This window comes from Salmo salar, unplaced genomic scaffold, assembly GCF_965601325.2.
Source record: "Salmo salar unplaced genomic scaffold, fSalSal1 ptg000306l, whole genome shotgun sequence".
Taxonomy (NCBI): domain Eukaryota; kingdom Metazoa; phylum Chordata; class Actinopteri; order Salmoniformes; family Salmonidae; genus Salmo; species Salmo salar.
Genome location: NW_027675347.1, coordinates 515,190 through 587,278, shown reverse-complemented (window position 1 = coordinate 587,278; position 72,089 = coordinate 515,190). Strand labels below are relative to the sequence as shown.

At 41.0% G+C, this 72,089-nt stretch overlaps 3 protein-coding genes across 3 annotated transcripts in view; 2 read left to right on the top strand and 1 right to left on the bottom strand.

Moving 5' to 3' along the window:
* Positions 1-13,271: 13,271 nt before the first annotated feature.
* Positions 13,272-17,202, top strand: LOC123733112 (uncharacterized). The gene is made up of 2 exons (XM_045712469.2): positions 13,272-13,969; positions 16,291-17,202. The coding sequence occupies exons 1-2, from the start codon at positions 13,588-13,590 to the stop codon at positions 16,905-16,907; spliced, it is 999 nt and encodes a 332-aa protein (XP_045568425.2). The 5' UTR covers positions 13,272-13,587; the 3' UTR covers positions 16,908-17,202.
* A 3,190-nt stretch (positions 17,203-20,392) lies between these two features.
* On the top strand, positions 20,393-63,745 carry LOC145875654 (uncharacterized). Its single transcript, XM_082971492.1, has 3 exons — positions 20,393-20,407; positions 28,044-29,352; positions 63,087-63,745. The coding sequence occupies exons 1-3, from the start codon at positions 20,393-20,395 to the stop codon at positions 63,743-63,745; spliced, it is 1,983 nt and encodes a 660-aa protein (XP_082827618.1).
* Positions 63,746-69,648: 5,903 nt separating this feature from the next.
* Positions 69,649-72,089, bottom strand: part of LOC145875675 (uncharacterized) — an 11,809-nt gene continuing 9,368 nt past the window's right edge. The window contains exon 2 of the mRNA XM_082971513.1: positions 69,649-72,089. This exon is cut by the window's right edge and continues 1,210 nt beyond it. The gene's annotated coding sequence lies outside the window, so the exon portion shown is untranslated.

The following is a 72,089-nucleotide window of genomic DNA, read 5'->3' as shown; positions in this document are numbered from 1 at the left end:
TTAAGACAGTACTTACTAGTGTTAATCAGGGAACGGTTTCTCAAAACCATCTTATGGCTAAATTCACCGTTAGAACCATTGGACGCCTTAAGATGCGTTTGGGAAACCGGGCCCAGATGTCCAGTTTCCTCCTCTATCGATGTAACAGTCATCTCCCCCTCTTCCTCTTTCACTCCATAAACTGCATCCTCCTCTTCTTTTACTGTAACATCGTCCTCCTCTTTCACTCTGAACGCGACTTCCTCTTCTTTCACTGAAACGTCTTTCTCTTCTTCTTTCACAGTTACAGCCTCACCCTCTACTTGTTTTTGTATTGAAACAGCCTCCTCTTCCTTCTCCTCTTTCACGAAAACGTTCAGCCACAGTCCCTCTTTCTCCGTCCAGCAGACCTCTTCTTTAGCAGGAGGAGAGTAGCTTGGTGAGCTCATGGTCGGGGATGTTAGCTAAGCTAATGCTAACTTAACCAGCCCGCTAGCTGATCAATAACAAAAACACCGTAAATATGAAATTAAAACGGATAACTAACTAGACGACAGAAGTGGGTTTAAAACACAGTGGCTAATATACACTAAAGCATCTAAAGAGCTTTATTGGTTCGGCTATTTTGTCTAGCAAGCTACCGAGGTGGCTGAATAACTGTTGTTGCTGTTGAAAGAAGCGTTCCGTCCACTAGATTATACGTCACACCAACAGCATTACCTTAAATTCCCAGACCGCCATCTGCTGACTGGAGTGGGTAACGCAGTAGAGTAAAATGTCTATTTTATTTTCAGACAAGTTTGATTGTAGGAAGATTTTTTTACTCACCAGTGTAACAACACAGTGTGGTTAAAGACTTAGTAAGCTAGTTGTAGTCACGATCTGGTTCCCTATAAGGACAAACAGTTATGTTTTTTGCGTTATTACAAATGTATTGTAATGAAACAGCAGGGAGCAGGTCTCGAACCCTCGACCTTCAAGCCCGAAGTCCAGCGCGCTATCGACTGTGCCGCAAAAGCTCGAACGGCAGAGTCAATATCCGTGCTTATAAACCCAGGGTCGTTACAGTATTAACTTATTTAGGGAAATCTTCTAAACTACCCACAATGCACTATTTTCCAACGTCATATGTATTATCAACTCTATGCTACCGGGTTTGTATGCCAGTGTAACGGTGTAATGAAGTTACATTTAAAACATTTATTTAACCTTTATTTAACAAGGCAAACCAGCTAAGGACAAATTCTTATTTACAATAACGGACCCGTGTCTGTAGTTTTGATCCCGGGTCTGTAGTGATGCCTCTACCACTGAGATGCAGGACCTTAGACTGCTGCTCGTGTGTTTACATTACATTCAGTGATAAAGGTATGGGATTCTGGGTAATCCACAGCAGATTTATGGAGAATTTGAAAATTGGGTGGTCCTGGGATAGAAATGTATAAAGTTGACATTAGATCATAAAATCCACCTTTTAAATCATAAATTAGCAATTTATGTTTTAGTAACTTCTGTTGTTGGTTTGGCCCCTCTTTATATGTTATTTGCCGAATCTCAGTTTTCCATGTGGGTTTTATGCTGAAGTTCCCTCTATCAAGTTGGTAGCAAACTGGAAAATGCATCTTCTTTAGGAGTGCTATTTATATCCTGTCACTACTGATCATTCATCCACACTGCATCTTCTTTAGGAGTGCTATTTATATCCTGATCATTCATCCACACTGCATCTTCTTTAGGAGTGCTATTTATATCCTGATCATTCATCCACACTGCATCTTCTTTAGGAGTGCTATTTATATCCTGATCATTCATCCACACTGCATCTTCTATAGGAGTGCTATTTATATCCTGATCATTCATCCACACTGCATCTTCTTTAGGAGTGCTATTTATATCCTGATCATTCATCCACACTGCATCTTCTTTAGGAGTGCTATTTATATCCTGATCATTCATCCACACTGCATCTTCTTTAGGAGAGCTATTTATATCCTGATCATTCATCCACACTGCATCTTCTTTAGGAGAGCTATTTATATCCTGATCATTCATCCACACTGCATCTTCTTTAGGAGTGCTATTTATATCCTGATCATTCATCCACACTGCATCTTCTTTAGGAGTGCTATTTATATCCTGATCATTCATCCACACTGCATCTTCTTTAGGAGTGCTATTTATATCCTGATCAATCATCCACACTGCATCTTCTTTAGGAGTGCTATTTATATCCTGTCGACTACTGATCATTCATCCACACTGCATCTTCTTTAGGAGTGCTATTTATATCCTGATCATTCATCCTCACTGCATCTTCTTTAGGAGTGCTATTTATATCCTGTCGACTACTGATCATTCATCCACACTGTGTGTCTCATCAATGCAGGTAATTTATGACATGTATAAAGTATGTGTTTTATAAACTCATGAACACCAGCCAGTTTATCAGCCCGGTTCTGTTAGTTTAGGTGGATTATACTTCTTCACCACCAGAGGGGGACATTGAGTAATATTTCAGGTTAATTTGATATATTTTGATACTAAAATGGATGACAGTTTATTCTGATGTTGTGAATATGAGATTACACATGGAAACTATGTATTTATTTTATTATAGTAAATTAGAAATTAGTAGGAATTGTTAAATCCACTATATGATCACAATAACTTTGACAGACATCTTGATTGTTTTTTGTTAGTATATTATAGGGCAGATTTATGGAGAATTGCTATGGGAGTGCTATTTATATCCCGTCACTACTGATCATTCATCCACACTGTGTGTATCCCATCATTGCAGCTTTGGAAATAAATGAACTATCCATCCATTGCTCCTTCCTGTGTAATAATGACATAAAGGCTATGCTGCTACGGTGTGGGATACCATCTATAATAATGACATAAAGGCTATGCTGCTACGGTGTGGGACGTCATCTATAATAATGACATAAAGGCTGTGCTGCTACGGTGTGGGATACCATCTATAATAATGACATAAAGGCTGTGCTGCTACGGTGTGGGATGTCATCTATAATAATGACATAAAGGCTATGCTGCTACGGTGTGGGATACCATCTATAATAATGACATAAAGGTTATGCTGCTACGGTGTGGGATACCATCTATAATAATGACATAAAGGCTATGCTGCTACGGTGTGGGATGTCATCTATAATAATGACATAAAGGCTATGCTGCTACGGTGTGGGATACCATCTATAATAATGACATAAAGGCTATGCTGCTACGGTGTGGGATACCATCTATAATAATGACATAAAGGCTATGCTGCTACGGTGTGGGATGTCATCTATAATAATGACATAAAGGCTATGCTGCTACGGTGTGGGATACCATCTATAATAATGACATAAAGGCTATGCTGCTACGGTGTGGGATACCATCTATAATAATGACATAAAGGCTATGCTGCTACGGTGTGGGATGTCATCTATAATAATGACATAAAGGCTATGCTGCTACGGTGTGGGATGTCATCTATAATAATGACATAAAGGCTATGCTGCTACGGTGTGGGATGTCATCTATAATAATGACATAAAGGCTATGCTGCTACGGTGTGGGATACCATCTATAATAATGACATAAAGGCTATGCTGCTACGGTGTGGGATGTCATCTATAATAATGACATAAAGGCTATGCTGCTACGGTGTGGGATACCATCTATAATAATGACATAAAGGCTGTGCTGCTACGGTGTGGGATACCATCTATAATAATGACATAAAGGCTGTGCTGCTACGGTGTGGGATACCATCTATAATAATGACATAAAGGCTATGCTGCTACGGTGTGGGATACCATCTATAATAATGACATAAAGGCTATGCTGCTACGGTGTGGGATACCATCTATAATAATGACATAAAGGCTATGCTGCTACGGTGTGGGATACCATCTATAATAATGACATAAAGGCTATGCTGCTACGGTGTGGGATGTCATCTATAATAATGACATAAAGGCTATGCTGCTACGGTGTGGGATGTCATCTATAATAATGACATAAAGGCTATGCTGCTACGGTGTGGGATACCATCTATAATAATGACATAAAGGCTATGCTGCTACGGTGTGGGATGTCATCTATAATAATGACATAAAGGCTATGCTGCTACGGTGTGGGATACCATCTATAATAATGACATAAAGGCTATGCTGCTACGGTGTGGGATACCATCTATAATAATGACATAAAGGCTATGCTGCTACGGTGTGGGATACCATCTATAATAATGACATAAAGGCTATGCTGCTACGGTGTGGGATACCATCTATAATAATGACATAAAGGCTATGCTGCTACGGTGTGGGATACCATCTATAATAATGACATAAAGGCTATGCTGCTACGGTGTGGGATACCATCTATAATAATGACATAAAGGCTATGCTGCTACGGTGTGGGATACCATCTATAATAATGACATAAAGGCTATGCTGCTACGGTGTGGGATGTCATCTATAATAATGACATAAAGGCTATGCTGCTACGGTGTGTCATCTATAATAATGACATAAAGGCTATGCTGCTACGGTGTGGGATGTCATCTATAATAATGACATAAAGGCTATGCTGCTACGGTGTGGGATGTCATCTATAATAATGACATAAAGGCTGTGCTGCTACGGTGTGGGATACCATCTATAATAATGACATAAAGGCTATGCTGCTACGGTGTGGGATACCATCTATAATAATGACATAAAGGCTATGCTGCTACGGTGTGGGATACCATCTATAATAATGACATAAAGGCTATGCTGCTACGGTGTGTCATCTATAATAATGACATAAAGGCTATGCTGCTACGGTGTGGGATGTCATCTATAATAATGACATAAAGGCTATGCTGCTACGGTGTGGGATACCATCTATAATAATGACATAAAGGCTATGCTGCTACGGTGTGGGATACCATCTATAATAATGACATAAAGGCTATGCTGCTACGGTGTGGGATACCATCTATAATAATGACATAAAGGCTATGCTGCTACGGTGTGGGATACCATCTATAATAATGACATAAAGGCTATGCTGCTACGGTGTGGGATGGCATCTATAATAATGACATAAAGGCTATGCTGCTACGGTGTGGGATGTCATCTATAATAATGACATAAAGGCTATGCTGCTACGGTGTGGGATGTCATCTATAATAATGACATAAAGGCTATGCTGCTACGGTGTGGGATGTCATCTATAATAATGACATAAAGGCTATGCTGCTACGGTGTGGGATACCATCTATAATAATGACATAAAGGCTATGCTGCTACGGTGTGGGATACCATCTATAATAATGACATAAAGGCTATGCTGCTACGGTGTGGGATACCATCTATAATAATGACATAAAGGCTATGCTGCTACGGTGTGGGATACCATCTATAATAATGACATAAAGGCTATGCTGCTACGGTGTGGGATGTCATCTATAATAATGACATAAAGGCTATGCTGCTACGGTGTGGGATACCATCTATAATAATGACATAAAGGCTATGCTGCTACGGTGTGGGATGTCATCTATAATAATGACATAAAGGCTATGCTGCTACGGTGTGGGATACCATCTATAATAATGACATAAAGGCTATGCTGCTACGGTGTGGGATGTCATCTATAATAATGACATAAAGGCTATGCTGCTACGGTGTGGGATACCATCTATAATAATGACATAAAGGCTATGCTGCTACGGTGTGGGATGTCATCTATAATAATGACATAAAGGCTATGCTGCTACGGTGTGTCATCTATAATAATGACATAAAGGCTATGCTGCTACGGTGTGGGATGTCATCTATAATAATGACATAAAGGCTATGCTGCTACGGTGTGGGATGTCATCTATAATAATGACATAAAGGCTATGCTGCTACGGTGTGGGATGTCATCTATAATAATGACATAAAGGCTATGCTGCTACGGTGTGGGATACCATCTATAATAATGACATAAAGGCTGTGCTGCTACGGTGTGGGACACCATCTATAATAATGACATAAAGGCTATGCTGCTACGGTGTGGGATGTCATCTATAATAATGACATAAAGGCTATGCTGCTACGGTGTGGGATGTCATCTATAATAATGACATAAAGGCTATGCTGCTACGGTGTGGGATACCATCTATAATAATGACATAAAGGCTATGCTGCTACGGTGTGGGATGTCATCTATAATAATGACATAAAGGCTATGCTGCTACGGTGTGGGATACCATCTATAATAATGACATAAAGGCTATGCTGCTACGTATAAAATGTGTCTGTTCTAAATGCTGTGATTTTCCCAGCCATCATTCTGTATGTCTCTTCTGATCTGCAGTCATGTTTTAGTTGGGTTTTGTTAGTTGGGTTCTAACTGGTCTCCATTAGTTGGGCTCCAGCTCGCTGACCATAGCCGTGCTGATTGGCTGCGCTGGTTAGGCTAATAGCTCCAGCTCGCTGACCATAGCCGTGCTGATTGGCTGCGCTGGTTAGGCTAATAGCTCCAGCTCACTGACCATAGTGTCACGAACCGGCTCGAAGACCGTAACAAAAAGTGAGACAACGTGGAGATAAAGAATAACTAAATATATTTATTAACTTAAGTAAAGTAAATACAATGAACAATGGTGTGTGTTTAGTCAGTAGTGTAAGTGAGTGGTCGCGTGTATACATGTGATAATGAGGGGTGTTGAAAGGTGCCAACGCAGACACCCAAAATCTGTCTGTGTCTGCATGGAGAGAGTCTCCTCAATGAACGGGGAAGAGGTGCATTTATCCTGGGACACACCCATTATGTATGTATGTAGTCTGGTGATATACCAGGGACTGGGGATGTAGTTAGGTTTGTATGCAGTCTGGTGATATACCAGGGACTGGGGATGTAGTTAGGTTTGTATGTATTCTGGTGATATACCAGGGACTGGGGATGCAGTTAGGTTTGTATGTAGTCTGGTGATATACCAGGGACTGGGGATGTAGTTAGGTTTGTATGCAGTCTGGTGATATACCAGGGACTGGGGATGTAGTTAGGTTTGTATGCAGTCTGGTGATATACCAGGGACTGGGGATGTAGTTAGGTTTGTATGCAGTCTGGTGATATACCAGGGACTGGGGATGTAGTTAGGTTTGTATGCAGTCTGGTGATATACCAGGGACTGGGGATGTAGTTAGGTTTGTATGTAGTCTGGTGATATACCAGGGACTGGGGATGCAGTTAGGTTTGTATGCAGTCTGGTGATATACCAGGGACTGGGGATGTAGTTAGGTTTGTATGCAGTCTGGTGATATACCAGGGACTGGGGATGTAGTTAGGTTTGTATGTAGTCTGGTGATATACCAGGGACTGGGGATGCAGTTAGGTTTGTATGTAGTCTGGTGATATACCAGGGACTGGGGATGTAGTTAGGTTTGTATGCAGTCTGGTGATATACCAGGGACTGGGGATGTAGTTAGGTTTGTATGCAGTCTGGTGATATACCAGGGACTGGGGATGTAGTTAGGTTTGTATGTAGTCTGGTGATATACCAGGGACTGGGGATGTAGTTAGGTTTGTATGCAGTCTGGTGATATACCAGGGACTGGGGATGTAGTTAGGTTTGTACAGTCTGATGATATACCAGGGACTGGGGATGCAGTTAGGTTTGTATGCAATCTGATGATATACCAGGGACTGGGGATGTAGTTAGGTTTGTACAGTCTGATGATATACCAGGGACTGGGGATGTAGTTAGGTTTGTACAGTCTGGTGATATACCAGGGACTGGGGATGCAGTTAGGTTTGTACAGTCTGGTGATATACCAGGGACTGGGGATGTAGTTAGGTTTGTACAGTCTGATGATATACCAGGGACTGGGGATGCAGTTAGGTTTGTACAGTCTGGTGATATACCAGGGACTGGGGATGTAGTTAGGTTTGTACAGTCTGGTGATATACCAGGGACTGGGGATGTAGTTAGGTTTGTACAGTCTGGTGATATACCAGGGACTGGGGATGTAGTTAGGTTTGTACAGTCTGATGATATACCAGGGACTGGGGATGCAGTTAGGTTTGTACAGTCTGGTGATATACCAGGGACTGGGGATGCAGTTAGGTTTGTATGTAGTCTGGTGATATACCAGGGACTGGGGATGCAGTTAGGTTTGTATGTAGTCTGGTGATATACCAGGGACTGGGGATGCAGTTAGGTTTGTATGCAGTCTGATGATATACCAGGGACTGGGGATGCAGTTAGGTTTGTATAAAGTCTGATGATATACCAGGGACTGGGGATGCAGTTAGGTTTGTACAGTCTGATGATATACCAGGGACTGGAGATGCCGTTAGGTTTGTACAGTCTGGTGATATACCAGGGACTGGGGATGCAGTTAGGTTTGTACAGTCTGGTGATATACCAGGGACTGGGGATGCAGTTAGGTTTGTACAGTCTGGTGATATACCAGGGACTGGGGATGCAGTTAGGTTTGTATACAGTCTGGTGATATACCAGGGACTGGGGATGTAGTTAGGTTTGTACAGTCTGATGATATACCAGGGACTGGGGATGCAGTTAGGTTTGTATGTAGTCTGGTGATATACCAGGGACTGGGGATGTAGTTAGGTTTGTACAGTCTGGTGATATACCAGGGACTGGGGATGTAGTTAGGTTTGTATGCAGTCTGATGATATACCAGGGACTGGGGATGCAGTTAGGTTTGTACAGTCTGGTGATATACCAGGGACTGGGGATGTAGTTAGGTTTGTATGTAGTCTGGTGATATACCAGGGACTGGGGATGTAGTTAGGTTTGTACAGTCTGGTGATATACCAGGGACTGGGGATGCAGTTAGGTTTGTACAGTCTGGTGATATACCAGGGACTGGGGATGTAGTTAGGTTTGTACAGTCTGGTGATATACCAGGGACTGGGGATGTAGTTAGGTTTGTACAGTCTGATGATATACCAGGGACTTGGGATGCAGTTAGGTTTGTACAGTCTGATGATATACCAGGGACTGGGGATGCAGTTAGGTTTGTACAGTCTGATGATATACCAGGGACTGGGGATGCAGTTAGGTTTGTACAGTCTGGTGATATACCAGGGACTGGGGATGTAGTTAGGTTTGTACAGTCTGATGATATACCAGGGACTGGGGATGCAGTTAGGTTTGTACAGTCTGGTGATATACCAGGGACTGGGGATGTAGTTAGGTTTGTATGTAGTCTGGTGATATACCAGGGACTGGGGATGTAGTTAGGTTTGTATGCAGTCTGGTGATATACCAGGGACTGGGGATGTAGTTAGGTTTGTATGTAGTCTGGTGATATACCAGGGACTGGGGATGCAGTTAGGTTTGTATGTAGTCTGGTGATATACCAGGGACTGGGGATGTAGTTAGGTTTGTATGCAGTCTGGTGATATACCAGGGACTGGGGATGTAGTTAGGTTTGTATGCAGTCTGGTGATATACCAGGGACTGGGGATGTAGTTAGGATTGTATGTAGTCTGGTGATATACCAGGGACTGGGGATGTAGTTAGGTTTGTATGCAGTCTGGTGATATACCAGGGACTGGGGATGTAGTTAGGTTTGTACAGTCTGATGATATACCAGGGACTGGGGATGCAGTTAGGTTTGTATGCAATCTGATGATATACCAGGGACTGGGGATGTAGTTAGGTTTGTACAGTCTGATGATATACCAGGGACTGGGGATGTAGTTAGGTTTGTACAGTCTGGTGATATACCAGGGACTGGGGATGCAGTTAGGTTTGTACAGTCTGGTGATATACCAGGGACTGGGGATGTAGTTAGGTTTGTACAGTCTGATGATATACCAGGGACTGGGGATGCAGTTAGGTTTGTACAGTCTGGTGATATACCAGGGACTGGGGATGTAGTTAGGTTTGTACAGTCTGGTGATATACCAGGGACTGGGGATGTAGTTAGGTTTGTACAGTCTGGTGATATACCAGGGACTGGGGATGTAGTTAGGTTTGTACAGTCTGATGATATACCAGGGACTGGGGATGCAGTTAGGTTTGTACAGTCTGGTGATATACCAGGGACTGGGGATGCAGTTAGGTTTGTACAGTCTGGTGATATACCAGGGACTGGGGATGCAGTTAGGTTTGTATGTAGTCTGGTGATACACCAGGGACTGGGGATGCAGTTAGGTTTGTATGTAGTCTGGTGATATACCAGGGACTGGGGATGCAGTTAGGTTTGTATGTAGTCTGGTGATATACCAGGGACTGGGGATGTAGTTAGGTTTGTACAGTCTGGTGATATACCAGGGACTGGGGATGCAGTTAGGTTTGTACAGTCTGGTGATATACCAGGGACTGGGGATGCAGTTAGGTTTGTATACAGTCTGGTGATATACCAGGGACTGGGGATGTAGTTAGGTTTGTACAGTCTGATGATATACCAGGGACTGGGGATGCAGTTAGGTTTGTATGTAGTCTGGTGATATACCAGGGACTGGGGATGTAGTTAGGTTTGTACAGTCTGGTGATATACCAGGGACTGGGGATGTAGTTAGGTTTGTATGCAGTCTGATGATATACCAGGGACTGGGGATGCAGTTAGGTTTGTACAGTCTGGTGATATACCAGGGACTGGGGATGTAGTTAGGTTTGTATGTAGTCTGGTGATATACCAGGGACTGGGGATGTAGTTAGGTTTGTACAGTCTGGTGATATACCAGGGACTGGGGATGCAGTTAGGTTTGTATGCAGTCTGGTGATATACCAGGGACTGGGGATGTAGTTAGGTTTGTACAGTCTGGTGATATACCAGGGACTGGGGATGTAGTTAGGTTTGTACAGTCTGATGATATACCAGGGACTGGGGATGCAGTTAGGTTTGTACAGTCTGATGATATACCAGGGACTGGGGATGTAGTTAGGTTTGTATGCAGTCTGGTGATATACCAGGGACTGGGGATGTAGTTAGGTTTGTATGTAGTCTGGTGATATACCAGGGACTGGGGATGTAGTTAGGTTTGTATGCAGTCTGGTGATATACCAGGGACTGGGGATGTAGTTAGGTTTGTACAGTCTGATGATATACCAGGGACTGGGGATGCAGTTAGGTTTGTATGCAATCTGATGATATACCAGGGACTGGGGATGTAGTTAGGTTTGTACAGTCTGATGATATACCAGGGACTGGGGATGTAGTTAGGTTTGTACAGTCTGGTGATATACCAGGGACTGGGGATGCAGTTAGGTTTGTACAGTCTGGTGATATACCAGGGACTGGGGATGTAGTTAGGTTTGTACAGTCTGATGATATACCAGGGACTGGGGATGCAGTTAGGTTTGTACAGTCTGGTGATATACCAGGGACTGGGGATGTAGTTAGGTTTGTACAGTCTGGTGATATACCAGGGACTGGGGATGTAGTTAGGTTTGTACAGTCTGGTGATATACCAGGGACTGGGGATGTAGTTAGGTTTGTACAGTCTGATGATATACCAGGGACTGGGGATGCAGTTAGGTTTGTACAGTCTGGTGATATACCAGGGACTGGGGATGCAGTTAGGTTTGTACAGTCTGGTGATATACCAGGGACTGGGGATGCAGTTAGGTTTGTATGTAGTCTGGTGATACACCAGGGACTGGGGATGCAGTTAGGTTTGTATGTAGTCTGGTGATATACCAGGGACTGGGGATGCAGTTAGGTTTGTATGTAGTCTGGTGATATACCAGGGACTGGGGATGTAGTTAGGTTTGTACAGTCTGGTGATATACCAGGGACTGGGGATGCAGTTAGGTTTGTACAGTCTGGTGATATACCAGGGACTGGGGATGCAGTTAGGTTTGTATACAGTCTGGTGATATACCAGGGACTGGGGATGTAGTTAGGTTTGTACAGTCTGATGATATACCAGGGACTGGGGATGCAGTTAGGTTTGTATGTAGTCTGGTGATATACCAGGGACTGGGGATGTAGTTAGGTTTGTACAGTCTGGTGATATACCAGGGACTGGGGATGTAGTTAGGTTTGTATGCAGTCTGATGATATACCAGGGACTGGGGATGCAGTTAGGTTTGTACAGTCTGGTGATATACCAGGGACTGGGGATGTAGTTAGGTTTGTATGTAGTCTGGTGATATACCAGGGACTGGGGATGTAGTTAGGTTTGTACAGTCTGGTGATATACCAGGGACTGGGGATGCAGTTAGGTTTGTATGCAGTCTGGTGATATACCAGGGACTGGGGATGTAGTTAGGTTTGTACAGTCTGGTGATATACCAGGGACTGGGGATGTAGTTAGGTTTGTACAGTCTGATGATATACCAGGGACTGGGGATGCAGTTAGGTTTGTACAGTCTGATGATATACCAGGGACTGGGGATGCAGTTAGGTTTGTACAGTCTGATGATATACCAGGGACTGGGGATGCAGTTAGGTTTGTACAGTCTGGTGATATACCAGGGACTGGGGATGTAGTTAGGTTTGTACAGTCTGATGATATACCAGGGACTGGGGATGCAGTTAGGTTTGTACAGTCTGATGATATACCAGGGACTGGGGATGCAGTTAGGTTTGTACAGTCTGGTGATATACCAGGGACTGGGGATGTAGTTAGGTTTGTACAGTCTGGTGATATACCAGGGACTGGGGATGCAGTTAGGTTTGTACAGTCTGGTGATATACCAGGGACTGGGGATGCAGTTAGGTTTGTACAGTCTGGTGATATACCAGGGACTGGGGATGTAGTTAGGTTTGTATGCAGTCTGATGATATACCAGGGACTGGGGATGTAGTTAGGTTTGTACAGTCTGATGATATACCAGGGACTGGGGATGCAGTTAGGTTTGTACAGTCTGGTGATATACCAGGGACTGGGGATGTAGTTAGGTTTGTACAGTCTGATGATATACCAGGGACTGGGGATGTATTTAGATTTGTACAGTCTGATGATATACCAGGGACTGGGGATGCCGTTAGGTTTGTTTTCCTCTAGCTATTCTCCAGTTTGCTCCCAGCAGCGTTCATAGAACATAGATCCCTGTTCAACTAGGCTGCAGAGTTCCTAGTTTGACAGATAATTCAACCAGTGTGACCAGTGGGTTTCTTTAAATGAATGAATATGAAACTGCCTTAAATACAGATGTGAAGCACAGTATGTTTTAAATTCTCACTCAAAATATGCACTGCTCTATTTGAACGTCTCAATATAATATTATTATTTAATGAAAGGAATAAAAATACATTTGTATGCAAATAAAAAAGTATCTTAACTGCGTTTCCCTCCAGTCCGCAGACGGCGATGTGCGTCTTTAAGGCGATGCTGCAGCGTGACGTATAATCTAGTGGACGGAACGGATCAACAACAACGAGTCAGCCACCTTGGTAGCCTACAGCCGAAACATTTAGACTGTTTCTGTGCATATTTGCCTCTGTGTTTTAAATATACTTCTGACATCTAGTTAATAGACACCATTTAAATGTTATAGGTACATTGTTAGTCAACTAGCTGGCTTGATAAGTTAGCCTAGCACTAAACTAGTCGCTCATGCTAACTAGCTAGCTAGCTAACATCCCCGACCATGAACTCACTGATGTATTCCTCGCCTGCTAAAGAAGAGGTCTGAACATGAGCTCCCTAAACTACTCCCCTCCTGTTAAAGAAGAGGAGGTCTGCTGGACGGAGAAAGAAGCTCTGGGGCTGAACATTGTCGTGAAAGAGGAGAAGGAAGAGGAGGATGTCACAGTAAAACAAGAAGTAGAGGGTGAGGCTGTTACTGTGAAAGAAGAAGAGAAAGACGTTTCAGTGAAAGAAGAGGAAGACACGTTCAGAGTGAAAGAGGAGGAAGATGTTACTGTAAAAGAAGAGGAGGAAGAGAAAGAGGAGGATGTTACAGTAAAAGAAGAGGAGGAAGAGAAAGAGGAGGATGTAGTTTTTGGAGTGAAGGAGGAGAAAGAGGGAGAGATAACTGTCATATTGACAGAGGAGTCAGGAGATGTGATTACCATCAGTAAGTACTGTCTTAAAAACGGGCTCTAACTCTCCAAAGGTTTTGAACGAACGTGTTGTTTTAAAGCAGCATGCTACTGAAATTCTATACTTGAAGATGTTGTTCTGTACTATAGGAATTCATGTTATAATATAATGTTAAAGCTACATTTTAAAACGGATGATTAAAGCCCTGAATGCTGATTGGCTGACAGCCGTGGTATATCAGGCCGTATACCACGGGTATGTCATGTATTTTTACTGTTCTAATTATGTTGGTAACATGTTTATAATAGCAATAAGACACCTCAGGGGTTTGTGATAGATGGCCAATATACCACGGCTAAGTTCTGTATCCGGGCACTCTGTGTTGAGTCGTGCTTAAGAACAGTCTTTAACCGTGCTATATTGGCCATATACCACACTTCCTCTGGCCTTATTACTTAACTGTAACATGTGTATACCATCAGAGTCCCCCCACCACAAAATCACAACTTAATTGTCTCACAGAATGGCAAACATGTTATAAATGAAATTTTTGACGTGTGTCCATTGTAGGCCTTGCGTAGAGTGTGTATACCCGCAAAAAGCAGATTTCTAAATAATGTTGGAGAAATACATAAAATAAGTGTCACGTCCTGACCATAGTAACTGGTTATTTTCTATGGTAGAGTAGGTCAGGGTTTGACAGGCGGTGTTTTGTGTTTTTCTATGTTTTCTATTTCTATGTGTTAGTTCTAGGTTTTCTATTTCTATGTTTTTTTGGGGGGTTGATCTCCAATTGGAGGCAGCTGGTCCTCGTTGCCTCTGATTGGAGATCATATTTAAGTAGGGGTTTTTCTTCCTGGGTTTTTGTGGGCAGTTGCATTCTGTTTAGTCTCTGTACCTGACAGAACTGTAAGTTGATAATTTCCTTTTGTTATTTTGTCATTAGTGTTTTGAGTAAATAAATATAATAATGAACACTCAACACGCTGCGTTTTGGTCCCCTCTATACGACGCCCGTTACAATAAGAAGCATTATTGAAATGAAATGGACACGTGTTATGGGGAGACTGAACATATTAGCAAAAGGACAAGCGTTTTGGGGAGACTGAAAATATTAGCAAAAGGACAAGTGTTTTGGGGAGACTGAACATAATAGCAAAAGGACAGTTTGTAAGTCTTCAAAATAACAATTTTGAAGGAAAGGTGTGGCTAAACAAAAAAATATAATTTAGAGAGATAGTAATGTCCATTATTACTTTAGAGATGAAGTGGGACACCAACAAAACGTTATTTACATTGGATCAACTGCAGCCTATAACACTGACTGGAATAGTAATATATATTATTATAGAGCTCTGATCAGCCTATAAACATGACATTATCTATTATTATAGAGCTCTGATCAGCCTATAAACATGACATTATCTATTATTATAGAGCTCTGTTCAGCCTATAAACATGACATTATCTATTATTATAGAGCTCTGATCAGCCTATAAACATGACATTATCTATTATTATAGAGCTCTGATCAGCCTATAAACATGACATTATCTATTATTATAGAGCTCTGATCAGCCTATAAACATTACATTATCTATTATTATAGAGCTCTGATCAGCCTATAAACATGACATTATCTATTATTATAGAGCTCTGATCAGCCTATAAACATGACATTATCTATTATTATAGAGCTCTGATCAGCCTATAAACATTACATTATCTATTATTATAGAGCTCTGATCAGCCTATAAACATGACATTATCTATTATTATAGAGCTCTGATCAGCCTATAAACATGACATTATCTATTATTATAGAGCTCTGATCAGCCTATAAACATGACATTATCTATTATTATAGAGCTCTGCTCAGCCTATAAACATGATCTATTATTATAGAGCTCTGCTCAGCCTATAAACATGACATTATCTATTATTATAGAGCTCTGCTCAGCCTATAAACATGACATTATCTATTATTATAGAGCTCTGATCAGCCTATAAACATGACATTATCTATTATTATAGAGCTCTGCTCAGCCTATAAACATGACATTATCTATTATTATAGAGCTCTGATCAGCCTATAAACATGACATTATGTATTATTATAGAGCTCTGATCAGCCTATAAACATGACATTCCCTGAGAGATTAGATTTGGAGCTCTTCATCATTTGTTTTTAAATCTCACCGTCACCAAGTTTATTATTAATGATGTAATGTTGTGAAAACTGACCTCAGGGTATTGAGGGATCTAGTCTAGATTAAACCTCATAGGAAGACATTTTTATTTAATGCAGGTTTCATTCAGGTCTCTCTGTTTAACTAGATACTCTGTCTTTTGCAGGAGAGAGACCAGACTCTGACAGCAGGAAGAGTTCCTCAGGGGAAACAGACCCAGAGACACCTAACCAACACCACTGCTCCCACTGTGGAAAGAGTTTTAGGTGGTTAGGGAGCCTGAAAATGCATGAGAGAACACATACAGGAGAAAAGCCCTACCACTGTTCCCACTGTGGAAAGAATTTTACTCAGTTAGGAGCCCTGGTTGGGCATGAGAGAACACACACGGGAGAGAAGCCTTATCACTGTTCCCACTGTGGAAAGAGTTTTAGGTGGTTATGGGTCCTGAAAAAGCATGAGAGAATACACACGGGAGAGAAACCTTATCACTGTTCTCACTGTGGAAACAGTTTTAGGTGGTTAGTGAGCCTGAAAACGCATGAGAGAATACACACAGGAGAAAAGCCTTTCCAATGTTCCCAGTGTGAAAAGAGTTTTAGGTGGTCGGGGAGTCTGAAAAAGCATACGAGAAAACACACAGGAGAAAAGCCTTTCCAACATACTAATACACAGGAGGAGAAGACATACCACTGTTCTCATTGTGAAAAGACATTTTCCCAGTCAGAGGACCTGAAATCACACGAGAGAATAGAGAGGCTGTGTTCTGACTTGTGTTTCTGACTGAGAATTTGTCCACGGCCAGGATTCATAGGGCCAGGGTGTCCGCTATGGACGCCTGGAAAAAATCAGCAGTGGACATTTCTGAACGTTTATCCAACAGACCTGTACATCCATGAATGGATCTCTATAATGTGTAACTATTTCTGATGTATGTGTTGTGATGAATTGTTTAATAGATGTACTATGTTAGGTATATTTATCTGTGGTTTAATTTCAACAGATTTTACTGATGCTATTAGATTGCTGTGTGGGGGGAGTTTTATATATACAGTGCCTTCAGAAAGTATTCACACCCCTTGACTTGTCCCACATTTCGTTGTGTTACAGCCTAAATTTAAAAAATATTTTTATTTATTTTTATTTCACCTTTATTTAACCAGGTAGGCCAGTTGAGAACAAGTTCTCATTTGCAACTGCGACCTGGCCAAGATAAAGCATAGCAATTCGACACATACAACAACACAGAGTTACACATGGAGTAAAACAAACATACAATCAATTATACAGTAGAAAAATCTATATACAGCATGTGTAAATGAGGTAGGATAAGAGAGGTTAGGCAATAAATAGGCCATGGTGGCGAAGTAATTACAATATAGCAATTAAACACTGGAATGGTAGGATGTGCAGAAGATGAATGTGCAAGTAGAGATACTGGGGTTAAATAGATTCAATACCCCATAATGTCAAAGTGGAATTATGTTTTTGGAAATGTTTACACATTTAATTAAAAGCCTAAATAAGTTCAGGAGTAAAGATTTTGCTTAACAAGTCACATAAGTTGCATGGACTCACTGTGTGCAATAATAGTGTTTAACATGATATTTGAATGAATACCTCATCTCTGTTCCCCACACATACAATTATCTGTATTGTCTCTCAGTTGAGCAGTGAATTTCAAACACAGATTCAACCACAAAGACCAGGGAGGTTTTCCAACGCCTCGCAAAGAAGGGCATGTATTGGTGGATGGGTAAAAAAAAGCAGACATTGAATATCCCTTTGAGCATGGTGAAGTTATTAATTACACTTTAGATGGTGTATCAATATACCCAGTCACTAACTCAGTTGCTGGAGAGGAAGGAAACCGCTCAGGGATTTCACCATGAGGCCAATGGTGACTTTAAAATAGTTAGTGTTTAATGATTGTGATATGAGAAAACTGCGGATGGATCAACAACATTGTAGTTACTCCACAATACTAACCTAAATGACAGAGTGAAAAGAAGGAAGCATTCCCAGTCAGAGGACCTGAAATCACATGAGAGAATAGAGAGGCTGTTGGCACTAAAGTAATACTACAAAAGAATGTGGCAAAGAAACAAACTTTATATCCTGAATACAAAGCGTTATGTTTGGGAGGGTTTGGAGGGTTTGGCTGGCCGGGACGTCCTTGTCCCATTGTGCTCTAGCGACTCCTTGTGGTGGTCAGCATGCACGCTGACTTCGGTCGCCAGCTGGACAGTGTTTCCTCCGACACATTGGTGTGGCTGTCTTCCGGGTTAAACGAGCAGTGTGTCAAGATGTGCAGTGCGGCTTGGCAGGGTCGTGTTTCAGAGGACACATGGCTCGACCTTCGCCTCTCCCCGGAGTCCGTAGGGGAGTTGCAATTGGATATCATGAAATTGGTGAGAAAAAGGTGTAAAAGTACAAAAAAAAATATATATATATATATATATATATACACTCGTACTGAAATTTGATTTTTCGATGATCTGACAGATGTGAAAACCATTTAAACACCTGCAAGACTTCGGTTAGAAGTGAATCACCTGCCTGGACATCCTAAGAAGCACACAGAGACCTGCATTTTGAAGTGGGTTTAATAATACTTGTGAAAACTGACTTCAGGTGATTGAGGGATCTAGTCGAGATTAAACATCATAGGAAGTTTTATCAGGTTTCATTCAGGTCTCTGTTTAATTAATTATATAATCTGTTTGTCTTTGACAGGAGAGAGACCAGACTCTCCTTCTGACAGCAGGAAGAGTTCTTCAGAGGAACCAGACCCTGAGATGTCCAAACCAGCAGGACAACATCACTGCTCCCAGTGTGGAAAGAGTTTTACTCAGTAAGGGAGCCTGAGAACACATAAGAGAATACACACTGGAGAGAAGCCTTACCACTGCTCCTTGTGCGGAAAGAGTTTTAGGTGGTTAGGGAGCGTGGAAAGGCATGAGAGAACACACACAGGAGAAAAGCCTTTCCAATGTTCCCATTGTGGAAAGAGTTGCACCCAGTTAGGGAGCCTGAAGGAGCATGAGAGAATACACACAGGAGAAAAGCCTTACCACTGCTCCCACAGTGGAAAGAGATTTACCCGGTTAAGGTACCTGAAAGAGCATGAAAGAATACATACACATACACAGGAGGAGAAGACATACCACTGCTCTCATTGTGAAAAGACATTTTCCCAGTCAGAGGACCTGAAATCACATGAGAGAATAGAGAGGCTGTGTTCTGACTTATGTTTTTGATTGAGAAATTGTGTTTTTGTTCATTCTACATTAAATAATATTGTATGAATGAAATCATACTGAAAAATAGGTCTACATGTTTTTTCCAGCTCAAGACATGATCATGTCGAAAATCGGATTAAAAGAGTAAAAAAAAATGTTTTGATTATGAACTTAAGATTGATTGAATGCAAGTGTAAACCCCTAAATGTTGTTCACTATATCATTGGGATATTTCAAACATGTTAATTATTAAATACATTGATATTAGTATTTCTTCATTCAGATTGTCATTGTAAATGCGTATTGGTTCTCAATTGACATATCTGATTAAATAAATGTGAAATAAAGTAAATGCCATATTATTTTTGGGAAGTCTATTTGGTTCTATGTTGGGACTATAAGAATATTTTGAAGATAAATACACAAGGCAGAGTACGAGAGAGACAGAGGACGAGAGGTCAGTACAGTACTAACAACCAATGGAAATAGTGTTTTTTCCTGTAATAGGGAGTTATTGATCAGTGGTTCAGCAACATGGGAGGATGTAGATGTACACTACCGTTCAACAGTTTGGGGTCACTTAGAAATAACCTTTTTTTTTAAAAGAAAGCCATTTTTTGTCCATTAAAATAACATCAAATTGATCAGAAATACAGTGTAGACATTGTTAATGTTGTAAATGACTATTGTAGCTGGAAACGGCTGATTATTAATGGAATATCTACATATGCGTACAGAGGCCCATTATCAGTGACCATCACTCCTGTGTTCCAATGGCACATTGTGTTAGCTAATCCAAGTTTATCATTTTAAAAGGCTAATTGATCATTAGAAAACCCTTTTGCAATTATGTTAGCACAGCTGAAAACTGTTGTTATGATTAAAGAAGCAATAAAACTGGTCTGCTTTAGACTAGTTGAGTATCTGGAGCATCAATGTAACCTCTCAAATTCATAGACAGGTGTTGCGTCTATTTTTACCCAAAAGTAGTTTTTTACCCGGAGACTGTAGTGCTACTTTCTCAAAATGAACATAAATGCTGTAGGGGGAGGGTTCTGGTGTTTTACCAGGAGACTGGGGCCGATCCCCATTTAGGAATGTATGTCTTGCTTACTCACACTCTGCATGTGTTGATACCTTGCTGAAAACCCTCACAGTTGTTGGCCAACAGATTTTGTCATGGAGTTTTCATTCAATAGGGTTTAGAGTCCATTTCATCTTAAGCCATTCTTTTAAATACGGTAATACCTTTAATTAGAATGTTGTACCTTTAAATACCTTTTCATTCTAATTTTGTTGACGGACTCAATAGAATACACGGAGTCAGAAACTAGGGATCAATTCAAGAAAGTCATCATTTGTCTCTGTTTCAACACCAACTGGTAGATTTAAAAATACTCTGATCTTGTAGATTATTTAGGTACATTTTAGGGTTAGGAAAGTATGTATGAATCATAAAAACAATAGTCCTATAAATCTACCCTAATTCTTACTAATCATGGAAGTTTGATGACAACGGCCCAATCCTACATTTACATAAGTGTTCAGACCCTTAACTCAGTACTTTGTTGAAACACCTTTGGCAGCGATTACAGCCTTGAGTCTTCTTGGGTATGACACTAGAAGCTTGGCACAACTGTATTTGGGGAGTTTCTCCCATTCTTCTCTGCAGATCCTCTCAAGCTCTGTCAGGTTGGATGGGGAGCATCGCTGCACAACTATTTTCAGGTCTCTCCAGAGATGTTTGATCGGGTTCAAGTCCGGGCTCTGGCTGGACCACTCAAGGACAACAGTGCAATAATATGTAACAACTTCACAACAAATACACACATCTAAAGTAAAGGAATGGAATTAAGAATATATAAATATTTGGACGAGCAACGTCAGAGTGGCATAGACTAAAATACAGTAGAATAGTATAGAATACAGTATATACATATGAGATGAGTAATACATAGACAGATACAGTAGAATAGGATAGAATACAGTATATACATATGAGATGAGTAATACATAGGCTAAGATACAGTAGAATAGGATAGAATACAGTATATACATATGTGATGAGTAATACATAGACAGATACAGCAGAATAGGATAGAACCTAGTCTGTTCATTATATACATCTACATGATGTATTGTTACACCATGTAGGAGCAGTATAGACCTAGTCTGTTCATTATATACTTCTACATGATGTATTGTTACACCATGTAGGAGCAGTATAGACCTAGTCTGTTCATTATATACATCTACATGATGTATTGTTACACCATGTAGGAGCAGTATAGACCTAGTCTGTTCATTATATACATCTACATGATGTATTGTTACACCAACACAAAAAAAGGAAATTATATTATTTTATACTAATACAATTGCTCAGAGAAAGAGATTTAGTTTAAAATGTAATTCTCAAAAGGTTGGGGTCTGAATTATTGCCACCCATGTTTTCAATACTCCAGCACCCTCCCCTAGGGAGGAAAACGACACTGAAATGTTTAATGAGATTAGAGAACACATTGGGTGGGATCTTAGACCCTTCCTCCATACAGAATCTCTCCATGTCCTTGATTTATTTAGTCTGCGCTTGTGACTGCCCTGTTCAATTCAAACCACAGGTTTTCAATGGAGTTCAAGTCCGAAGACTGAGATGGCCATTGAAAATGTTGATTTTGTGCCCAATTAACCATTTCTTTGTGGATGTTGATGTGTCTTGCTGGAAGATCCACTTATGGCCAAGTCTCAGCCTCCTAGCAGAGAGGTAACCAGGTTTTGGGCTAAAATATCCTGGTAGTGGGTAAAGTTTATTTATTTATTTTATACAGTAATTTTTGCTCATCTTTATCAAGGATATCAATAACTAGGTGCTTATTTTGATATGTAGTTATTTGACCGAATCAGAAATACAGATGTGGAGTAGATGTAGAGTTTGTTTTAAATTCTCAGAAAAAATCTGAACTAATCAAACAACACTTGTTGCTCTTTATACGTGTTGATATAATATTCATATTTAATGGAGAGGAAAAAAACGTTTCCCTAAACTGCTTTATAATATTATAATTCAATGAAGAATAAAAATAGTTTTCCCTCCTCAACTGCGTTTCCTCCCTCCAGACAGCAGATGGCGATATGTGTCTTTCAGGCGATGTTTCTAGTGTGACGTATAATCTAGTGGACGGAACTCTTCAACAACTGCAGCCACCTCGGTAGCTCGCTAGCCGACAAAGTCGGAACATTCAAGTTCTTTAGACAATTTCGTGGTTTAATCGCCACTGTGATTTAAACATAGTACTCCATTTTATGTAATATTTACGTTGTAAGTCAACTAGCTGGCTGGTTAAGTTAGCACTAGTCGCTAATGCTAACTAGCTATTATCCCCGACCATAAGTTCACTAAGCTACTCTCCTCCTGATAAAGAAGAGGAGGTCTGCTGGACGGAGAAAGAAGCTCTGGTGAAAGAGGAGGAAGAGGAGGCTGTTACAATTCAAAAACAAGTAGAGGATGAGGCTGTTACCGTGAAAGAAGAAGAGAAAGGCGTTACAGAGAAAGAAGAGGAAGACGCGTTCAGAGTGAAAGAGGAGGATGATGCAGTTTTTGGAGTGGAGGATGAAGTGAAAGAAGATGAAGACGTTTTTGGAATGAAGGATGAAGAGGGGGAGATTACTGTCACATTAGAGGAGGACGAAGAAGAGAAGACTGGAGAACTGATTAACACCAGTAAATACAGTGAGTACTATCTAATAAAACAGGGACATTGATCTGATTAACACCAGTAAATACAGTGAGTACTATCTAATAAAACAGGGACATTGATCTGATTAACACCAGTAAATACAGTGAGTACTATCTAATAAAACAGGGACATTGATCTGATTAACACCAGTAAATACAGTGAGTACTATCTAATAAAACAGGGACATTGATCTGATTAACACCAGTAAATACAGTGAGTACTATCTAATAAAACAGGGACATTGATCTGATTAACATTAGTAAATACAGTGAGTACTATCTAATAAAACAGGGACATTGATCTGATTAACACCAGTAAATACAGTGAGTACTATCTAATAAAACAGGGACATTGATCTGATTAACACCAGTAAATACAGTGAGTACTATCTAATAAAACAGGGACATTGATCTGATTAACACCAGTAAATACAGTGAGTACTATCTAATAAAACAGGGACATTGATCTGATTAACACCAGTAAATACAGTGAGTACTATCTAATAAAACAGGGACATTGATCTGATTAACACCAGTAAATACAGTGAGTACTATCTAATAAAACAGGGACATTGATCTGATTAACACCAGTAAATACAGTGAGTACTATCTTATAAAACAGGGACATTGATCTGATTAACACCAGTAAATACAGTGAGTACTATCTAATAAAACAGGGACATTGATCTGATTAACACCAGTAAATACAGTGAGTACTATCTTATAAAACAGGGACATTGATCTGATTAACACCAGTAAATACAGTGAGTACTATCATATAAAACAGGGACATTGATCTGATTAACACCAGTAAATACAGTGAGTACTATCTAATAAAACAGGGACATTGATCTGATTAACACCAGTAAATACAGTGAGTACTATCTAATAAAACAGGGACATTGATCTGATTAACACCAGTAAATACAGTGAGTACTATCTAATAAAACAGGGACATTGATCTGATTAACACCAGTAAATACAGTGAGTACTATCTAATAAAACAGGGACATTGATCTGATTAACACCAGTAAATACAGTGAGTACTATCTAATAAAACAGGGACATTGATCTGATTAACACCAGTAAATACAGTGAGTACTATCTAATAAAACAGGGACATTGATCTGATTAACACCAGTAAATACAGTGAGTACTATCTAATAAAACAGGGACATTGATCTGATTAACACCAGTAAATACAGTGAGTACTATCTAATAAAACAGGGACATTGATCTGATTAACACCAGTAAATACAGTGAGTACTATCTAATAAAACAGGGACATTGATCTGATTAACACCAGTAAATACAGTGAGTACTATCTAATAAAACAGGGGCATTGATCTGATTAACACCAGTAAATACAGTGAGTACTATCTAATAAAACAGGGACATTGATCTGATTAACACCAGTAAATACAGTGAGTACTATCTAATAAAACAGGGACATTGATCTGATTAACACCAGTAAATACAGTGAGTACTATCTAATAAAACAGGGACATTGATCTGATTAACACCAGTAAATACAGTGAGTACTATCTAATAAAACAGGGACATTGATCTGGTTAACACCAGTAAATACAGTGAGTACTATCTAATAAAACAGGGACATTGATCTGATTAACACCAGTAAATACAGTGAGTACTATCTAATAAAACAGGGACATTGATCTGATTAACACCAGTAAATACAGTGAGTACTATCTAATAAAACAGGGACATTGATCTGATTAACACCAGTAAATACAGTGAGTACTATCTAATAAAACAGGGACATTGATCTGATTAACACCAGTAAATACAGTGAGTACTATCTTATAAAACAGGGACATTGATCTGATTAACACCAGTAAATACAGTGAGTACTATCATATAAAACAGGGACATTGATCTGATTAACACCAGTAAATACAGTGAGTACTATCTAATAAAACAGGGACATTGATCTGATTAACACCAGTAAATACAGTGAGTACTATCTAATAAAACAGGGACATTGATCTGGTTAACACCAGTAAATACAGTGAGTACTATCTAATAAAACAGGGACATTGATCTGATTAACACCAGTAAATACAGTGAGTACTATCTAATAAAACAGGGACATTGATCTGATTAACACCAGTAAATACAGTGAGTACTATCTAATAAAACAGGGACATTGATCTGATTAACACCAGTAAATACAGTGAGTACTATCTAATAAAACAGGGACATTGATCTGATTAACACCAGTAAATACAGTGAGTACTATCTAATAAAACAGGGACATTGATCTGATTAACACCAGTAAATACAGTGAGTACTATCTAATAAAACAGGGACATTGATCTGATTAACACCAGTAAATACAGTGAGTACTATCTAATAAAACAGGGACATTGATCTGATTAACACCAGTAAATACAGTGAGTACTATCTTATAAAACAGGGACATTGATCTGATTAACACCAGTAAATACAGTGAGTACTATCTAATAAAACAGGGACATTGATCTGATTAACACCAGTAAATACAGTGAGTACTATCTAATAAAACAGGGACACAAACTCTGCAGTTGTTGAACTAATGTGTGATTTTTAAAAGGGCATTCTACACTCAAATATGTTTTTGTACTGTATGAATTGTTCATGACGTCCTCCAGGGATTTTTAAACTTTTCCTGTTGGAAAGTGATATATAAATACAGTAAATTATAAACACACTAAAGGGAAACAAATAAATGTTTTGAGCAAAATAGTGTTTTTTTAACAACTGCAAACTAGAAGGAGTGAGTGATGTCATAGTAAGGCCTTCAAGGAGTTGGCTTGATGGGAAGTCGTGATGTCATCCAATAGGAGGCTGATCTTCATGTGAATATTCATTATTGTTTTTAAAATCCTTCATGTTCTGTCAAGTTGGTTGTTGATCATTGCTAGAAAGCCGTTTTCAAGTCTTGCCATAGACTTTCAAGATGATTTAAGTCCAAACTGTAACTAGGCCACTCAGGAACATTCAATGTCATCTTGGTAAGCTCCTCCAGTGTAGATTTGGCCTTGTGGTTTAGGTTATTGTCCTGTTAGGACGGTTTTCTGTATTCAGATCTCTGAAATGCTCTCTACCTACGTAACATTTAGTGTCTCCTTATGTTACGCTGGGAAAACAGTTTTCATGGGCACAGAAATCCTAAATCATTTCAGAGTTTGCTAAATCCAATGGTTCTAACCAAGAGTCACCTTAACTTTATTGACAACACCCAAATGGATACTGTCATTAACGTGGTTCTTCAATAATTACACATAATTCTTAATACTGTAGCTGTTTATTTACAGTCACATGTTCAACTATCATCAGCTGATCCACGAAATCATTTTCTGAATGACAGTCACATGACAAACATCACGACATGCAACAACAACCAAAGTGCTTCTTCATTCATTACTCTGGTAAAGACAGTTATGCCGTGCTCCACGTTGGATCCAACATCCCAAACAAATCGATGTTTATAATGTGTTACTGTCTGGCTGATTTACAGTAGGGTCTCATTACTCTGTTTGTGCACAGAGATACACTCCACGTTGGATCCAACATCCCTACTTAGCTCATAATGTGTAGAGAACTGTTCCTTGATGGATAGGCTATTGTTCAACACACAGAGCTATTTTCCTTTATTCAGGACATTTAGAATGACAACACATTACAGAGTAGCCTAGTGGGATTATTCACAAAATGATCTGGTGATCAGGTTATGAAACGTCACGACAGACATTTTAGTTTCCATGTTTCACCTGAAATATTAAATGATTTATAGTCCTACGTCTATGTTGTTGTTAGGTGAAGTTATGGGTCCTACAGTAGGTCTATGTTGTTGTTAGGTGAAGTTATGGGTCCTACAGTAGGTCTATGTTGTTGTTAGGTGAAGTTATGGGTCCTACAGTAGGTCTATGTCGTTGTTAGATAAAGTTATGGGTCCTACAGTAGGTCTATGTTGTTGTTAGGTGAAGTTATGGGCCAATTTGTTAAACACTTAGTGTACAAACCCTCATTGTCAGGCTGATGTTAAAGCTAGCCAAAGAGCATTTTACTGGTTGAAGTGTTTTTTAAGTGTAAAGCAGTTGATTTGCGACAATAACACAAACATATTAAGCAGGAGGTTCAAACGAGCTTTACAATTATAATCCAAAAGTAGTGTGAAATGCACTCATATGCAACCTGTAAATGGAGGCTATTTTTGCTGTCAGCCTATGAGAACTCTCCTGAGTTTTCCCCCACAGTGCTGAATTAGTGAATAGACAGAACTTAATGTGAGTTTACTTGAGTAGCACTCCTGATCTTGTCCTGATAGTGCGCTGTAATATTCAGAATACATTGTGAAAAACGATCATCTTTGCTCACCATTTTTGCTCCAGGCAGATATACTACATCCATAACTAGTGGTTTCCTCATTACCAGATATACTACATCCATAACTAGTGGTTTCCTCATTACCAGATATACTACATCCATAACTAGTGGTTTCCTCATTACCAGATATACTACATCCATAACTAGTGGTTTCCTCATTACCAGATATACTACATCCATAACTAGTGGTTTCCTCATTACCAGATATACTACATCCATAACTAGTGGTTTCCTCATTACCAGATATACTACATCCATAACTAGTGGTTTCCTCATTACCAGATATACTACATCCATAACTAGTGGTTTCCTCATTAGCAGATATACTACATCCATAACTAGTGGTTTCCTCATTACCAGATATACTACATCCATAACTAGTGGTTTCCTCATTACCAGATATACTACATCCATAACTAGTGGTTTCCTCATGACCAGATATACTACATCCATAACTAGTGGTTTCCTCATTAGCAGATATACTACATCCATAACTAGTGGTTTCCTCATTACCAGATATACTACATCCATAACTAGTGGTTTCCTCATTAGAATGGAGGAGTTTCTACTACCAAATTGCGTGTGCATCGCTGCAATTTTAGCAAACACAGAAAGGGGCCTATATTGGAGGCCAAAGGTCATCTGGCACACTGCTTAGGTCTTGACTGTCTTGTCAAATGTTGTACAACTTCATGGGTACTCTCTGGTCATCCCTTTTTACCTCAAATAAACAGTGGATTTCTGCTGTTGTGGGCATTTAACCATCTGTATGACTTTGTTGTTCACACAGGAGAGAGACGGGACTATCGTGGATCCTCTGGGGAGCCTCAACAACCTCATGATGCTGAAGAGGCAGAGAAGAGTCTCTCCAGATCAGAACTCCTCAAGAAACACCTGCAGAGACCCACAGGGAAGAAATCTTACTTCTGCTCTGACTGTGGGAAAAGATTCAACTCCTCAGTAAAACTTAAAATACATCAAAGAATTCACACTGAAGAGAAACCTTTTGGCTGTACTCAATGTGGGAAGAGTTATGCCCTGTCAGGTAGCCTGATATCACATCAGAGAACACACACAGGAGAGAAACCTTTTAGCTGTACTCAGTGTGGGAAGAGTTTTGTTAATTCTAGCTGTCTGAAGAGACACCAGATAACACACACAGGAGAGAAAGCTTTTAGCTGTAATCAATGTGGAAAGAGTTATAGAGAGTCAGGTAGCCTGAAATCACATCAGAGAACACACACAGGAGAGAAACCTTTTAGCTGTACTCAATGTGGGAAGCGTTTTTTTCGTTCTAGCTGTCTGAAGAAACACCAGAAAACACACACAGGAGAGAAACCTTTTAGCTGTACTCAATGTGGGAAGAGTTTTACCCAGTCAAGAAACCTGATATCACATCAGAGAACACACACAGGAGAGAAACCTTTTAGCTGTAATCAATGTGGGAAGAGTTTTACCCAGTCAGGTAGCCTGATATCACATCAGAGAACACACACAGGAGAGAAACCTTTTAGCTGTAATCAATGTGGAAGGAGTTATGCCCTGTTAGGTAGCCTGACAGCACATCAGAGAACACACAAAGGAGAGAAACCTTTTAGCTGTACTCAATGTGGGAAGAGTTTTTTTTGTTCTAGCAGTCTGAAGGTACACCATAGAACACACACAGGAGAGAAATCATATAGCTGTACTCAATGTGGGAAGAGTTTTTTTCGTTCTAGCCATCTGAAGAGACACCATAGAACACACAGAGGAGAGAAACCTTTTAGCTGTGATCAATGTGGGAAGAGTTTTACTACATCTAGCAGTCTGACTAAACACCAGAGAACACACACAGGAGAGAAATCTTATGGCTGTGATCAGTGTGACAAGAGATACTTTGATAAAAGATCTCTGATCAAACATCAGAAAATACATGAAGGAGTTGTTCCATGATATCAATGAAATAATGTCACAATGTAGAATGTTTTAACATTGTAGAAGGAGTATTTTAGTGATGTCACAATGTAGAACCCTAAACGTTTGTCCCCTGTTCTATTGATTTCAACATGATATGGATATTAGCCTCAGGGGGAAAATCCAGGCTCTGAAATGGAAGAGTTACTATTTATGAGATTTAACAAAAAGTGACAAAAAAAATGTATTACACTTACCATGTTGGTGACCCACTTGAATCAAAATGCAACACTTCGAAATGTTTAGGTTTTCAATATATCACCAACTGTTTCTGCTTATTGGTTATTGATTTGGACACGTTAAAACTGTGTTTTGACATTGGGGATATCCCACCTAGCAACATGTCATTGAAAAGACGTTGAAAATAAGACTATGCCCGACATCCAATATATGTTCGTTGTAGTTGAAAGTGAAAGTTGAAAAGAGGTCTTTTCTGGTCGTTTTTTCAATGACTTGAAAACAGCTTCATTTCAATGTACTTGCAGCCTATACACATGGACGCAGTATAATAAATTGGTCTATAATCAATTTTATTAACAATCCTACATCACTCCAGTATTTATTTACAACATTCAAGTGCTAATTGTCTTTATTCCACTACTGAAGAAGCATGACTCAAATCACCTCATATTTATAAAAAATAAAATAAAAAAGTACAATTTTTTTTTAATGAAATATATGCATTCACTACTGTACGTCGCTCTGGATAAGAGCGTCTGCTAAATGACTAAAATGTAAAATGTAAAAAAATGACAAAATCAGATTTTTTGTATTATTTCATGCCTCACCATTAGGTTCATTATTGTCAATATGTATTAACAAAGGGGTGTACATTTGGTTTTGATATTTCATATTTACAATTCATGTAATACTTATTCATGCAACCAACTGACAATTTTTGGGTACAATTATATTGACATCATTATCCTGCTTTTAGAATATCAGGAATCATTCTCAGATGTGCCAACCCAAATGTACTAGAGCATGACATTGGGGACTGGGCCCCGATCCAACAACATGCCTATCTAGTGAACCCTGAATAGAGAGAGAAGCTCCGCAGTGAGGTGGAAAGTTACTATGGATATTGCAGGAGTTTCCTCTTGAAATCAGACATGTCAGTGGTGAGGACAACTTGGTTGCTGATTGTCTCAAGGGTGGGCAGTTAAAAAGTTGAGTGTTTTGTGTTTAGCCAGTGCGTTGCCATGGATCACAATTTATTATGACTGCATGTTTTTCCGTATTGGAGATGAGTTTTGTTTGGGCTCGTTCCAAGGGGACGAGAGTTCTAGAAGCTAGTGAGTTTTAGGAAGAGGAGAGTTCTAGAAGCTAGTGAGTTTTAGGAAGACGAGTGTTCTAGAAGCTAGTGAGTTTTAGGAAGACGAGAGTTCTAGAAGCTAGTGAGTTTTAGGAAGACGAGTTCTAGAAGCTAGTGAGTTTTAGGAAGGATTCTATGGAAAGAAAAAGGACAAAAGATACTATTGTATATTATTATTTAGAAATACGTGTTTTTTTCTTCTTTTTAATTGTTGACATCCAGTAGACACCATGTTTATATTGTAGAAGGTGAAGCATTGTAGTTGATTATAATGTGAAATGGAAGTTGTTTTCTGTTGGTGGTAAGCAAACTTTTCCAACAAAAATGTAGGACATATTTGTTGTCTTAAGGTGTTACAGGCTTTGGTTTTTCCATTTATGTTTTGAGGTTGGACTTTACGTCTAGCTCGTTAGCACGTCTAGCTCGTTAGCCCGTCTAGCTCGTTAGCCCGTCTAGCTCGTCAGCCCGTCTAGCTCGTTAGCCCGTCTAGCTCGTTAGCACGTCTAGCTCGTTAGCTCGTCTAGCTCGTTAGCACGTCTAGCTCGTTAGCACGTAGGACGCACTGATTGGTGTCACCTCGTTAGTCAGTATGTGTTACACCTGTGCTGGCTTGTCCATCTCGTTAGTGGGAAGGTGTTTCACCTGAGCTGGTCCAGGTTCTATTTAAGAGTGTCTGGCCCAGTGCTCCAGTTGTCTTGATACATGTGGAGAGTCAACACCTTTATTTGCTCCACCTTTTTGGTTTGCTTCCTGTCTTTAAGTTTGGTGTGGGATTTTCTTTTGTTTTCCTCTTCTTGGGCAGATTTAGTGGGTCTCATGGTGGGTGTCTTTTAGGTCCCAGTTGTTGTTACTAGTCAACTTCCAGTGGACACCCCCATAGTGTCTTTCAGAGCCCCTCCTAAAAAACAAGTTATATTTTGGGTTGGATATTGCATCATATTGTTGATATTTTAATCAATGGCATTTCCTTACAATGCTCATTAGTCTTTCAGTTATTGTTTTTTATCATCATATTTGTGTACTAAATATTTCTGATTATTTTCATTGTTTTTTCCTGTGAAGCCATTGTGTTGCATCCATGTCTGAAATGTGCTGTATAAATAAAGCTTGATTTGAACATATTGTAAAACAAATTAACCCAATGACTGACCAATCAACAAACTATTGGTCCACCTTAGTATGAAAAACTGTATCAATCCCACTTTTCCAGCCTGCTGAAGGCGTGGTGGAGTGGTAAACACCACCCCCGGCTCTACCAGGGGCTTGAGGTGGTCTCCCACAGCTCTGCTTATGTCATGTTCTGTGGCCTTGCTGTTCCATTTCTGACTGCCCCTGTAACACAGAAACACATTTAGTCATATTATATACAACACTTAAAGTAATGGATATGGAGCATCTATGGCCTCAGTTACACCTGGCACCTAAATGTGACTTCTGTCATCTGATCACTCCATGCTGCATTAGGTTCAGATCTACCAGGATGGGCCTTTGACATAGTCTGGACGCAGTCAGGCCACTGAATATGCATAAGCAATGTAAAGAGGTGGGGTGAATGAGGGGAAAAGTAAATTTGACACAAATTACCTTCATAACAAATCAAATGTTGTTGGTCACATACAGGTGTTCAGCAGATGTTATTGCAGGTGTAGTGAAATGCTTGTCCTTCTAGTTCCCACAGTGCAGTAATATCTAACAATTAATATCTAACAATTTCACAACAAATACCTAATACACACAAATCTAAGTAAAGGAATGGAATTAGGAATATATAAATATATGGATAAACAATGTCAGAGCAGCATAGACTGAGATACAGTTTATACATATGAGATGAGAAATGATATGCAAACATTATTAAAGTGACTAGTGTTCCATTTATTAAAGTGGCCAATGATGTCAAGTCTATATGTAGGCTGCAGCCTCTCTGTGCTATTTAACAGTCTGATGGCCTTGAGAAAGAAGCTGTTTTTCAGTCTTTCGGTCCCAGCTTTGATGCACCTGTACTGATCTCGCCTTCTGAATGATAGCGGGGTGAACAGGCAGTGGCTCAGGTGGCTCGGGTAATAACAAAAAACATGTATGTATGCCTAAGGGGAAATTCACTTTCATACAGCTTAAAGGGGTGAGAAATTACACCGATATCAGTGGACAATTTGCACTAATGTAAATAAATATAGATGATGGAACATATTCCCTTTTGCTGACGTGATGAACCGCTAAGGGGACATAAATATTTACCATCTAAACCATGTGTGACCTCTCACCTCTCTGGCTGTAGAAGTGTTCTTCCTAACCAGTCCCTCAACAGCTCTCTGACTGAGCTCCACCCTCACTGGGTCTTCAGAGGAGAGGAAGGCTGAGGAGGGATGGAAGGATGAATGGATCAGTCAGTCAATAAAGTGTAGAGCTGCTGTCTATGCTGTCTGACTAAATCACTATTTTAGTAGTTCATTAAAGTAAATAAGGCTTTATGACTGCTGAATACCAACTATCAATCACTTAGATCATGTATTTTCAGGTAGAGATACATCCTTGGGACGTCCCTAGCCCGTTGAAGTTGACATTTAAAATGGTTAAGGTAGGGGTTAAGGTTAGGGTTTAGGGTAGGATGTCCCAAGGATCCCAGATAGCATTGACCATCGTGCATTCTTCTGTCTCTTTTACATAGCAGGTGATGGGTTCTGACTTCTGAACTTGAAAATATTAAATATCCTTATTATGTGAAATTGAATGAAACAATAATGTATGTTGATGCTAATATGATGTACAATATTCCATGATGTTTCTATATGATAACAATAGAGTAATATATTTAATATGATGTACAATATTCCATGATGTTTCTATATAACAATAGAGTAATATATTTAATATGATGTACAATATTCCATGATGTTTCTATATGATAACAATAGAGTAATATATTTAATATGATGTACAATATTCCATGATGTTTCTATATGATAACAATACAGTAATATATTTAATATGATGTACAATATTCCATGATGTTTCTATCTGATAACAATAGAGTAATATATTTAATATGACAAATACTATTTTTTAACCGTTTCACAAATTCATTTTAATTAACTTAATCATTATGATTCAACATCAGTTCACCGTCTCACCTCATACTGTATTGGAGCAGCAGCAGCTGACTGCCCAGTTCAACATCAGTTCACCGTCTCACCTCATACTGTATTGGAGCAGCAGCAGCTGACTGCCCAGTTCAACATCAGTTCACCGTCTCACCTCATACTGTATTGGAGCAGCAGCAGCTGACTGCCCAGTTCAACATCAGTTCATCGTCTCACCTCATACTGTATTGGAGCAGCAGCAGCTGACTGCCCAGTTCAACATCAGTTCACCGTCTCACCTCATACTGTATTGGAGCAGCAGCAGCTGACTGCCCAGTTCACCGTCTCACCTCATACTGTGTTGGAGCAGCAGCAGCTGACTGCCCAGTTCAACATCAGTTCACCCTCTCACCTCATACTGTATTGGAGCAGCAGCAGCTGACTGCCCAGTTCAACATCAGTTCACCGTCTCACCTCATACTGTATTGGAGCAGCAGCAGCTGACTGCCCAGTTCAACATCAGTTCACCCTCTCACCTCATACTGTATTTGAGCAGCAGCAGCTGACTGCCCAGTTCAACATCAGTTCACTGTCTCACCTCATACTGTATTGGAGCAGCAGCAGCTGACTGCCCAGTTCAACATCAGTTCACCGTCTCACCTCATACTGTATTGGAGCAGCAGCAGCTGACTGCCCAGTTCACCGTCTCACCCCATACTGTATTGGAGCAGCAGCAGCTGACTGCCCAGTTCAACATCAGTTCACCATCTAGGTTTGGATTATTTCCTCAACTATATTCTTTCCCATATATTGTATATCGTTTCCATAAAGCCAACATGGCTTTACACTCATTAACCTAAGTTTCCAATCTACATGTACAACTAGCTAACGTTAGCTTCGTTAACTAACTAACTAACTAACTAACTAACTAACTAAGGACGGTGACCTGTCCAGACCAGATGTTACAACGAACTGAATCGTCAATGGAGGTCTTCCTCTTTATATAGGCTGCTACAGCATGCAATACTATTAACTCACAAGGGGGCATAACGTTACATGTACAATACTATCCCATTTTGGAAACGTTACATGTACAATACTATCCCATTTTGGAAACGTTACATGTACAATACTATCCCATTTTGGAAACGTTACATGGACAATACTATCCCATTTTGGAAACGTTACATGGACAATACTATCCCATTTTGGAAACGTTACATGGACAATACTATCCCATTTTGGAAACGTTACATGTACAATACTATCCCATTTTGGAAACGTTACATGTCCGCCCCCTTGTGGAGGGAAATTAATATCTTAGATGGTACAGAACATGGACACAATGCAATTGGGATCAAGAAGAAGGTACAGATATGTTGTAGGACAGCTGCATTTGAAGTGTACATTTAACCTACATAGCAGTCAATACAAACTGACATCTATTAGCATACAAATGTGTGCAAATTATCTTTTCAGATCTTCTCAGAAATGAATCAAGTCCATGGAATGGATATAGACAAAAATATAATTCAAGGACTATCAGAGGTAGAGAGGCGAGGCAGGGGTGAGGACATCATCCTGCTATTTTGACAGTCCCTGAAGGACAATACAGAAGAGGTATTTGCTCTTATTCCTTCCTTTTCTCTAATGTATTTTGTAATAAAATTAGCAAGTGTAGTAAGATCATTGCTTTACTTTATTAGGACTGGAGACCACAGCAGTGATTCTGCTCTTGCCCTACCTCTTCAATGAGGACCCGAGTGGCCTTTATGTCCGTGACAAGGTATGCCTCTGCACCAATCATCTGTTTCTTCATAAACATAGGTGTGCATGCTTATATAAAACTACAGCTGAACATTTGTTATGTTCTTTGTTAATTGTATGTGTATTAATCTTTTCTTACTTTTGTTGACACAGATTTCACCGCTCTTCACTCCTTTACTGCACATCGGTGGAAATCCATTTCACCATGAGAGTGAAATCCCGCTGGCCTTTGATGGGGAGAACATCCAGGCCCTCGAGGACGTCCCCATGGGACTTGGAGCTCTGCTACGGCTGGATTTTTTATTTTCCCTTAAATTTCCCAAAAATGTCAGAAAAACACTTATGTTGTTAAGTTACTGTGTTCTAGAGATCAGAGAAGTTGGGGTGAAGTTACCAGGGCCGGTCGTAAAGATGGAAAACTTCCTAACATAACTAAGTGGATACGATATACACACTAAAGCTGAAAAATCTGTATTTAGCATCAAGTCTACAATGTTGTTAGTTTACCTGTGATTCATTTTTTATGTTGTTTTTATTGTACATCATTATTATTTATATATTTTAAATGTCATGAAAAGTCACTCTGGATAAGAGCGTCTGCTAAATGACTAAAATGTAAAATGTAAAAAAAATGTCATGAAAAGCACTATACAAAGTAAAAGTATTATTTATTATGGTCTGACATGTCTGCAGAAATGTTTCAATTTGGTAATGTGTTTTGTTTGGTAAATGGTTTTGTAAATATTAATTCACAGTTGTGGTGCCACTAAATAAACAATGAATTATTTAAATCAATATTGTGAATATTATTATTATTATTATTATTATTCAAATGTTTTTATAATGGAGGGAGGGTGGACAGGGAGTTAAAAAAATTAACCCCAAAAGGTTATTTGAGGAACCATGATAAGGGGTTCTTCAAAGAACTTATAGGGGTTCCCACAAAATGTTCTTCAAATAACTTTTAGGGGTTCCCCCACAGTTCCAGTTTGAAGAACCCCTAAAGGATACTCCAGGAACCTTTACTTTTTAGAGTGTATATTGATAAAAGTCACCTGGTCCGAGAGACATTTAAATAGTTATACACAGCCCAATTTGAGTTTGTGTGTGTTCTCTGGTGTGATATAAGGCTGTGTGAATGAGTAAAACTCTTCCCACATTCATCACAGCTACACGGTTTCTCTCCTGTGTGTGTTCTCTGGTGTGATATCAGGTTGCATTGCTGAGTAAAACTCTTCCCACATTGACCACAGCTATAAGGTTTCTCTCCTGTGTGTGTTCTCTGGTGTGATTTCAGGCTGTGTGAATGACTAAAACTCTTCCCACATTGATCACAGCTATAAGGTTTCTCTCCTGTGTGGATTCTCTGATGAATTTTAATGCCTGCTGAGGAGGTGAATCTCTTCCCACACTCAGAGCAGCAGTGAGTTCTCTTCCCTGTGGTTCTCCGCTGGTGTTTCTTGAGGTGTTCTAATGTGGAGAGACTCTTCTCTGCCTCTTCAGCATCATGATGTTGTTGAGGCTCCCCAGAGGATCCACGATAGTCCTGTCTCTCTCCTGTGTGAACAACAAAGTCAGACAGATGATTAAAGGCCCACAACAGCGGAAATCCACTGTAAAAGGTCATGCCAACAGCGTAGCCATGATGTTGGACAACAATTGACTTCTGTCATGAATATTAAAATTATTTGATATTTGCCTTAAAATGAGCAAGAATAGTCATATTTTGTCTTGTTTTCACATTCGTAGTAACATCAATGATTGTAGGCTAGAAATAAGTTATTCATGTTGTTGAAACTCTAAGCAGTGTGCCAGACGACTTTTGGTCTCCAATATAGGCCCCTTTCTGTTTTTGCTAAAATTGCGGCACGAAGGCAATTTGATTGTAGAAACTCCTCCCTGCTAATGAGGAAACCACTAGTTATGGATGTACTATATCTGCCTGGAGCAAAAATGGTGAGCAAAGATTTTAGTTTTTCACAATGTATTCTGAATGTGAATGGGGGAAAAACTCAGGGAAGTAACTTCCATTTCCAGGTTGCTTATGAATGCATTTCACACTACCTTGGATTAAAATTGTAAGGATATTTGAATGTCCTGTTTAATATAATGCTTGCTAAAGCATTAAGAATTATGTGTAATTATTGAAGAACCGCGTTAATGACAGTATCCATTTGGGTGTTGTCAATAAAGTTAAGATTTTATTTATTTATTTAACCAGGTAGGCCAGTTGAGAACAAGTTCTCATTTACAACTGTGACCTGGCAAAGATAAAGCAAAGCAGTGCGACAAAAAAACAACAGAGTTACACGTTGGATAAACAAACGTACAGTCAATAACACAATAGAAAAATCTACATACAATGTGTGCAAATGGAGTACGGAGGCAAGGCAATAAATAGACCATAGTAGTGAAGTAATTACAATTTAACACTGGAGTGATAGATGTTCAAGTAGAAATACTGGTGTGCAAAAGAGCAAAAAACATAAATAAAAACATGGGGATGAGGTAGGCAGTTGGATGGGCTATTTACAGATGGGCTGTGTACAGCTGCAGCGATCGGTAAACTTCTCAGATAGCTGATGCTTGAAGTTAGTGAGGGAGATATATGTCTCCAACTTCAGCGATTTTTGCAATTCGTTCCAGTCACTGGCAGCAGAGAACTGGAAGGAAATGCAGCCAAAGTAGGTGTTGGCTTTGGGGATGACCAGTGAGATATACCTCCTGGAGTGCGTGCTATGGGTGGGTGTTGCTATGGTGACCAGTGAGCTGAGTGAAGTCGGCCTAGCAAAGACTTATAGATGACCTGGAGCCAGTGGGTTTGGCGACGAATATGTATACCAGGTCGATTAGAAAGGCCTGCTCGCAGAAGTGTTCTAGGGAGCATGTGACAGTGATGAGGGGTGGCCGTTTGACCGCAAACCCATAACGGATGCAGGCGATGAGGCAGTAATCGCTGAGATCCTGATTGAAAACAGCAGAGGTGTATTTGGAGGGCAAGTTGGTCAGGATAATATCTATGAGGGTGCCCATGTTTACAGATTTAGGGGTTGTACCTGGTGGGTTCCTTGATCATTTGTGTGAGATTGAGGGCATCTAGCTTGAATTGTAGGACGGCCGGGGTGTTAACCTCACTAGGGTAGGGTCACTGTTTTCACCTCCGGATGAAAAGCGTGCCAAAGTAAACTTGGTAGATTTGGATAGAAAACACTCTAAAGTTTCCAAAACTGTTAAAATAATGTCTGTGAGTATAACAGAACTGATATGACAGGCAAAAACCTGAGAAAAATACATCCAGGAAGTGGGATTTGTTGTTGTTGTAGTTTTCCATTGACTGCCTATACAGATTCCATTGACTTAGGTCTCAAATTGCACTTCCTATGGCTTCCACTAGATGTCAACAGTCTTTAGAAATAGTTTCAGGCTTGCATCCTGAAAAATGAGAGTGTAAGACCACTCTGAATGAGTGGACCATTCAGTATCTCAGAGATTTTTCATGCGCGAGATCGACAGCGCGCCTTTCTTGTTTACCTTTTATATTGAAGACGTTATTGTCCGGTTGAAATGTTATATATTATTTAGGCTAAAAACAACCTGAAGATTGATTATAAACATCGTTTGACATGTTTCTACGAACTTTACTGATACTTTTCGGATTTTTCGTCTGGCTGTTGTGATTGCCTTTGAGCCTGTGGATTACTGAACAAAACGCATGAACAAAACGGAGGTTTTTGGATATAAAGAGAGACTTTATCGAACAAAACAAACATTTATTGAGTAAATGGGAGTCTTGTGAGTTGCAACGATATGAAGATCATCAAAAGTAAGTGATTCATTTTATCGCTATTTCTGACTTGTGTAACTCCTCTACTTGGCTGGTAACTGTTTGTAATGATTTGTCTGCTGGGCGCTGTTCTCAGATAATCGCATGGTATGCTTTCACGGTAAAGCCTTTATGAAATCTGACACCGTGGTTTGATTAACAAGAAGTTAATCTTTAAACCGATGTATAACACTTGTATGTTTTATGAATTCTTATGAGTAATTCTGTTTTTGAATTTGGTGCTCTGCAATTTCACTGGATGTTGGCCATGTGGGACGGTAGCGTCCCACACCCCCTAGAGAGGTTAACCTCTTATGGCTAGGGGGCAGTATTTTCACGGCTGGATAAAAAACGTACCCGATTTAATCTGATTATTAGTCCTGCCCAGAAACTAGAATATGCATATAATTATTAGCTTTGGATAGAAAACACTCCAAAGTTTCTAAAACTGTTTGAATGGTGTCTGTGAGTATAACAGAACTCATTTGGCAGGTCAAAACCTGAGAAGATTCTGTACAGGAAGTACCCTGTCTGACCATTTCTTGCCCTTCTTTGTCATCTCTATCCATTACAAAGGATCTCTGCTGTTACGTGACACTTCCTACGGCTCCAATGGGCTCTCAGAGCCCGGGAAAAACCTGAATGACGTAATTCAAAGCCCTGGCTGAAACACACGAGCGCTTTTGCTAAGTGGTCTATCAGAGGACAAAGGGCTTAGGCTCGAGCACTGGCCGCCCCCGCCTTTCTGTTTTTCCCTCCGTTTACAGACACGCAGATTCCCGGTCGGAATATTATCGCTTTTCTACGAGATAAATTGCATAAAAATTGATTTTAAACAGCGGTTGACATGCTTCGAAGTACGGTAATGGAATATTTCAAAAAAATGTCACGTTATGCGCCATGCGTGCGACCGTGATTTACCATTGGGATAGTGTCTAGAACGCACGAACAAAACAGAGGATATTTGGATATAACGATGGATTATTTGGGACCAAACCTACATTTGTTATTGAAGTAGAAGTCCTGGGAGTGCATTCTGATGAAGAACAGGAAAGTTAAGACCATTTTTCTTATAGTAAATCTGATTTTGGTGAAGGCTAAACTTGCCGGGTGTCTAAATAGCTAGCCCGTGATGGCTGGGCTATGTACTTAGAATATTGCAAAATGTGCTTCATCCGAAAAGCTATTTTAAAATCGGACATATCGAATGCATAGAGGAGTTCTGTATCTATAATTCTTAAAATAATTGTTATGCTTTTTGTGAACGTTTATCGTGAGTAATTTATTAAATTGTTAGTAAATTCCCCGGAAGTTTGCGGGGGGTATGCTAGTTCTGAACGTCACATGCTAATGTAAAAAGCTGGTTTTTGATATAAATATGAACTTGATTGAACAAAACATGCATGTATTGTATAACATAATGTCCTAGGTGTGTCATCTGATGAAGATCATCAAAGGTTAGTGCTGCATTTAGCTGTCTTTTGGGTTTTTGTGACATTATATGCTAGCTTGAAAAATGGGTAGTCTGATTATTTCTGGCTGGGTAGTCTGCTGACATAATCTAATGTTTTGCTTTCGCTGTAAAGCCTTTTTGAAATCGGACAGTGTGGTTAGATTAACGAGAGTCTTGTCTTTAAATAGCTGTAAAATAGTCATATGTTTGAGAAATTGAAGTAATAGCATTTCAAACGTTTTGAAAACCCCCTAGAGAGGTTAAGCATATCCCAGTTTAGGTCACCTAACAGAACAAACTCTGAAGATAGATGGGAGCCAATCAATTCACATATGGTGTCCAGGGCACAGCTGGGAGCTGAGGGGGGTCTGTAACAGGCGGCAACAGTGAGAGACTTATTTCTGGAGAGATTCATTTTTTTAATTAAAAGCTCGAACTGTTTGGGCTTAGACCTGGAAAGTATGATAGAACATTGCAGGCCATCTCTGCAGTAGATTGCAACTCCTCTCATTTTGATGGAAAATGTTGTAGTTGGGGATGGAAATTTCAGAATTTTTGGTGACCTTCCAAAGCCAGGATTCAGACACGGCAAGGACATCAAGGTTGGCGGAGTGTGCTAAAGCAGTGAGTAAAACAAACTTAGGGAGGAGGCTTCTGATGTTAACATGCATGAAACCAAGGCTTTTACGGTTACAGAAGTCAACAAATGAGAGCGCCTGGGGACACACAGGGCCTGGGATAACGTCTACATCACCAGAGGAGTAGGATGAGGGTACGGCAAAAGGCTTTCAGAACTGGTCGGCTCCCTCTAGTCAGGTTATAGTGATGACTGGCTCCCTCTAGTCAGGTTATAGTGATGACTGGCTCCCTCTAGTCAGGTTATAGTGATGACTGGCTCCCTCCAGTCAGGTTATAGTGATGACTGGCTCCCTCCCTCTAGTCAGGTTATAGTGATGACTGGCTCCCTCCAGTCAGGTTATAGTGATTTTGGGGCTCCCGAGTGGCGCAGCGGACACTGCATCTCAGTGCTTGAGGTTTCACTACAGACACCCTGGTTCAAATCCAGGCTGTATCACAACCGGCCGTGATTGGGAGTTCCATAGGGCGGCGCACAATTGGCCCAGCGGTGTCCGGGGTAGGCAGTCATTGTAAATAAGAATTTGTTCTTAGCTGACTTGTCTAGTTAAATAAAGGTTACATTTAAATACATTTAAAAAATAGAGTTTCATGACAAACCATTTTTTACAGATCCGGCAAGGCACCAATTTTGAGAAGGGTTTAAAACAAAGGTTTCAAACCAATTCATGAATGTAATTGAATCTAGGTATGTCTTGCCTTTAATGTAATGGCATGAAAAACAATTGTCTGAATATTATACAATGACTTATCAACAGCTCTAATAATTTGCCTCCACAGGAAATCTACACTGGCAGTTATAGAATATACTATATATCCTAGAAACCTGGTTAAACTATCATTATGACATCCTGGATGAATTCTAGAATATACTATATATCCTAGAAACCTGGTTAAACTATCATTATGACATCATGGATGAATTCTAGAATATACTATATATCCTAGAAACCTGGTTAAACTATCATTATGACACCATGGATGAATTCTAGAATATACTATATATCCTAGAAACCTGGTTAAACTATCATTATGACATCCTGGATGAATTCTAGAATATACTATATATCCTAGAAACCTGGTTAAACTATCATTATGACATCATGGATGAATTCTAGAATATACTATATATCCTAGAAACCTGGTTAAACTATCATTATGACATCCTGGATGAATAAATTTGAGTGGTTACACTCCTCCTTCCCCCATCCCTCAGCTGTTTACCAAACCAAGCCTCTGGGCAGCCATTTTGTTACTGTTGAAAAAACCCACACAACCCAGCAATCTGCCGTTCATACAACAACAAAGCTGTCATTCCACCACTGTTTTGGTTATAAGATGATTATGGGGTTGGAGAAATGTAACTACTTTCAAATTCATAGACTGACCTATGGATGCAAGGCCTGACCATCCATGATATCAACATTATAGTTTTAACTATGTTGAGGCTATACAGTGTTGGTTTACATTTCTAAACATTGGAGTAAAAAAAAGCTTATTTGGGGTTCTGATGGGGTACAACAGTCGAACTAAGCTCATGAGGCATGTGTTATATTCTTCAAGAATCAATGGCTATAAATTAATAATTTAAAAGTCGCAATATGGATGTAGCTATTGCATATTTCAGCTTTAACACCACACATCAGTTCAACAACTGCAGAGTTTGTGCCTCTGTATTTAAGACAGTACTTACTAGTGTTAATCAGGGAACGGTTTCTCAAAACCATCTTATGGCTAAGTTCACCGTTAGAACCATTGGACGCCTTAAGATGCGTTTGGGAAACCGGGCCCAGATGTCCAGTTTCCTCCTCTATCGATGTAACAGTCATCTCCCCCTCTTCCTCTTTCACTCCATAAACTGCATCCTCCTCTTCTTTTACTGTAACATCCTCCTCCTCTTTCACTCTGAACGCGTCTTTTTCTTCTTTCACAGTAACGGCCTCACCCTCTACTTCTTGTTTTACTGTGATGTCCTCCTCTTCATTAGCAGGAGAGTAGCTCAGTGACCGCATGGTCGGAGATGTTAGCTAGCTATGCTAATGCTAACTTAACCAGCCCGCTAGCAAAATAATAACAACACCGTAAATATGAAATTAAATCGGATAACTAACTAGACGACAGAAGTGGGTTTAAAACACAGTGGCTAATATACACTAAAGCGTCTAAAGACCTTTATTTGTTCGGCTATTTTGTCTAGCAAGCTACCGCGGTGTCTGACTAACTGTTGCTGCTGTTGAAAGAAGAGTTCCGTCCACTACATTATACGTCACACCAACAGCATCGCCTTAAATTCCCAGATCGCCATCTGCTGACTGGAGTGGGTAACGCAGTTGAGTAAAATGTTTATTTTGTCAGACAAAAAGTTAAAGGGTAGGAATAAGGGACATCGCTGGTCCTAAAATATTCATTAGCCCCCCCCCCCCCCCTAAATAAATCAATATCAGTCAATATATTTTTTCTGTGATTTTTATTTTTTTCGTCAACCGTTCCATCGCATCTTAAACTCCTAGGACCGGGGGAGGCTGCTGCTGCACCAGTGACTGTTAGACTTTCTTCAGAAATACTAGGAGAGAGGGGTACCCCTACACAGAACTGAACTGGATCAAAGATGGCGGACAGAAATACTAGGAGAGAGGCGTAACCCTACACAGAACTGAACTGGATTAAAGATGGCGGACAGAAACACTAGGAGAGAGGGGTACCCCTACACAGAACTGAACTGGATCAAAGATGGCGGACAGAAATACTAGGAGAGAGGCGTAACCCTACACAGAACTGAACTGGATTAAAGATGGCGGACAGAAATACTAGCAGAGAGGGGTACCCCTACACAGAACTGAACTGGATCAAAGATGGCGGACAGAAACACTAGGAGAGAGGCGTACCCCTACACAGAACTGAACTGGATCAAAGATGGCGGACAGAAATACTAGGATGGAAGCAAATGTAAGGGATTATAACGTCATAACGAATCATGCAGAAACATGTACAGTTGACAGAAATGTTAGTTAATGTAGAGACAAACGATTATGCTTTTTCTTATCATAAAGTTTATTTACGAAAATCGCGATTTAGCCAGCTAGCTGAATAGCTAACATTAGCCAGCTAGCTGACTAGCTAACATTAGCCAGCTAGCTGACTGGCTAACATTAACAAGCTAGCTGACTAGCTAACAATAACCAGCTAGCTGACTAGCTAACATTAGCCAGCTAACGGACTAGCTAACATTAAACAGCTAGCTGACTAGCTAACATTAACCAGCTAGCTGACTAGCTAACATTAACCAGCTAGCTGACTAGCTAACATTAGCCAGCTAGCTGACTAGCTAACATTAACCAGCTAGCTGACTAGCTAACAATAACCAGCTAGCTGACTAGCTAACATTAACCAACTAGCTGACTAGCTAACATTAGCCAGCTAGCTGACTAGCATTATGGGTGTTGTGACATGAGTATGTAATTGTCATTCTGGTTGTTTTAGGGACTCCTGAAACAACCAGCAAACCAGGCTGTTGTTTTGTGAAACAGTGAATGTATAGAATCTAGCCAGCTGAAGAATTTACTGAAAATTGAATGTACAATTGTGTTAGCTTGCCTTGCTGATATTTGCCATGCAGATAGATGAAATAACGTAGCTAGCTATGTTCTTGCTTATTGTGCAGTGGATGATTAAAATACCTGTATGCCTATGGATGTGTAGCTAGCTATCTAGCCGATCTGTGTATGGACCCAAACGTTTGGTATACATATTAGTTCAGAACCTATGAACCTCAGCTATCATAGCCAGTTGTATCAACTTCAAAACAGCCTGAATGACATTAATGAAGCCTATGGATTGAGTAGAATATAATATCATGTTGTGCCAAGGATGCAAGTCGTATATACATGTAGTTATTACCATGCATGAGATCCCCACATTGTAGCCTGTACATTTAACATATTCACTGATCATGTACTCTACCTTGGCAAATAAAGGTGCAGTTTAGGTATGAATGTCTTTGAGATTATTTTTCAGTCATATCCAATACCAGGAGTATCAAATTCCAGTCTTTGAATGACGCTGTGTCTGCATGCATGTATTACAATTATACACTTCAACAGTGTTTACCAATCTTGGTCCTGGGACATCAATGGTTACACATTGTAACTAATAGACAAGAAACAGGATTTAACTAGTTAATTCATATATACAGAAATATCATGTTAAAAAACAGAACACTACACTTCCTATGCATCATGTAAATACTCTAACACTGGTTCATCTCAACATCTAATGCCCTTCATCTGCATTGATCTGATAAACACAGGATAGGTGGAGTATTTCATCACATTACACTTCATTTCAACCAGTAGAGAATGTGAAACGCTTTATTGAAAAGCTCATTATCCAAGTGTTATAAATACAAGTTTAATCTGTACTTCAATGCACATCTGTTGTGCATTATAAAAACAGAGGAAGAAAGAGGAGGTGGTGAGAGAGGTGTAAAAGACAGAAAGGGAAAGAGGTAAGCACATAGGAGCAGGGAAGGCAGCACATGATTAATGAATCACAGTGCTACATAAATATTCTCTCAGTTCATCACAATCACATAATAGTGTCTCTCGTCGGCCCAAAGGTTCTTAAAAGCAGGTGAGGTGGCGATGATGGGACTGGGGGTTGGCATCCTCTCACATCAAAACATATCTGCAGACGAGAGACAGATGGAGAGAGAGAGCATGTTTAAACCTTGTGTTTTTATATTTTATTCTAACATTGTTAGTCATCAATCAGGAGGTGAAATGTAAAACTGACCTTGGATCATTAACTCTGGGACTACTGCATCTCTATCTGTATTTCAATGTAAAGCATCTCTTTAATAATACTTCCTGTATAATATAAACTGACCTGGGATCATTAACTCTGGGACTACTGCATCTATCTGTATTTCAATGTAAAGCATCTCTTTAATAATACTTCCTGTATAATATAAACTGACCTGGGATCATTAACTCTGGGACTACTGCATCTCTATCTGTATTTCAATGTAAAGCATCTCTTTAATAATACTTCCTGTATAATATAAACTGACCTGGGATCATTAACTCTGGGACTACTGCATCTCTATCTGTATTTCAATGTAAAGCATCTCTTTAATAATACTTCCTGTATAATATAAACTGACCTGGGATCATTAACTCTGGGACTACTGCATCTCTGTCTGTATTTCAATGTAAAGCATCTCTTTAGTAATACTTCCTGTATAATATAAACTGACCTGGGATCATTAACTCTGGGACTACTGCATCTCTGTCTGTATTTCAATGTAAAGCATCTCTTTAATAATACTTCCTGTATAATATAAACTGACCTGGGATCATTAACTCTGGGACTACTGCATCTCTATCTGTATTTCAATGTAAAGCATCTCTTTAATAATACTTCCTGTATAATATAAACTGACCTGGGATCATTAACTCTGGGACTACTGCATCTCTGTCTGTATTTCAATGTAAAGCATCTCTGTAATAATACTTCCTGTTGACCTGACCAAGTGACCTCTCACCTCTGATCATGCTGTGCCCTCTATGTAGCCAGTTCAGATGCAGGAGGAGTTCACCGACACAGCTGATATAACCTTGAGGATTTAGGGAGAAGGGGAGAGAGGGATGAAGTGAAGGAGAGAGACTGTTACTGAGAAAATAAGGTAGTTAAAGCGACAGTGTTCAACAGGGTCCCTGGTTCAAGCCCAGGTTGGGGCGAGGAGAGGGACGGAAGCTATACTGTTGCATATATTTTTTTGTATTTTAATTTCTATTATTATTGTCATTATAGTGTTTTGTGGTTGAGGGGTGGGGGGAGGTTGATGGGGATGATGGAGGTGCTGGGGGTGTCCTGTTGAGGGTTGATGGGGATGATGGAGGTGCTGGGGGTGTCCTATTGAGGGTTGATGGGGAGGGTGGAGGTGCTGGGAGTGTCCTATTGATGGTTGATGGAGAGGGTGGAGGTGCTGGGGGTGTCCTGTTGAGGGTTGATGGGGAGGGTGGAGGTGCTGGGGGTGTCATTTTGAGGGTTGATGGGGAGGGTGGAGGTGCTGGGGGTGTCCTGTTGAGGGTTGATGGGGAGGGTGGAGGTGCTGGGGGTGTCCTGTTGAGGGTTGATGGGGAGGGTGGAGGTGCTGGGGGTGTCCTATTGAGGGTTGATGGGGAGGGTGGAGGTGCTGGGGGTGTCCTATTGAGGGTTGATGGGGAGGGTGGAGGTGCTGGGGGTGTCCTGTTGAGGGTTGATGGGGAGGGTGGAGGTGCTGGGGGTGTCCTATTGATGGTTGATGGGGAGGGTGGAGGTGCTGGGGGTGTCCTACTGAGGGTTGATGGGGAGGGTGGAGGTGCTGGGGGTGTCCTACTGAGGGTTGATGGGGAGGGTGGAGGTGCTGGGGGTGTCCTATTGAGGGAGAAGGGACCTATTGGGGAGGGGATTCTTCATGGAGGCACATTCAGTCATAGTTTTGTTTATGATATTATTATACATTTATTTATTGTTGTTTGTCTATTATTATAACAGTTTACTGTGATTATGGATATGCACTCATGTTGACTTATATATTTGAACGTACTTTTTCGCTCAGAGTACAAATATTAGATGTATTATTGTTATTATTATTTTATTATTACTACTGTACCTACATTCTTAAAACCTAAGACAGAAAAAGTGTACTTTTTGTTGTCGTAGGAAGAGCCATAAGAGGGAAAAGCAGGATGGGATGGGGGTTTGGGGGATGGGTAGAGAGAACAATAGAGGGCTCTGAAACTATTATTTCTGAAATAACCACTTCCTAATGTGACTAGAGTCTAATACTTCCTGTGGCACATCAGAGGGCATGATAGCTCACCAAAAATGATTCTGAAGTGTGCCAGGCCTTGCAGTCCCAAGATAGAATTCCAACAGGCCCTTCCCTGTGGCTCAGTTGGTAGAGCATGGTGTTTGCTACGCCAGCATGGTGTGTGCAACGCCAGGGTTGTGGGTTCGATTCCCACGGGGGGCCAGTACGAAAAAAATAAATTTACAATTTTTTTTGGAAATGTATGCATTCACTACTGTAAGTCGCTCTGGATAAGAGTGTCTGCTAAATGACTAAAATGTAAAATAGCCTTGCTGAAATCCCCCCCCCCCCCCCCCCCTTTTAATTTTGTGGCTAGAGTCAAATTCTTTCTATAGCACAAACTTCACATCAGGATAGGCAACCGAAATGAATCATTAATAGACTAATACACTTGAAACACATAGCCAAACCGAAAACTGCAGACATTACTAGTGCCTCCCCACGATCAAACCGTCATGAAAAATAAAATGAAACGCAGCCTGACGTGATCAGAAACTTCAACTAGCAAGTCGCAGCAATGAAGAATTCGGCACAACACCGAAGCCAAAATAAAAAATACATTTTACTCAACTGCGTTACCCACTCCAGTCAGCAGATGGCGGAAGAAGAATTGAGTGCGTGCGCGTTCACGCGAAGGGGGGCCAAAAAGGCTTCTCAACAGCTTTTACCCCCAAGCCATAAGACTCCCGAACAGGTAATCAAATGGCTACCCGGAGTATTTGCATTGTGCCGCCCCCCCAACCCCTCTTTTACGCTGCTGCTACTCTCTGTTTATCATATATGTATGTCACTTTAACTACACATTCATGTATATACTACCTCAATTAGCCCGACTAACCGGTGCCTGTATATAGCCTCCCTACTGTTATAGCCTCGCTACTGTATATAGCCTCTCTACTGTATACAACCTCTCTACTGTTTGAGCCTCTCTACTGTTATAGCCTCTCTACTGTATATAGCCTCTCTACTGTTTATAGCCTCGCTACTGTATATAGCCTCTCTACTGTATATAGCCTCTCTACTGTTATAGCAACTCTACTGTATATAGCCTCTCTACTGTATATAGCCTCTTTACTGTTATAGCCTCTCTACTGTTATAGCCTCTCTACTGTATATAGCCTCTCTACTGTTTATAGCCTCGCTACTGTATATAGCCTCTCTACTGTATATAGCCTCTTTACTGTTATAGCCTCTCTACTGTTATAGCCTCTCTACTGTATATAGCCTCTTTACTGTTATAGCCTCTCTACTGTTATAGCCTCTCTACTGTATATAGCCTCCCTACTGTTATAGCCTCTCTACTGTTTATAGCCTCTCTACTGTTTATAGCCTCTCTACTGTTATAGCCTCTCTACTGTTATAGCCTCTCTACTGTTATAGCCTCCCTACTGTTATAGCCTCTCTACTGTTTATAGCCTCTCTACTGTATATAGCCTCTCTACTGTTATAGCCTCTCTACTGTTATAGCCTCTCTACAGTATATAGCCTCTCTACTGTTATAGCCTCTCTACTGTATATAGCCTCTCTACTGTATACAACCTCTCTACTGTTATAGCCTCTCTACTGTATATAGCCTCTCTACTGTTATAGCCTCTCTACTGTATATAGCCTCTCTACTGTATACAACCTCTCTACTGTTATAGCCTCTCTACTGTATATAGCCTCTCTACTGTTTATAGCCTCGCTACTGTATATAGCCTCTCTACTGTATATAGCCTCTCTACTGTTATAGCAACTCTACTGTATATAGCCTCTCTACTGTATATAGCCTCTTTACTGTTATAGCCTCTCTACTGTTATAGCCTCTCTACTGTATATAGCCTCTCTACTGTTTATAGCCTCGCTACTGTATATAGCCTCTCTACTGTATATAGCCTCTTTACTGTTATAGCCTCTCTACTGTTATAGCCTCTCTACTGTTATAGCCTCTCTACTGTATATAGCCTCTCTACTGTTATAGCCTCTCTACTGTATATAGCCTCGCTACTGTATATAGCCTCTCTACTGTTTATAGCCTCTCTACTGTTATAGCCTCTCTACTGTTATAGCCTCTCTACTGTATATAGCCTCTCTACTGTATATAGCCTCGCTACTGTATATAGTCTCTCGACTGTATATAGCCTCTCTACTGTATATAGCCTCTCTACTGTATATAGCCTCTCTACTGTTATAGCCTCTCTACTGTATATAGCCTCGCTACTGTATATAGCCTCTCTACTGTTTATAGCCTCTCTACTGTTATAGCCTCTCTACTGTTATAGCCTCTCTACTGTATATAGCCTCTCTACTGTATATAGCCTCGCTACTGTATATAGTCTCTCTACTGTATATAGCCTCTCTACTGTATATAGCCTCTCTACTGTATATAGCCTCTCTACTGTATATAGCCTCGCTACTGTATATAGCCTCTCTACTGTTTATAGCCTCTCTACTGTTATAGCCTCTCTACTGTTATAGCCTCTCTACTGTATATAGCCTCTCTACTGTTATAGCCTCTCTACTGTTATAGCCTCTCTACTGTATATAGTCTCTCGACTGTATATAGCCTCTCTACTGTATATAGCCTCTCTACTGTTATTTTTCACTGTCTTTTTACTGTTGTTTTTATTTCTTTACTTATCTATTGTTCACCCAATAGGTATTTTTTACTTAAAAAATTGCACTGTTGGTTAGAGCCTGTAAGTAAGCATTTCACTGTAAGGTCTACACCTGTTGTATTCGGCTCACGTGACAAATAAACTTTGATTTGATTGTATTAGACAATGTAAACACACTAATAGACCAGGAGGAATAATACCCATTTTATGCAGGAATTTAACAACATAATTACATCGGCATAAAAACTCGGTAGTACAGAGTAGATACTTCATATAACTTGCGAAATATTGCATTGTGGGTAGTTTAGGAGGTATCCCAAAATAAATGAATAAATTGTTAATAACACAAAAACATAACTGTTTGTACTTATAGGTAACCAGATCGTGAATACGACTAGCTTACTAAGTCTTTAACGACACTGTGTTGTTACACTGGTGAGTAAAAACTCATGCTTCCTACACTTTAACTTGTCTGAAAATAAAATAAACATTTTACTCAACTGCGTTACCCACTCCAGTCAGCAGATGGCGGTCTGGGAATTTAAGGTAATGCTGTTGGTGTGACGTATAATGTAGTGGACGGAACGCTTCTTTCAACAGTAGCTAAAGTTACTCAGCCACCTCGGTAGCTTGCTAGACAAAATAGCCGAACAATAAAGCTCTTTAGACGCTTTAGTGTGTATTAGCCACAGTGTTTTAAACCCACTTCTGTCGTCTAGTTAGTTATCCGATTTAATTTCATATTTACGGTGTTGTTGTTATTAGTCAGCTAGCGGGCTGGTTAAGTTAGCATTAGCCTAGCTAGCTAACATCTCCGACGATGTGGTCACTGAGCTACTCTCCTGCTGTTAAAGAAGATGAGGCCTGCTGGACGGAGAAAGAAGCTCTCGTCAAAGAGGAGGAGGAAGAGGAGGCTGTTACAATACAAAAACAAGTAGAGGGTGAGGCTGTTACCGTGAAAGAAGAAGAGAAAGACACGTTCAGAGTGAAAGAGGAGGAGGATGTTACAGTAAAAGAAGAGGAAGACACGTTCAGAGTGAAGGAGGAGGAGGATGCAGTTTATGGAGTGAAAGAGGAGATGACTGTCACATCGAAGAAGGAAGAAGAGGAAGAAACTGTATATCTGGGCCCGGTTTCCCAAGGGCATCATAAGGCATCCAATGGTTCTAACGATGAACGGGCCCTGATTAACACTCGTAAGTACTGTTTTAAAAACAGAGGCACAAACTCTACACTTGTTAAACTGAGGTGTTAAAGGGGAAATCTGTAATTGCTACATCCATTTTTTTTTCTTTAAAATTATTTAATTATAGCCATTGGTTCTTGAAGAATATAACACATGCCTCATGAGCTTAGTTCAACTGTTGTACCCCATCAGAACCCCAAATAAGCTTTTTTTTACTCCAATGTTTAGAAACAATGTAATCAACACTGTATAGCCTCAACATGGTTAAAACTATAATGTTGATATTATGGATGGTCAGTCCTTGCATCCATAGGTCTGTCTGTCTGTAGTTACATTTCTCCAACCCCATAATCATCTTATTACCAAAACAGTGGTGGAATTACAGCTTTGTTATTGTTTGGACTGCAGATTGGTTGGTTGATTGTGTGGCTTTTTTAAAGGGGCAACCTAGTTTTAAAACAGAAACAAAATGGCTGCTCAGAGACTTGAGCTGTGTTCGAATACTCATACTAACCATACTATATATTATGCTTATTTGTCATAGTGTGGATATAGTTAGTATGCCAAAAGTTCCCGGATGTGGTACTACAGTCGCCAAAATACGAAGTATATATGCAGAGGACACTATTTCTGTGCTTTTAGGGCCCCTGTGGCTCAGTTGGTAGAGCATGGTGTTTGCAACGCCAGCATGGTGGGTTCGATTCCCACGGGGGACCAGTACAAAAAAAATGCATGAAATGTATGCATTCACTACTGTAAGTCGCTCTGGATAAGAGTGTCTGCTAAATGACTAAAATGTAAAAAAAAAAAAAAAAAAAATAATGCAATTCTTCAGGAAATGGGCGGGGCTTGAACTATTTTCAGATTTGAAAAAAAATTTGGAAAATATGCAGCCGAAGTCCGACGAGAGAGTGGATACAAATGAACTGCTTTAACTAATTATGACAAATGTTAAGAGAATGTTGAGCAATGTAACGATATGTTGGCTACGTTATCCTTACAAACCGCATAGCATATCTTTACAGCAGTATGTACCAGTATGTTAGCTAGCTACGCTGTCCTTATGAACCACATAGCATATCTTTACAGCAGTATGTACCAGTATGTTAGCTAGCTACGCTGTCCTTATGAACCACATAGCATATCTTTACAGCAGTATGTACCAGTATGTCAGCTACAGTTGAAGTCAGAAGTTTACATACACTTAGGTTGGAGTCATCAAAACTTGTTTTTCAATCACTCCACAAATTGTTTGATAACAAACTATAGTTTTGACAAGTCGGTTAGGACATCTACTTTGTGCATGACACAAGTAGTTTTTCCAACAATTGTTTACAGATAATTTCACTTATAATTCACTGTATCACAATTCCAGTGGGTCAGAAGTTTACATACACTAAGTTGACTGTGCCTTTAATGTTGGGGATAGGGGACAGTATTGAGAATTTTGAAAAAAATATGTGCCCATTTTTAACTGCCTCCTACACCAACTCAGAAGCTAGGATATGCATATTATTGTTCAGGTTTGGATAGAAAACACTCTGAATTTTCTAAAACTGTTTGAATGGTGTCTGTAAGTATAACAGAACTCATATGGCAGTCAAAACCCTGAGACAAATTCTGACAGGAAGTGGATACCTGATGTGTTGAATTACTTTTAAGCCTATGCCATTGAAACACACAGGGGCTTATTAATCATTGAGCACTTCCTATGGCTTCCACTAGATGTCACCAGTCTTTACAAAGTGGTTTGAGTCTTCTACTATGAAAACTGACCGAACAAGAGACTTGGAACGTTGGTCATAAGCGGATGGCCGATACTACTCTGGCGCGCGAGTGCATGTTGGGTACCCTCGTTCCAATACGTTTTAAAAGAGAATGCAATCGTCCGCCTTGAATATTATTGAAGTTCTGATTGAAAAAGGCCCTAACGTTTTATGCTATACAACGTTTGACATGTTTGAACGAACGTACATAATTTTTTTTCCCTCTTTGGTGAAGACATGTCCGGCGGGCGACGTTCATGTTTTTGAGTAGCCTACAGGACGCGCTAACAACACGGAGCTTTTTGGACATAAATTATGAGCTTTTTAGAACAAAACTACATTTGTTATGGACCTGGGATTTCTGGAAGTGCCTTCTGATGAAGATAATCAAAGGTAAGGGAATATTTACATAGTATTTTTGATTTTAGATCTCTCCAACATGGCGCCTAGTCTGTATCGCCAAGCCTATTTTTCTGAGCGCAGTACTCAGATTATTGCAAAGTGTGATTTCCCAGTAAGGTTATTTTTAAATCTGGCAATGCCGTGGCGTTCACGAGTGTCACGTCCTGACCATATACTTAGGTTTTTTTGTATTATATTTGGTCAGGACGTGGCAGTTATGTTTGGTTATGGTATAGTGGGGTTGTGAGTGTTGGGGTAGGTTCTAGGTTAGGTATTTCTATGTGGAGTTTGGTGAGTGTATGTCTGTTGGGTTAATTGGGGTTGGGACTCTCAGTTGAAGGCAGGTGTTGTCTATCTGCCTTTGATTGAGAGTCCCATATAGTGGGGTGTGTTTGTGTTTGATTTTTGTGGGTAATTGTAATTTTGCACTGTGTTTCGTTTCACCTGTGAAACTGTCACCTTTCTCCTCTGCGTGTTTATTTTGTTTTGTCGTTTCCATCTAAAATAAATATGATGTGGAACAGTCAACCTGCTGCGTATTGGTCATCGAGTGATTTCGACATATCTTCCGATGAGGGAGAATACGAGGAACGTGACAGAATTACCCACCAACAACGGACCAAGCAGCAGAGGAAGGAGCAGCACAAGGAGAGGCACCAGGAGAAAAGCTATCTGGAGTCATGGACTTGGGAGGAAATCCTGGACGGGAAAGGACCATGGACTCAAGCTGGCGATTATCGCCGCCCACAGTGGGAGATCGAGGCGGCGAGAGCTGAGAGGCGCTGGTATGAGGAGAGGGAGCGCAACGGACACGGGAGGCAGCCCCACAATTTTTTTTGGGGGGGGCACACGGGGAGATTGGCGGAGTCAGGTGGTAGACCTAAGCCAACTCCCCGTGCTTACCGGAAGCAGCGTGGTACTGGTAAGACACCGTGTTATGCTGTGGAGCGCACGGTGTCCCCAGTGCGCGTTCAAAGCCCGGTGCGCTACATACCAGCCCCCCGCAAGTGCCATGCGAGTGCAGGCATCGAGCCAGGGCGGATGGTGCCAGCTCAGCGCGTCTGGTCTCCAGTGCGCCTCCTCGGTCCAGGTTATCCTGCGCCGGCGTTGCGCACTGTGTCTCCAGAGCGCTGGGAGGGTCCAGTTCGCCCAATGCCTGCTCTCCGCCCGTGCCGGGCCAAAGTGGGCATTCAGCCTGGAGTGTGGGTAAAGAGTGTCCGTACCAGAACTCCAGTGCTCCCCCACAGCCCGGTTTATCCTGTGCCTCCTCCTCGGCCCAGGCCTCCAGTGGGTCTCCCCATCCTGGTTCATCCTGTGCCACCTCCCAGGACCAGGCCTTCAGTGGGTCTCCCCAGCCTGGTGAGTCCTGTGCCACCTCCCAGGACCAGGCCTTCAGTGGGTCTCCCCATCCTGGTCCGTCCTGTGCCACCTCCTCGGACCAGGCCTCCAGTGGGTCTCCCCATCCTGGTTCATCCTGTGCCACCTCCCAGGACCAGGCCTTCAGTGGGTCTCCCCATCCTGGTTCATCCTGTGCCACCTCCCAGGACCAGGCCTCCAGTGGGTCTCCCCATCCTGGTCCGTCCTGTGCCACCTCCCAGGACCAGGCCTTCAGTGGGTCTCCCCAGCCTGGTGAGTCCTGTGCCACCTCCCAGGACCAGGCCTTCAGTGGGTCTCCCCAGCCTGGTGAGTCCTGTGCCACCTCCCAGGACCAGGCCTTCAGTGGGTCTCCCCATCCTGGTCCGTCCTGTGCCACCTCCTCGGACCAGGCCTCCAGTGGGTCTCCCCATCCTGGTTCATCCTGTGCCACCTCCCAGGACCAGGCCTTCAGTGGGTCTCCCCAGCCTGGTGAGTCCTGTGCCACCTCCCAGGACCAGGCCTTCAGTGGGTCTCCCCATCCTGGTTCATCCTGTGCCACCTCCCAGGACCAGGCCTCCAGTGGGTCTCCCCATCCTGGTCCGTCCTGTGCCACCTCCTCGGACCAGGCCTCCAGTGGGTCTCCCCATCCTGGTTCATCCTGTGCCACCTCCCAGGACCAGGCCTTCAGTGGGTCTCCCCAGCCTGGTGAGTCCTGTGCCTGTGCCCAGGGCCAGGCATCCATCATGTCTCCCCAGCCTGGTGAATCCTGGGTCAGGGCCGTCGGAGGATCCGACACCGGGGTGCGGCCCAGAGGATCCGACACCGGGGTGCGGACCAGAGTATCCGACAACCTCTTGCGACCCGGGACTGAGGGGAGCTGCCTGTGACCCAGAACCGGGTGAGTCTGGTCACAATTCTAAAATAAAGTTGATTAACTATGACTGTGATGATTCTGCCTACAACCCAGAACCGAAGGAGTCTGCTTACAGCCTGGGACCGACGGAGTCGGCCCACGAACCAGAACCAAAGAAGTCTGCCTACTGTCCTAAGCCCAACAGGTCTGTCTACGGTCTGTTGGACAGTAGGCCAGAACCGGAGCCACCTCCAATATAGGTGGGTTGGGGAGGGGGGGTGTAGCACTGTGCCGTCGTTGACGGCAGCCACCCTCCCTTCCCTCCCTTTAGTTAGGAGGTTAATTGTGTGTTGTTTTTTTTTTTGTTTTGTTTTTTTCTGTTGGTTTTGTGCATTCAGTGTATGCACCTTTAGGGGGGGGTAATGTCACGTCCTGACCATATACTTAGGTTTTTTTGTATTATATTTGGTCAGGACGTGGCAGTTATGTTTGGTTATGGTATAGTGGGGTTGTGAGTGTTGGGGTAGGTTCTAGGTTAGGTATTTCTATGTGGAGTTTGGTGAGTGTATGTCTGTTGGGTTAATTGGGGTTGGGACTCTCAGTTGAAGGCAGGTGTTGTCTATCTGCCTTTGATTGAGAGTCCCATATAGTGGGGTGTGTTTGTGTTTGATTTTTGTGGGTAATTGTAATTTTGCACTGTGTTTCGTTTCACCTGTGAAACTGTCACCTTTCTCCTCTGCGTGTTTATTTTGTTTTGTCGTTTCCATCTAAAATAAATATGATGTGGAACAGTCAACCTGCTGCGTATTGGTCATCGAGTGATTTCGACATATCTTCCGATGAGGGAGAATACGAGGAACGTGACAACGAGATGTTAATCTATAATTCTTTGAATGAAAATATAATATTTTACCAATGGTTTCGAATAGTAATTATTTAATTTGTTGTGCTGATTGACTGGCGGTATTGGAGGGAAAATATTTTCTCAACATCAACGCCATTGTAAAATGCTGTTTTTGGATATAAATATGAACTTGATAGAACAAAAAATGCATGTATTGTCTAACATAATGTTCTAGGAGTGTCATCTGATGAAGATTGTCAAAGGTTAGTGCATAATTTTAGCTGGTTTTCTGCTTTTGGTGACGCCTGTCTTTGCATTGAAAATAGCTGTATGTAATGTTTTGTCAATGTACTGTCCTAACATAATCTAACTTTATGCTTTCGCCGTAAAGCCTTTTTGAAATCGGACAACGTGGTTAGATTAAGGAGATGTTTATCTTTCAAAGGGTGTAAGATAGTTGTATGTTTGAGAAATTTGAATTATGACATTTAATTGTTTTCAAATTTGGCGCCCTTGATATTTCACCTGCTGTTGATAGGGTGTACCAGGGGTGGGACGCTTGCTAGTAAAACTAAATGTATGCTCTTCAACTGATCGCTGCCCGCACCCGCCCGTCCAGCATCACTACTCTGGACGGTTCTGACTTAGAATATGTGGACAACTATAAATACCTAGGTATCTGGTTAGACTGTAAACTCTCCTTCCAGACTAACATTAAGCATTTCCAATCCAAAATTAAATCTAGCATCGGCTTCCTATTTCGCAACAAAGCCTCCTTCACTCACGCTGCCAAACATACCCTCGTAAAACTGGCTATCCTACCGATCCTTGACTTCGGCGATGTCATTTTCAAAATAGCCTCCAACACTCTACTCATCAAACTGGATGCAGTCTATCACAGTGCCATCCGTTTTGTCACCAAAGTCCCATATACCACCCACCACTGCACCCTGTATGCTCTCGTCGGCTGGCCCTCGCTACATATTCGTCGCCAAACCCATTGGCTCCAGGTCATCTACAAGTCTTTGCTAGGCCGCCTTAACTCAGCTCACTGGTCACCATAGCAACACCCACCCATAGCACGCGCTCCAGGAGGTATATCTCACTGGTCATCCCCAAAGCCAACACCTACTTTGGCCGCATTTCCTTCCAGTTCTCTGCTGCCAATGACTGGAACAAATTGCAAAAATCGCTGGAGTTGGAGACTTATATCTCCCTCACTAACTTTAAGCATCAGCTATCTGAGCAGTTTACCGATCGCTGCAGCTGTACACAGCCCATCTGTAAATAGTCCATCCAACTGCCTACCTCATCCCCATGTTTTTATTGACTTTTTTTGCTCTTTTGCACACCAGTATTTCTACTTGAACATCTATCACTCCAGTGCTAAATTGTAATTACTTCACTACTATGGTCTATTTATTGCCTTGCCTCCGTACTCCATTTGCACACACTGTATATAGATTTTTCTATTGTGTTATTGACTGTTCGTTTGTTTATCCCACGTGTAACTCTGTTGTTTTTGTCGCACTGCTTTGCTTTATCTTGGCCAGGTCACAGTTGTAAATGAGAACTTGTTCTCAACTGGCCTTCCTGGTTAAACAAAGGTGAAATCTTAACTTTATTGACAACACCCAAATGGATACTGTCATTAACGCGGTTCTTCAATAATTACACATAACTTATAATACTGTAGCAAATAATATATTAAACATTACATTCAAACGAGCCTTACAATTATAATCTAAAGTAGTGTGAAATGAACTCATAAGCAACCTGGTAATGGAGGTTACTTCCCTCAGTTACCCCCATTCACTTTCAGAATACATTGTGAAAAACTAAAATCTTTGCTCACCATTTTTGCTCCAGGCAGATATAGTACATCCATAACTATCGGTTTCCTCATTAGCAGGGAGGAGTTTCTGCAATCAAATTGCCCTCGTGCCGCAATTTTAGCAAACACAGAAAGGGGCCTATATTGGAGACCAAAAGTCGTCTGGCACACTGCTTAGAGGTTCAACAACATGAATATCTTATTTCTAGCCTACAATCATCAATGTTACTACTAATGTGAAAACAAGACAAAATATGACTCTTCTTGCTCATTATAACCTCTATGGGCTAGGCGGGACGAATTCGTCCCACCTACGTAACAGCCACTTGAAGCCTGTGGCGCGATTTTCAAAACCTTAAAAATCCTATTACTTCAATTTCTCAAACATATGACTATTTTACAGCTATTTAAAGACAAGACTCTCGTTAATCTAACCACACTGTCCGATTTCAAAAAGGCTTTACAACGAAAGCAAAACATTAGATTATGTCAGCAGAGTACCAAGCCAGAAATAATCAGACACCCATTTTTCAAGCTAGCATATAATGTCACAAAAACCCAGAAGACAGCTAAATGCAGCACTAACCTTTGATGATCTTCATCAGATGACAACCCTAGGACATTATGTTATACAATACATGCATGTTTTGTTCAATCAAGTTCATATTTATATCAAAAAACAGCTTTTTACATTAGCATGTGATGTTCAGAACTAGCATACCCCCCCCCCCGCAAACTTCCGGGGAATTCGCTAACATTTTACTAAATTACTCACGATAAACGTTCACAAAAAGCATAACAATTATTTTAAGAATTATAGATACAGACCTCCTCTATGCACTCGATATGTCCGATTTTAAAATAGCTTGTCGGTGAAAGCACATTTTGCAATATTCTAAGTACATAGCCCAGGCATCACGGGCTAGCTATTTAGACACCCGGCAGGTTTAGCGCTCACCAATATCAGCTTTACTATTATAAAAGTTTGATTACCTTTTGTTGTCTTCGTCAGAATGCACTCCCAGGACTGCTACTTCAATAACAAATGTTGGTTTGGTCCAAAATAATCCATCGTTATATCCGAATAGCGGCGTTTTGTTCGTGCGTCCCAGACACTATCTGAAAGGGTAAATAAGGGTCGCACGCATGGCGCAATTCGTGACAAAAAAAATCTAAATATTCCATTACCGTACTTCGAAGCATGTCAACCGCTGTTTAAAATCCATTTTTATGCCATTTTTCTCGTAGAAAAGCGATAATATTCCGACCGGGAATGTCCATTTAGCTAAACTGAGGAAAGTAAACAAAGCTTTCGGTCGACGCGGGCACGAGCCTGAGTCTCACAGTACTGTAACCAGCCACTACCCAAACGAGCTACTTTTTTTTCAGCCAGAGCCTGCAAAGCCACGATTCAGCTTTTTACCGCCTTCTGCGACCCTATGGCAGCCGTAGGAAGTGTCACGGGACAGCTAAGATCCTCACTCTTCAATAAACAGAGACAAGAAGAACGACACCTTGTCAGACAGGCCACTTCCTGCATGAAACCTTCTCAGTTTTTTGCCTGCCAAATGAGTTCTGTTATACTCACAGACACCATTCAAACAGTTTTAGAAACTTTAGGGTGTTTTCTATCCATATGTAATAAGTATATGCATATTCTAGTTACTGGGTAGGAGTGGTAACCAGATTAAATCGGGTACGTTTTTTATCCAGCCGTGAAAATACTGCCCCCTAGCCATAACAGGTTAAGACAATTGTCAAATAATTTTAACATTCATTACAGATATCAATTGTTGTATAACATCATGGCTACGCTGTTGGCATCACCTTTTACAGTGGATTACCGCTGTTGTGGGCCTTTTAATCATCTGTCTGACTTTGTCGTTCACACAGGAGAGAGACGGGACTATCGTGGATCCTCTGGGGAGCCTCAACAACCTCATGATGCTAACGAGGCAGAGAAGAGTCTCTGCAGATCAGAACACCTCAATAAACACCTGCAGAGATGCACAGGGAAGAGAACTCACTGCTGCTCTGACTGTGGGAAGAGATTTACTTCCTCATCAGGCATTAAAATTCATCAGAGAACACACACAGGAGAGAAACCTTATAGCTGTGGTCAATGTGGGAAGAGTTTTGGTCGATTTTGCAGTCTGACTCAACACCAGAGAATACACACAGGAGAGAAACCTTATAGCTGTGTTCAATGTGGGAAGAGTTTTGGTCAATCTGGCCATCTGACTCTACACCAGAGAATACACACAGGAGAGAAATCTTATAGCTGTGACTAGAGATAATCTGATAGAAGTACATACATGAAGGAGTTGTTTCATGATATCAATGAATTAATGTCACAATGTAGAATGTTTTAACCTCTATGGGCTAGGTGGGACGCAAGCGTCCCACCCGTGGTGCACTCCATCAACAGCAGGTGCATTTCAAGAGCGGCAAATTTGAATCCAAATAAATGTCAAAATTCAAATTTTTCAAACATACAACTATTTTACACCCTTTGAAAGATAAACATCTCCTTAATCTAACCACGTTTTACGATTTCAAAAAGGTTTTACGGTGAAAGCATAAATTTAGAGTATGTTAGGACAGTACATTTACAAGAGTTGTGTGTAATGTTTTGTCAAGTCAAAGACAGGGTCACCAAAACCATAAAACCAGCTAAAATGATGCACTAACCTTTTACAATCTCCATCAGATGACACTCCTAGGACATTATGTTAGACAATGCATGCATTTTTAGTTCTATCAAGTTCATATTTATATCCAAAAACAGCGTTTTACTATGGCATTGATGTTGAGGAAATCGTTTCCCTCCAATAACCGGCAGTCAAGTCAGCATCACAAATTAAATAATTAAAATTAGAAAACATTGGTAAAATATTATATTGTCATTTAAAGAATTATAGATTTACATCTCTTGAACGCAATCAACTTGCCAGATTTAAAAATAACCTTACTGGGAAATCACACTTTGCAATAATCTGAGCACTGCGCCCAGAAAAATACACGTTGTGATACAGACTAGACGTCATGTTGGGGAGATCTAAAATCGAAAATACTATGTAAATAATCCATTACCTTTGATTCTCTTCATCAGATGTCACTTCCAGGTATCACAGGTCCATAACGAATGTAGTTTTCTTCAAAAAAGCTCATCATTTATGTCCAAAAATCTCCGTCTTGTTAGCACATGATCTAAGCCCGCCGGACTTCACTTCATGAACGAGGGGAAAAAATATATTTACGTTCGTTCAAACATGTCAAACGTAAAGCATGTAGAACACAACTTTCACAGCAGGTGGCTGCCGTCTTTGACTCCCCCCAGGAGGGAGTGGGTCCTGTGAACAGACCTAAGGTGTCATCCTTTTCTCAATGTGGCCGTGAACCAGACCAGGCACCATCTATATCTGAGGGTGAAACATTAGAGAAGGTTTTGACTTTGTTAGAGAAGGCTCTGGTCAGCAATACTCAGTCTGTGAACAGAGGGCCCCGTAAACAGTTCCACAAACGTCAGCGTGAGTGCGCCGTCTGTGGAAGCACTAATCACTGGACCAAAGCTCACTGTCAGCACCAGCTGTGCTTCAAGTGCTTCTCTCCGGGCCACATGAGCTTTGACTGTAGTGAGGCTGGGCAGCGACAGAGCCCTGGATGTGGACAGACTGGCAGGTCTCAGGAAAACTAGAATGCCTCCATTCTGAGGAGGGCAATGTGGTGCAGTCTTGTTTTTCCTCCACTGATGATGATATCCAATCTGTTTATTCTTACTTTTGTGAGTCAGTACCCAAGAACAACACAGTCATTTTTCAGAACACAATGAGAATTACTCAGAATGACAGTTTGTTTTACACCTCTGTGCCAGTACAGGATAAAGTTGAGCTGAAGGGGATGTTAGATAGTGGGTCCATGGCTACTACTCTGCGCGCAGATATTGTACCTCGGTTGAGGGAGGCAGGAGTGGTAGAGGGGAACTTTCTAGCTCCTTCAGACATCATCCTGGTGGGTTGTGGTGGGAAGCAAACTAGCCCAGTGGGCATGTGTGATTTAAAAATGCAGCTTTATGGTTTCAGCTATGTAGTCCCAGTGCTTATTGTAGATGGGCAGGTTGATGAACTCATTGTGGGCACTAATGTGTTGAAGTCTTTGATTAGACAGTTCAAATCAAATGACAGCTACTGGCGGGTGGTGGGTACACCAGGTTCCTCTAGCCAGTGCGATGACAGCCACTTCCTGCGTCTCCTGTCAAATCTGGAGAGATGGAGAGGAGACTCTATCCCAGATAAAGTAGGCACCATTAAGTTGAAGAGAGCAGTAACGCTCCAACCCATGAGTGAGCATCTGGTGTGGGGCCGCCTACCCCCAAAGACAAAACTCTCTGTGGGCAGTACTGTTGTCATCTCGTTGTGTGAATCGACACATACTAGTGGGGAGAGTAGTTACGCCTCTGTGGGGGGATGGATGGCTACCTGTGAAGATAGTGAATCCAACAACATCACCAGTTACCCTGAGACGAAATGCTAAAGTGGCGGATGTGTATCCTTGCATTGCATTAGAGGATTTTGATGATGTCAAGCAGCAAGCAGCTTACCAGAACGTGGCAAAAGTTCAATGTGACAGCTCACACGGCAGTCTGACAGCTAAGAGTTCAGTTAGTGGCAGTGTAGTTCATGGCAACAGTACACTGAGCAATCTTGGACTTCAAGGCCTGTCTGTTGAGGAGTGTCCAGTTTCACAGTTCTGGAAGGATAAACTTGTCAATTTAATTGGGAAGTATGACAGTGTTCTCTAGACATAGCCTAGATTGTGGTGAGGCAAAGGGGTTCTGCCATCGCATACGGCTGACTGATGACCGCCCATTTCGATTACCTTATCGTAGGCTTTCTCCAGCTCATTACCAAAAACTCAGGGAAACACTGGATGATATGGAGGAAAAGGAAATCGTCAGAAAATCCAGCAGTGAGTATGCCTCACCATTGGTGCTGGTATGGAAAAAGAATGGGGACTTGCGCCTATGTACTGACTTTAGGTGGTTAAATGCCCGCACTGTAAAGGACGCTCATCCCCTGCCTCATCAGGCTGATGTACTGGCCGCGCTGGGAGGTAATGCCTTCTTCAGCACAATGGACTTGACGTCAGGGTATTATAACGTGCCACTGCATGAAGAGGATAAGAAATACACTGCCTTTCCTCTCCTTTAGGCCTGCATGAGTACAATCGGTTGCCTCAGGGCCTCTGCAACAGCCCGGCTACGTTCATGAGAATGATGCTGACCATCTTTGGTGACCAAAACTTTCTAAGTCTCCTTTGTTATTTGGATGATCTGATGGTTTTTGCTAAGACTGAGGAAGAGAGTCTGCAGAGATTTGAGATGGTTTTTCAGCGGTTGCAGGAGCACAATCTTAAACTGTCTCCGTCTAAGTGCAAGTTTTTGAGGAGGTCTGTTAAGTTTTTGGGTCACATCATTTCTCAGGAGGGTGTAGCCACTGACCCTGCTAAAGTTCAAACTATTTTGAACGTGACTGAGAGCGAGATGATGGAAGCTGATGGTGTCACTCTATCAACACTACATTGAGAATTGTTACATGGTTGCTAGGCCATTGTTTCAGCTAACTACAGGTTAGCTGAAACAGGAGGAGGAGGCCTGGAGGAGGAGGAGGCCTGGTCCCTCTCGCAGGCTCACTGCTGCAGACTGGACTGCCGAATGTCAACTCGCTTTTGAAGCTTTGAAATCAGCACTAGTTGACCAGGCACTGCTGGCTCATCCAGATTTTTCTCAGCCATTTTTACTTTCTGTGGATGCATCTACTAGTGGTTTGGGAGCTGTACTATCCCAAGTGCAAGATGGGACGGCAATAGCCAGGCCAATAGCTTTTGCTAGTAAATCTCTTAATCATGCACAATCCAAGTATCCTGCTCACCGGCTGGAATTTCTAGCCATGAAATGGGCCATTCATGATAAATTTAGCCATTGCCTGCGAGGGCATAAGTTTACTGTGTGGACCGACAACAATCCACTCAAATATATTCTTACAAAGCCGAGACTTGATGCATGTGACCAGAGATGGGTCGCAAAGCTGGCACCCTTTGACTTTGATATCCAGTACATACCGGGTCCCAAGAATGTCGTTGCTGATGCTTTGAGCAGAGAGCCATTTGTCCGCTCCACAGTTCTGCACCGACTGACAAGAATTCCATATGATGTCCTGCTGGAGGAAGCCAGAGGTCTTCGAGTGGATGATGTTCAAGACATGTTCCGCCTCTCCTGTGAACAGCCCGAGGCTGGCTGTGGAACGTCTATGGCTCCTGGGAGTGAGTTAAGTAGAGCTGGAGACGATGTCAGTGGGTTGGTTTCCTGTGAAGAGGTGTCTGCTGTCCTCCATGCTCACCGCCGATGGGATGATGGTGCCACGGTGAGGGCCATTTCACATGCGCAGCACCTTGAGAAGTTGATGTCCATGGGTCAGAGCCCTTTACCTGTCTTTACACACAAGGAGCTGTATGATAACCAGTCACTGGATCCTGTCATCAGCAGAGTCATGTTCTTTGTAGATAGAGGCCGGCGCCCATCTAGGAGAGAGCGAGTCCTTGAAGCTAATGAAACAGTTTATACTCTAAGACAGTGGGGAAAACTCACCACGCGGTTAGGGATTCTGTATCGTGTCTCAAAACACCCAGTGAGTAAGAAGAAAATATTCCAGTATGTTGTACCTGTGTCTTTGAGAGGCCTTGTGTTGAAGGGAGTTCATGATGACGCTGGTCATCAGGGTCAGCAGCGCACATTGTGGCTTACGAGACAGCGGTTTTACTGGGACTCTATGGAAAAGGATGTCAAGGAATACGTGGCCCACTGTAAGAGATGCGTGTTGAGTAAAGCACCTGAGCCTGAAGCAAGAGCTCCACTTGTCTCCATTGTGACAACGGCACCTTTGGAACTTGTGTGTATTGATTTCTGGACTGCAGAAGATTCAAACAACAAGTCTATTGATGTGTTAGTAGTGACTGATCACTTTACTAAGCTGGCATGTGTGTATCCGTGTCCAAACCAGTCTGCTAAGACTGTGGCTCGTGTTCTCTGGAATAATTTCTTCTGCGTTTATGGGTTCGCTGATTGTATCCATTCTGACAGGGGTGCTAACTTTGAAAGTTCACTTATTGCAGAATTACTTCAGTTCTCTGGTGTTGGAAAGTCCCACACCACACCTTATCATCCCATGGGGAACGGTCAAGCAGAACGTCTAAATCGCACGCTGGGTGGGATGATTAGAGCTCTGCCAGCTAGGTCCAAGGCTAAATGGCCTCAGATGTTGAACACATTGACATTCTCCTATAACTGCACTGTTCACGAGACTACTGGGTTTCCGCCCTTCTTCTTGATGTTTGGACGCACCCCTAGGTTGCCAGTAGATGTTATGTTTGAAAGTGTGCTGTTGGATGGGGACACGGTCGATGTGGATAAGTATGTCCAGTCTTTGGGTGAGGATCTGAGAGAAGCCATGACATTGGCTCAGCAGCATGCTAGTAAGCAACAAAAGAGACAAGCTGAGGCCTACAACAGACGGTCGAAGGGTCATTCGGTAGAGAAGGGAGACAGAGTTCTACTTGCTAACAAGGGAGAGAGGTGCAAGAAGAAACTGGCTGATCGCTGGGACAGTGCGGTGTACATAGTTGTTGCGAAGAACAGCTCACTGAACACATATCGTATACAGCACCCTACCACTGGACGCATCAAGACGGTGCATAGGAACCTGATTATGCCAGTCAACTTTCTGCCTTTGCCTTCTTGGGAGGAACCTGAGAGTCACGGATATCTATCGGGTGGTGACGTGTTCTCTGGGATGTCTGCAACGTCCAGCAAAATGGATGGGAGTGACGCAAGGACTGTTCACTGGGTAGCAAGCCTTCCTGAGTCTTCTGGGAGGATATTCCAAGAGGATGGTGAAGTCCCAGTTGATGGAAGTGAAGTGGAAAGGCCATATGACGTCCCCTTCAGTGAGGTGTGCTCAGTAGAAGTGGACCAGAGAGAGATCCCCAAAGCCTACAAGAGTTCTGATGGCGAAACTCCATTCAGTGGGGATGGTGCTGTGACAGATGTTGTTAACTTAGTTGAAGATGCTTTGTCAGTGTGGTCTGTGGCAATCTACCAGGATTCTGATCAGTCGTCTGACACTACTAGTGTTGAGTCTGTAACTGAAAGTGTGCTAGCTCCGGATAGGCCGAGTTGTAGTATTCCCCAACCTGAGGTTAGACCTCTGAGCACGGTTAGTGCTGTCCGTGACATTCCTGCTAGGTTTTTGGGTGAGGGTGTTCGGACTAGACTAGGTAGATTTATTAAGCCAGTGAATAGGTTAATCCAAACTATGTCTACACAGGAAATGAAACCGTTCTTGGTTTCTCAGTGACGGTAGGATATTGCCTACCTTTTCATTTTTTGGGGTGTATATGGTAATCTAACTGGGTCTTAGAGTGATTTGTGGGTTGGTCTAAAAATTTTGACAATTCATGTAACTTTGTGTGTAGTTCATCAGCATAAAATGTATTTGGCATTTTTTGTATACGGTTGAATAAGGGATTAGCTACCTCTTATTTTTCCTAATCCTTCGCGGGATAGCTTTCCAGCTGATCGACCATTTGTGGGTCTAGATTTAAGGGACTACACTGGGTTACTCCGTCGCTCTGTGGGTGTGAATTTTTTTTTCTTTCTTTGCTTTGTTACCTTCGAGGTAATGTGTTTTGTTTTGTGCCTATAATCTAGTGTAAAACAATGGGGGTGAATGTAGTAGAGTGATGTTGTTCCCCTAGATTATGCACCAAGTTGCACGCAAGGACAGTTCAAGTAGGCCAGGTCAAGAGGGGATGTTAATAAGTTAATAACAATAATAATAATTCAATGTGTTTTCTTTATTTAATTACAGCAGCATAGTTAATGTTATTTTTCCGTGTACAAACATTTTTTGATATCTATATTGTAAATACACCTAATTGTAAAAGTTTGTATATTTTGGTTTGGTCCATCGCGGGTTATCCGTACTTACGTACCCTTTTATCGTTCTCTTTTGCCGGACCTTCAGCTAGCAAGGTGCCCGAGAGCTGTGACTGCACCGAGGGCTAACATATTGTGTGTTGTCTCTTCGTGTGCAGGACCAATAAACATGATTCAACCATCATAATTCCAGTTGTGGCAGTGTCCTGATTAAAAGTACACAACGCAGAACGAACCACGCTACAAACCGGTTTGTAGCGTGGTTCGTTCTGCGCTGTGTACTTTTATGATGGTGAGACAACCATGTCTATGTATTACTCATCTCATATGTATATACTGTATTCTACTGTATCACTCATATGTATATACTGTATTCGATACTATTCTACTGTATTACTCATCTCATATGTATATACTGTATTCTATACTATTCTACTGTATCTGTCTATGTATTACTCATCTCATATGTCTATACTGTATTCTATCCTATTCTACTGTATCTGTCTATGTATTACTCATCTCATATGTCTATACTGTATTCTACTGTATCTTAGTCTATGTATTACTCATCTCATATGTATATACTGTATTCTACTGTATCTTAGTCTATGTATTACTCATCTCATATGTCTATACTATTCTACTGTATCTTAGTCTATGTATTACTCATCTCATATGTCTATACTGTATTCTATACTATTCTACTGTATCCTAGTCTATGTATTACTCATCTCATATGTATATACTGTATTCTATACTATCTACTGTATCTGTCTATGCTGCTCTGACATCACTCGTCCATATATTTATATATTCTTATTCCATTACTTACATTTGTGTGTATTAGGTATTTGTTGTGAAGTTGTTAGATATTGCTGCACTGTTGGAGCTAGGAACACAAGCATTTCGCTACACCCGCAATAACATCTGCTGAACACCTGTATGTGACAAATAACATTTGATTTATTATGAAGGTAATTTGTGTAAAATGTACCTTTCCCCACTCATTCACCCCATCTCTTTACATTGATGATGCATATTCAGTGGCCTGACTGTATCCATACTATATCAAAAGCCCATCCTGGTAGATCTGAACCTAATGCAGCTTAGAGTGATCGGAAGACAGAAGTCGCATTTAGGTGCCAGGTGTAACTGAGGCCATAGATGCTCCATATCCATTACTTTGAGTGTTTTATATAATATGACTAAATGTGTTTCTGTGTTGCAGGGACAGTCAATAAATGGAACAGCAAGGCCACAGAACATGACATAAGCAGAGCTGTGGGAGACCACCTCAAGCCCCTGGTAGAGCCGGGGGTGGTGTTTACCGCTCCACCACGCCTTCAGCAGGCTGGAAAAGTGGGATTGATACAGTTTTTCATACTAAGGTGGACCAAGAGTCTGTTGATTGGTCGGTCATAGGGTTCATTAGTTTTGCAATATGTTCAAATCAAATCAAGCTTTATTTATACAGCACATGTCAGACATGGATGCAACACAATGGCTTCACAGGAAAAAACAAATAAAAGACAATGAAAATAAACAAATATTTAGTACACAACAAACAGAAGACGTAACAACTGAAAGACTAATGAGCATTCTAAGGAAATGCCATTGATTAAAATATTCCTTGGATGCAATATCCAACCCAAAATATAAGTGTGTTCTTTAGGAGGGTCTCTGATATGACATGATGCAACACAATGTCTTCACAGGAAAAAACAAATACTTAGTACACAAACATAAGAGGATGAAATGCCATTGATTAAAATATTAATTGGATGCAACATCCAACCCAAAATATAAGCTTGTTTTTTAGGAGGGGCTCTGATAGACACTATGGGGGTGTCCACTGAAAGTTGACTAGTAACAACAACTGGGACCTAAAAGACACCCACCATGAGACCCACTAAATCTGCCCAAGAAGAGACAAACAAAAGAAAAACCCACACCAAACTTAAAGACAGGAAGTAAACCAAAAAGGTGGAGCAACTAAAGGTGTTGACTCTCCACATGTATCAAGACAACTGGAGCACTGGGCCAGACACTCTTAAATAGAACCTGGACCAGCTCAGGTGAAACACCTTCCCACTAACGAGATGGACAAGCCAGCACAGGTGTAACACATACTGACTAACGAGGTGACACCAATCAGTGCGTCCTACGTGCTAACGAGGTGACACCAATCAGTGCACCCAAGACACATTTCAGTTGTACAATCAATAAATCAAATGTATTTATAAAGCCCTTCTTACATCAGCTGATGTCACAAAGTGCTGTACAGAAACCCAGCCTAAAACCCCAAATAGCAAGCAATGCAATGCAGGTGTTGAAGCATGTCAGTTGGCTTTTCATTCAGAGTATCACTACAACTTCCATTTCACATAATCATCTACAATGCTTCACCTTCACCAATATAAACATGGTGTCTACTGGATGTCAACAATTAAAAACAAGAAAAAACACATATTTCTAAATAATAATTTACAATAGTATTATTTTTTCTCCTTTTTCTTTCCATAGAATCCTAAATCCCACTAGCTTCTAGAACTCTCGTCTTCCTAAATCTCACTAGCTTCTAGAACTCTCCTCTTCCTAAAACTCACTAGCTTCTAGAACTCTTGTCTTCCTAAACCTCACTAGCTTCTAGAACTCTTGTCTTCCTAAAACTCACTAGCTTCTAGAACTCTCCTCTTCCTAAATCCCACTAGCTTCTAGAACTCTCGTCTTCCTAAACCTCACTAGCTTCTAGAACTCTTGTCTTCCTAAAACTCACTAGCTTCTAGAACTCTCGTCTTCCTAAAACTCACTAGCTTCTAGAACTCTCGTCTTCCTAAAACTCACTAGCTTCTAGAACGAGCCCAAACAAAACTCAAATCAAATTGTAATAGTCACATGCGCCGGATACAACACTGGAAAGCTTACTTACGAGCCCCTAACCAACAGCGCACTTTCAATACGGAAAAGAATAAGAGATAAAACTCATCTCCAACACGGAAAAACGTGTCAAAATAAATTGTGATCCATGGCAACTCACTGGTTAAATGGCTAAACGCAAAACACATCTTTTTGACTGCCAACCCTTGAGATAATCAGCAACCAAGTTGTCCTTACCACCGACATGTCTGATTTCAAGAGGAAACTCCTGCAATATCCGTAGTAACTTTCCACCTCACTGCAGAGCTTCTCTCTCTTTTCAGGGTTCACTAGATAGGCATGTTGTTGGATCGGGGCCCAGTCCCCAATGTCATGCTCTAGTACATTTGGTTTGGCACATCTGAGAATGAACCCTGATATTCTAAAAGCAGGGCAACAATTCCAATATAATTGTACCAAAAATTGTCAGTTGGTTGCATGAATAACTATGATTACTAAATGTTACATAATTGTAAATATGAAATATCAAAACCAAATATACACCCCTTTGTTAATATGTATTGGCAATAATTAACTTAATGGTGAGACATGGAATGATAAAAAATGTATATTTTGTCAGGCTGGATGTTTGAAATATGAGGTGATTTGAGTCATTCTTCTTCAGTAGTGGAATAAAGACAATTAGCACTTGAATGTTGTAAATAAATACTGGAGTGATGTAAGATTGTTAATAAAATTGATTATAGGTGTATAGGCTGCAAGTATGTTGAAATTAAGTTGTTTTCAAGTCATTGAAAAAAACGACATCTTTTCAACTACAACCGAACATATATTGGACTTTTAGTCTTATTTTCAACGTCTTTTCAATTCCATTTTGCTAAATGAGAATAGTGCAATGTCAAAACACAGTTGCAACGTGTCCAAATCAATAACCAATATGCAGAAGAAGTTTGGGATATATTGAAAACCTAAACATTTTGAAGTGTTTCATTTTGATTCAAGTGCGTA

Excerpts from the sequence above, each read along its gene's own strand:
- LOC123733112 (XM_045712469.2), top strand. The coding sequence starts at position 13,588 with ATGAGCTCCCTAAACTACTCCCCTCCTGTTAAAGAAGAGGAGGTCTGC. Across the intron at positions 13,970-16,290 it reads AGGAGATGTGATTACCATCA|GAGAGAGACCAGACTCTGAC; the intron begins GTAAGTACTGTC and ends TGTCTTTTGCAG.
- LOC145875654 (XM_082971492.1), top strand. Across the intron at positions 29,353-63,086 it reads ATCTTATGGCTGTGATCAGT|TACAGGATAAAGTTGAGCTG; the intron begins GTGACAAGAGAT and ends CCTCTGTGCCAG.